Here is a 72,089-nt window from a genome sequence, read left to right on the forward strand (position 1 = left end):
CAAACATCTTTTATCTTAGAATATCTTTTATCCAGGCATTCTTTTCTGAGATATGTTTCTTCAGAATGCTCATCCTTATTTTTAAGAAAGGAGGGGGAAAGCATTAGGCTTTAGGGCCAAAAATGATTTTATTTTCTTATAAAATAATAAAGTTAAGAGACCTATTTAAAATGGCTCACATTACTCTGTGGTTGTTTCTGTAAATTTTCCAAAGTGGTGGATAATCTTAATGCATCTACTCTAACTAGAGTGTCTGGCAGATGCTTTTATGTTGCTCTTGCTCCTGTGAGGTTACTGGGCTTTCAGGTTCCTATTCAGATTCTATGGAGAATTAGAAAAAATGTTACATATATTGTTTCAGGCTGTACTCACAATGTGCAACACAGAACATCACTTACAATTTAAAGGTCCATAAAACACAGAGCTTATTTAACTCTTTTGCTTCTACGGGTACTGTACTTGCAGCACTCTGTGATATTGGATTTTATGATTTTTAGACTAAAATATGACAAATCTCAGTGTATACTCTGAGATGCTATGGGTAAATGGTACGTGCTTTTTTAAGATCCTACCTAGACTTTTAATGCCGACATTTCCTTGGTATCTTGGTACCCGATTACAAAACCATATAAAATACTAAAAGTAAAACAAAACCCATTTAGAACACTATAAAAATTTTAAAACCCCTGTGCAGTGCAGCAAAATTAAAACCTGTACATTGGCAGAATAAGTATTAAAGACATTGCCAAGAGTACCAGAAAGTCAGACCAATTTTTGAACATGGACATCTTAATAGGACATCTAAATTACACATTTGGACACTTAAATTGACACTTAGGTGTGTAAATGCCCACTTATGCACTTAAGTGCCAATTTGAACATCCAAATAGGAGATTTAGACATCCCTTTAAAGCATCCATTGGTCCAATAGTGTTTTTATATATTAAAATAAATGTTTGTAATAGAGCAAGAGCAATGTGAGCCAAATATGCATTTTATACTGTACTGGGTAGCCAGAAGCAATTCTACTCCATTACATATTAGATATGATGAAACAAAAAGAACATTCAGATCACCAGGACACGTGCACACATTATCTTGTACAGTAGAGTGCGCATAAAATCTGTACCTTTTACAATAAGGCATTATGACAATAAGCTGCCGTAGCACATGTACATATTTTCTAAAAAGAAATAAGATGAAAGAGTGTTAGGAGTATACAAATAAACTCTCTACCTCAAAGTTTTTTTTTGTCTAATCCTCCTAGGATCTGAAGAAAGATCAATTAATATTGATAAATAAACCCACTGTTTAAGATGTTTCCCTAAGTAGCAATTGTTCAGTCTATTGGATATTAAGCATTACAGACCTACCAGATGCGCAGCCTCATTCAGTCAGAAATTCATGTCTTGAACAGGCTTTTCCATGCTTTCCCCTCTTGTAAAATGTAAACTATCATATAAAAAAGTAATCCTACACCCTTCCTTCAAAGAGCTGGTTGAACAATCTTCTTTTATGGTACTAGAAGACTTAACAAGCGTTCCGCCATGTACTTTAGCTAGACAGCATCACGGTCATATGATGCCTGTCCTCTCTGTCAGAGGCACTTTAGACATAAAAAGCACAACTAGGAATGGAAGAAAATCACTATCAATGCAAACCTCATCATGAATCCTTTTTGGGAAATTTAACAATATTCTGATTTTTTTGTGTGTATATGTCTTAATTTTCATGCACCTCTGCATCACCACATTTAGGCTTGGATGGGAAGTGAAAAATCACAAAATATTGAGATACAGACAAACATTGTAGTATTTTCTAGCACAGCCAAAGCCCAGGACTATTTGTAATCTCAAAGAATGCTTTTTCTTCTGAAATTTCCATTCTAGTCGCCAGTCTGTAAAAATTTAGGTGAAGTTTGGGATAAGCATCTGAGTTTCCGATTGCTAGAATATCTGAACTGCTCATCATTAAACTAGGTGTGCCTAACTCTGCGGCCATGAAAACCCCATAAAAGATGGCTCAACAATGCCTTTTATAGGGAATATACTTTGGAAATGCAAGACAAATTATATGTCACTCACTGGATTCTAGTCTCTTCCCCAAGGTTAGAACAAGTTCTAAACGCATGGTCAGGCCTGATAATGGCCTTTGATAAATTTAATATACAGAATAAAAGGGCAAGAAGAAGTATTCAAAGAGGCATCAACCCTAGCCCTAGTTAGGCAAGTGGGGATAGGACAATCTGGAACAAAATCTGGAAACAATTACAGAAAATTAAGGATAAATAACCCCTTTATTTCACTTTTTAAAGGTATTTTAAACAAGCTTAGGTCAGATATATACAAAGATGAAAGAAATTTAAACAAGGTTAACAAGGCTACAAATGATCATACAAGTATAATTTGACTTAGCTTTCTTGTGACTTAATACACTCTCTATCTGTAATTATTTTTTTAGATTATTCAGATTATAACTATGAACAAAATATAACAATTTCTTATTCTTCAGTATACACAGGTTACCCGAAAGTGTACTTCACAACTAATTCTAAGCAATATTTTTTCCTTTGGGGTTCTATCAAATGTGTTATATCAAGTTTGTGGTAACCTTTTTCTTGCTTATGGTACACCTAGTTTTAAATTATTTTTTTTAATTTTCAAGCTAAATTCAGCCCTGGTGTAATAGGTACAAATCCTTCAGTTTCTTTTGCCTATGCAAAGCCTGATAATTAGGTCCATTTTGTCCACTGCACAAAATTTTGAAGATGATAAACATTTATTTTGATCACTTAAGAAACTGTCATAACTCACAATTAGCAAGAGCTTACAATACTATTCAGTGATGAATAAGGTTTTTTTTTCCTTTAAATTCATTTGGGAAAAACTGAATTTACAAGTATCAGCTACTGCTGAAGAAATATGTTGTCATAAAAATAATTTTTTCACAGTTCAAGATTGTAAATTGTTGTTTAAGCATGCAAGTTTTAGGTACGACAAGTTATGTTTAGATGTCTTATATTTTATAGACTTAAAGGAGCATGCAGTTTATATAATTAAATATAAATGCATGACTTCAAGAAGACATTTAAGGAACTGCTACATAAATGTAGGAGTGACATCCTCGCACTAGAGAGGTGATTTTTTAAAAAATTAGATTAAAAAACAAGTTATTTCCCTCACTCATATTCTAATGTTTTATGCTCATTGAACAGTCTTTATGCAGCAATCTGCCAAACTTCCTGGACTTCACTTGTGTGTATTTCTTTAGCTTCTTCAACTTAGAGGTATCACTGCAATTTAAATAATGAATGCCTCTTACATTTTAAATCCAAGTGTTGACTTGCGGTGATATACATAGTTAACTCAAGATAAGGAGCTTGCTAAAGGTTGCCTATCCTGTTTAATTTTAGTAAACCAAAGTTACATACTTGAAGTAGATCTAGAAAGTATTGCAAAACTTAGTATAATCTAGCAAACTAACAATTTGCAGATGTCACAGCAAACCTCTCTTTGCCTGCTGGGGAGTTGATGTATGAGCTTGACTCTCTACAGCAAGATAACGCATCATTTCACCATTGGACAATAGAAAAGGCCAGTGTGATACCATGCTGAATGCTGCACATTGAACTGTAGACTAAAAGTCTACTGTTCCAGCCCTAGATTATGCTTTAAGCGAACAGCAAATAATGGATTTTGTTTAGAATTGTGGATTTCAAGAAACTTGAATTCAGGTCACTTGTACTTGTGGGCCATGATTTGACAGTCTCCTTTGGATAATTACAATACAATTCAGTTGATTCTCCCTGAGTCTGTTGGCACTTTTCTCCTGAAACAGTGGCAGTCTGCTCCCTATTTTGGGACTTCTGCAGATGGGCTGTTGTCTTGCAAGCCTGGCTGTGTGTAAAGTAAGGTATGGATTTGTACTTCATATTCTGGAAATGGATGTGGAGTGGAATATATTAAAATTAGGTTTTAAATTGTTTGAAAGTGTTCTAAAATGAAATTATGTCTTAGGCATTCTTCAATCCAGGTGTTTTTTGTCTTAGGAGTTTGAGATAGAAGGGTAATTTGTTCCCTAATATGTCTTTGTGTTTGCATTCCTCTCTGGAAAGTACATAAATTAAAAAAAAACAAACCCTTCTCTTTGTAAACAATGTTCCTTTGGAAAAAAGGACCATGGACCATGAGCACAGGTAGCTCACCCTCCAAATAACTGAAGCTGTCATATTGTTAGCAAATAACTTAACTTAATTCTACAAGAAATCTCATAGAATATTTTACTGCAATTTGAAAGAGAGAGAAACATCTTTCTGATATTTCTAGGCATCTTAGCAAAACTTGGCAAACATGAAGAAGTTTCAGTAACCTGTTTTCCTAACTTTTGTGGGGGGAGAAATACTTGATACTGAAGGAAAAGAAGAAAAAGCAAATATCCTTTCTTGTCTCAACATAGTCTGTTTGTAAAGAATGCTGCTAAAATTTTTCAAAGATGCTTGTGTATGGAACATTCCATCAGCAAGCAATCAACTGGTTCATGGTAGGTAAATTTCACTTTGCTTTTCAGCTTTCTTGTTCATTTTTTATTTCCTTTGGGCCAGGAAACTTATAGAGCATCAGGTTCCTCCTCATTTAGTGGCAGATTTTTTCCCCATAGTTTTAATTACTTGCTTCAGAAGGTGGTTGACAGCCTTGAATCAGCAACTAGGAGGTCTCTGTTTTTGGATCCAAAGCCCCAGGCTGAAAATCACTTTGGAATGTCTGTGTTCCTATTGGTTTGTGGTGGTCTTTAGCACTATAAGAAAAAAAATTAGTCTGATTGACAAGAATATATTTACTCCACGTTAAACATCTTCCAGATCTCTCCTTTTGGTGTTTGTTTCTACATTATTTTTATTATTATTAATTATTTTATTAATATTATGATTATTTATTTTATTGATTACTGTGCATTCAATAAACTGTCAGTACATTTTACTCCTTTAAACTGTTTTGGTGTTATTATTATAATTCCTTTAATGGAACCTATATTTTCTTTTGGTCTTCAACACAGTTTCTACTACTAACTTTGGCATTTCCTGACTTCTGAGTGCTTCACCTCAAAACCTCAATGTTATTTTAACAAAGTGCTTTGCATGGAATATACAATAGAAATCAATGTGCTGATGTGGGGATTGCTACTTTGAGGTCTTTCTAAGTGGAGGCTGAGGCTGTGGCAGATCTGTTCTTAGGCTCAAGGAACATTTTCATTAAGGACTGGTCTATGCTTAAAAGTTTTGTAGGCATCATTATGTCAGTTAGGAGTGTGATCTTGGCATATTTCATTTACGGAACTGGTATAAGCGATACTAGTATAGGAATTCTTTTGCCAGTATAAGCTGAGTCTCCGCTAGAAGAAGCTAAACCAGCAAACTCTTTTTAGAGTAGACAAGGTCTAAGAAACTCAACAAGATTGAGGTAGAATGAGGAAATTGTGCTCTGAATTATTTCAGAGCTACCGTGGGCTGCTGCATTGAGGCCTTAAAATATGGATAGAGCACGCACTACACAGTAGAAAGAGGGAATTCTAAATACTCTCCCTTTTTCTTCGTTTGGATGTTGTGGAAGATCTCTTTGTTGTGTGGCATTAACACACTATGCATTATAACTTGCATCTGGCTGAACATTGATGCTATATTCCCTGCTCAGTAGCACTTGCTGCCTTTTTTGTCTGATAATTTAGACCTTTTTTTCTTTCCCGTCCTTATAGGCAAAGGGGGAGAGAGAACTTGCCTCAGTGGAATTGAAACAACACTGCCTGTTTTGCTCACCTAAGCAAGAGAGAGAAGTACATGCTGAGTGAAAGTGCACAAAATCAGAAGTGGTAATTGGATACTTCTGCCTGATTGAAAGATCCCACGTAATGACCTATCATTCTGGATTAGAGGAGCCTTGGATACAAATTCAGTATTGCCCTGAAATATATTAAAACTTTCAGAAATGCTTAGCTGTTTCTCTTCCATTTTGGCCAAGATCCAGGGTGGTGTTAGTAGATACATTCTGTTATGGAAGACTGTGTACTGTCCTTGCCAGGAGGTGGAGTCAATTATCAGACAGATCCTATCAGTAATTATCTAGCTTTGATATTTCTAAGGAGTCAGTTACATTTGGAATGTAAGATTATTTCTATTTCTAACAACGTCAATTACATAATTGACTTACCTCGTGTTATCTTCCCACCACCCAAAACAGTTCATTGGACTGCAGAATGTCAAAGATCAAGTCAGAGTATATGGGGAGAAAGATATATGCACTCTCCATGTGCATACACAAGCCTAAATCAGGACTATATTTGCAGGCTGAAACATTCTGCTTTGCATGTTTTTTGTTTTACAGGACATTTTTTGGATCAATTACCAGCTCGAGAGACGTGCATATTTCATATGCCATGTTCTGCCGTATTACAGAAGTGCAGATATTGGACATACTGTACCAAATCAAAGAAATGAAGAAGCTTCTAGTACAAATGAAAGTTCATTGAGGTTGAAACACACTGACATAGAAAACCTCACCAATGGGTCACACAACTGAATATGCCACCATTGTGTAGCAAAGCATATCATTGTGCTATTAGATTACTGTCTGTCAGAGAATAGCCAGAGTATGAGAGTAAAAATGCGATTAATTAAACAGTCAATACCAACCTTGTTACGAATGTTTGTAATGTACAATATGACTGAGTATTTTAGAAGAAGTATTGCATTTCAAACCTAGATACTTATCAATACTGGGAGAAAGCACTCCAAGAAATTGGATGTCGTTTTTAGTGGATCACTTCAGTACTGATTCATCAAATGCTATCATATACATCTGACAGAACTCAAAACTGGCAAATGTTCTAATGGAACATAATAACAATGATGAGTAGTACACTTGTAGCACTTACTAAAAAGAATTTCTGGATTGACAAATTGGAATGGCAATATTGGCAGACTTAAAATGAAGCATTTGTACAGTATATACAATAATTAGAGCTGTGGAATAGATTCCAACATGAAATGCAGAGATGTTTCTTAACATCTTTCTGAAACCTGATGCTAAGATAGTGCCTAATTTTCATCTTGTCACTCACAAAACCTTTTGCATCTGTTCTTTCAATGTGTGAACAGTGACCTGGTAAAAGCTGCTCCTAAAGCTTGAGAACAGAGCATTAATTAATAAGGGGAAAGCTGGTTGACAGATAATTAAGAAAAGAGTGGGAGATTCCAGACAATACACTAGTATGACTATCCTTACATTTTTATTCTAAGGCAGATTACAGAAGGAAGAAAAAGCCATTTCATACTGAAGCAATTAGGTAAACTTGGTTGAGGTCAAAGGGAACACTGTATCTTTCATCCACTGTGGTGTGTCCCAGCCTTTTACTCTGTCACATTGGGTGGTCGTGCATAAGCTGTCGGAGCAGGAGTCGGGACTAGAGGTCGGAGCCCAGAGGCAAAACCTGAGTCAGATGTCAGAGTCAAAGTCAGAGGGCGGGAATCAGAGTTGAGGGTCAGAACTTGGTTACCTAGAATGAGACAAGGCAGGAGCAGGGCTGGAACAAGGCAAAAACAAGACTAGGAACATGCAGGCGCAGGAGGTATTGCAGCCACTGAACTGCTGCTGGACTTTAGAGCTGGTCTGCTGATTCTTCCAGCCAATCAGGGAGCCTGCTACAGGCCCACTGTGCTCTTTAAGTTGCCTGGAGACTGGCTCTGCTGCAAGCCCTGATTCCTGACACCCTCTCAATGAAGTGAGGGGTAGTCATCCCTGCTATTAAATTGGCCTTATATTCAACCAGATGTTGCTTCTGCCCCTTTAAAAGCATCCTGGCAAGGCAACTGTCAGGTAGGTGTATTTTTCCAAGGCCAGTCCTGTTTGCTTAGTGGAAGCAATGCAATACTGTTTTTAGGCCCTGATGCAGCAAGGTATTTAAGCCCATGCATAACTTTAAAACTCATGCGTAATTGAATCCTATTGGATTTAGGGCTTGTCTGCTGAGGAAACTTAATATAATTTTACCACTATAACTATACCCTTATAATTCCCCATGTGTACACTATTATTCCAGAATAAAAGTGTCTTTTTTTTTCAGTTTAGTTTATACCACTTCCAAAGTGACAGAAGCTAAACCAGAAAAGGGCAGATACATTCTGGAATAAGTGTGTCTATATGAGAAGTTACACAGGTATAACTATAAGTTGTATATTTATACAGATAGTTATGCTAGTAAATTTCCCCATGTAAACAAATCTTGAATCAGAAATAATGTAATTTCTGAAGCAGAATGTGCTATCTGAATCAGTGCTATAGCAAAGTCCCATTTCATCATCAGTATCTGTATAGATATTCGTGGGGTAGAAATCTACTAGAATCCTGAGTGACTGTGTCTTGAGACAGGCCTCACTGCAGTCTTTGGTGATATCATAGGCCTCATAATTTCTCCACATGAGCAACGTATTATTTCTGTTCTAAACATGACAGTCAGCCTTCTTTGGCCACAAATTTGTCTCGAACATGGCTTACAAATTTATTGGACAAGTAAATTAGTGACATTTCTTTGTAAACAACATAAGAAATTCCATCTGTGCTTTCAGGAGGCATCTCTCCACATTGATGCCTCATCCATGAAGTCTATGCTTTGAGTTTTGGATTTGCTGTTCCGCTGTCATAGTGATGAAGAATTGTCACTATTGTTTTAACAAGATACTTATATTGCACTGTGCTAGTCCATTGTCCTTTGCTAACTTGTGCTGATTAAAAAGATTTTCCTTGGATTTTTTTCCCACTGAAATCCTTTGCTATTTTTGCCTTCTCTTTTCTGTATTTTGCTACCACAATGGGACTACAATCCAGATGGGTAAGAAAATGTTTTTGCAGAGCTATATAATAGCCTATTTATTTACATTTTGGTAATGCCCATTTAGAGCAATCTCTTATTTGCTCTTTGTTTCATTTTAGAATGCTTCCAGTTTTTCCAACTGGATTATCTGAATTTTTTTAAAATGTTTTTCCCCAGTTGAAAGTAATCAAGTTAAGAGGAAAAATTGGCTACACACACACACAAATGAATTTATTACTTCAGGTTTGATTGACATGCAGGATCATATTAAGCAGTGATCATAGTAAGTGGAAGTTATTGTAGCTGAACAACCACGCACAAATCTTTGTAATGTGCAGCAGATAAATCCATGCATTTCACAAGAAATAAGAAAGTACTAACTTGTATGGCTGCTCTATTGTTGCCATGACACATCCTGCGAGAGTTATCAGAAATGTAATGAGCACTGTGGAATTATTAATATATCAGTAATATTTACTTGATGGTCCCATAGTACTTTAAACAAAGTTGAACGATTACACTTTCTGGTGGCCATCTCTGTACAGTAGATAATTTAGTGATATGAGAACCAGTGAGGAACAGCTTTAAAATTGTTGACATTTCCCTTGTAGATTACAAGTTTCAAAAAGGCAGGAGGCAAGGAATTGAACATGGTAATCAAAACACTCCAAATTAAAAACTCAATGACTGAATCTATTGGCACATGCCTGGAACTATGTGACACCAAAATTGCTGATAACCGTAGCTAACCTTAACACAATACATCATTCAGAGGAGTGCAAAGGAGAATAGAGGTGTTGTCCTACTGCATTCTTTGTAACAACAGAATTTTTGGTTTTGTGCTTTCATTTTTTCTTATTTTCTTTTGTCTTTTTGCTTTGGGGGGGATGGAGTGGCCTGCTGCAACCTTCACTGCCTCTACACTTAGCTGGTATTTGCCAGTTTCCTAGGTTTTCGTATGGGTTTGGTGTACTTCAGTGGATAGCTCCTGAGGGAGCTGCACCTGCTTGGGAATCCAAGGGAGAAACTGTGCTGCTGAAGCTATCCTGATTGCATCGACCCTCCTGAAGAGTGAGAGAGGCTGTGACATGCCACAGTAAATTCTCTGTCTAGAACATTTTGTTTCCATTTAAAAGTTACTAAAAGTAAGAACACCAAGAGCAACACTCAGTATTTAGAAGTGACAGCCTGTCAGCTGGAGAGAACATCTGTGAAAAGAGTGTGCCATCACTCACTCAATAGCTTCTCACGGACTTCTGGGAAATGGATACAGCCACGAGCTGCTTCAGGAGCAGCGTGTGCATACCTGCATTACACTAGCAGGCCTGGCAATTTTGCTCTATCTTCCTCTGAGACCCCTGTCCCTACCAGCATACCTCTCAATCTCAACTTCTTGGTTAAAGGTAGGAGCCATTGGATGTCTGACTGCATGTGTTGGTCTAGAGATGGACAGAAGATCAAGTACTATTGTATCATTGCATTGTCTTGTGAAGGTTGAGGTCGCAGAGGATAAGAAATCTGGGAATAATTTTAAGTTTGTCCTGGCAGTGGACAAGGTCTCCATCTGGAGGTCTGTACACCAGCAGAAGGCCTGGGTTCTTCTCAGCCTTTGCCTCATCTAAAGTTGTTTTTGACCTTCCACAGCAGCTCACACCTGTTGCTTCCCAGACTAGAATTCCATATATCTACCCTACCCAATTAATTAGGTTCCTGAGAATAATATCAGATACATTGAGTAGTGCATCCTCTAAATCCTAGCATGGGAGATGACTTCCTCCCTGGATGTCTGAGACAATCTACCAAGAACAAAAATCATAAAGGGTAATGTGCTCTCAAAATGAATACTCTGGCTGATGGTTTTTATGAAGCACAGCCAAGGATAGGAAATTTCCCCTTCTAGAAAGGAATATTTGGGGAAACACCCCTCATCAGGCTTATGGGAGACTCGGAGCCTCTGGCACAAATGATTGGACAGACTGTTCTACTGAAACTGCCCTTCTGCAATGACTGGCAAGGGAGAGAAGTTGGGACAGTTTCTATGTGCTAACAATTGGAGATTCTTATGTATATTCTAAAATAGCACATCCTCATCCTACCACCAATGTAGTCCTACTAGGGTAGGAGGGACTGGAACCACTACAGAGAGTTGCAGATTATGAACAGTGAGAAGGTTATCTGCAAGAGCACAGATCCCTCAAACAGATAAACAACTTTCTGCTGCAAAGTAGCAGAGCTGTGGAGTTTCCCACCCCATATTTTTATTTTCCACAATGGGTCTTTTCAGCCTGCTGCATTGCTTACAGACAGTACAGGGCCTCTCAAGTCTTACATGCCCGGAAAATATATACATTTTAATATTTGCAGTCTGTACTCTTCATACCATTGTTTAACCTTTTTTTCTGGGAACAGTGCTACATACTGTAATTGCCAGAAGAACATTAAACAATCTACTTGTTCGGCAGTATTAAAATATAGTAACTACTGAATATTTCATAGCAATGCTTTAGGTATAAATCTTTACCAGGAAACTCTGATAAATAATTGTGTAATGCAAAATGTAGGGAAAGGAAAAAAACCTGCTTTTTTCTGCTTGGGTACAGTATGAATTCATAGATTCTAAGGTCAGGAGGGACCATTGTGATCTTCTAGCCCAGAGGTAGGCAACCTATGGCACGCATGCCAAAGGCGGCATGCGAGCTGATTTTCACTGGCACTCACACTGCCCGGGTCCTGGCCACCAGACCACGGGGCTCTGCATTTTAATTTAATTTTAAATGAAGCTTCTTAAACATTTTTAAAACCTTATTTACTTTGCATACAACGATAGTTTAGTTATATATTATAGACTTATAGAAAGAGACATTCTAAAAATATGAAAATGTATTATTGGCACGCAAAACCTTAAATTAGAGTGAATAAATGAAGACTCGGTACACCACTTCTGAAAGGTTGCCAACCACTGACTAGCCTGACCTCCTGTATAACATAAACAATGGAACTTCCCCAAACAAATTTCCAGAGCATATTTTTTAGAAAAACATGTAGTCTTGATTTTAAAATTGTCTGTGACGGAGAATAAACCACCACCCTTGGTCATCCTGTATCATATTCTTCCTTCCATATGTTTTCTTTGTAACATAGAATTCTATAATTCAGGACTAATTAACTTCCAATGTCCCACATAAAGTTGATTTTTATAGCATATACACACAAATAAATATGAGGTAGGCTTTTTCTATGCAGTATACATGATGCTGTTTGCCAAAGCAGGTTACGTAGTGCACAAGAGGTACAGCCCTACCTAATATGCAGTCCTGTAGATTATGTAGAAAAGGCATGTTTCACAATTTCCCTAAAGCTTGAAAAATGAGCCAATTCCCACACTTTGGGTGTATTTTTTCCCACTGTTGGGAGAACATGATATTGCATCCCGTAGGCAAACTATTCCATGGGTTTTTATATATATCCAACTACAGCTTCTACATTTCTGATCACTTGGGTCACTGGAAATGTGCAGGAAGTTTTGCAGGCTTGAGATTTTTCACAGGCTCTACTGGTATATTTGGAAAATATAGTAAAAATGTGCAAGACATTTTTAAAGTAAATTTGCTCAAAAACAAAGTGTCTAGTAAACCAAGTATCCAAGTCTTAAAATTATTTTTTTAAAACCTTCCCCTTCCCTATCCCATCTCTTATTATATCCCAGAGTTTGAATTCCTCTCTTGAGATCTTTGTCATTCTAGACCATCTTGTCCCACTCTTCAGAGATCTTCTGAACCCCTATATCTTATTCTCTATCTCCCCCTTGACTTCTATAATGAAGTCCAAAAAGTTCCAAATGTCCGGCAGAATATTCAATTATTTGCTATTTTAGTACCTGGAACTTTATTCCTATGGAATGCCCTTTAAAATGAATCCAACCATGTTGATAAAGCTCATTAGTTGGATATTTCTGTTAAACTGATCAACTGTATCATTAACATCTAGAGCTAACAATGTTATGTCTCTCATTGTTCTTGTCTCTCAAAGCTGTTATTTTCAATCTGACTAACACATACAAAGAAGCAATATTGCATTGTTTTACATTTGGGAGGATATCTTGGTATCGGGAAAAACTAGAAATAACCTTTAAAAAAAGTCTGTTATTGAGAAAACATTGGAAATACCAACAATGTACAGCCAGATCCTAAATTTGTGCTAGAGTCCAGAAGTCCTGTACTGTGTATTTCCAGTTGCCCTACTGCTTACTAAATCTCCTGTCACCATAGCCACCCTTCCTGGCTGCTTCTCAAAATATCCTATGTACACACAGACAGGTGCTCTTTCTCTGTCTGGATTGGAATATATGCTCCTTTTAAAGGTTGCTCTGTTCTTTTTTTTTTTTTTTTTTTGTAATCTCTTTCTTTCATTACACTGGCCTCCTCAAATGGAGGATGAACACAGCTGGTTCTAAGACACACCTGCTATAAATACCAAAATACCTTGTCTAAAAAGCTCTATACCATTAAGCAGTTCAGCAATTCTGGCTTGAAAGGTATACTTCTAAGAACCATGAGTTACTTGCACATTATATATGTACCTGGTGCACATTTGATCATGTGTCAGGTAGTCATATTTTGCTCTATTTACAATAAACGGGTGCCAAGCCCTCCTGAAATCTGACTAAATTCCTGTTGACCTCCTTCCTATATCTCCCCTAACATGACCCTTGTTTTAATTATGCAGCTAGTTACATTTTCCCACACCTCTAATGGTGCATCCACCCTACGGGGGAAAAGAGGGGTTTTAGCATGTGTAACTGTGCCTGGTACTAATACATAGTAAAATTCTAAAGTGGGCAAATCAGTTGTAGTTTTAACACATTTTTACCACTTAAAATACTAGTGTTTACCTCAGTTGGCTAACACATGTTAAAACTACAACTGCCTCGTCCACACTAGGATGTTACCATGTGTTAGTTACCACGTGGTAAAAAAAAACACCCTTTTTTTCCTAATGAAGATAAGTGTTGTATTAAATTTTGCTTGTTGTTTCTACCGCTCACCTCTACCACTCACTCATGTACTATACTCATATTCTAATTCCTACCCAGGGTAAGCTATGTTTTAATACGGACTGTGTTCTTTCTCACTCTGTTGATAGCCTCTCAGCTTGTCATCTAATTATAAAATCATAGCCTCATCTATAATCCATTGTGAGATATTTTTATGGAGGATAGCATCATAACTTTGAAGGAGTCTTTGATGGCACCTTTGATTTTTTTTATCCACCCTTGGGGGTCCTTAAGGAAGGAGAAACCTTCTAGGGGTCTGGTTGTGCTCTTGGATAACTCTACATTTAGCTTGGCATGTGATGAAAGTCAATTTAATTTCTACTTCTTCAGGCATCCTAGCCTGCTGGCTAATCTGCTAATTGGGTTGGAGAAAGAGGCTGGGGGAAGGAAAGGGGAGAAGGGATGAGAGTGGGTGAAATAACACTTTTAGATTTTACAGTGGAAATTAGTAACAGGTCCATGGAGGAAAAGGGGGTCTTTCTCTGACCTCTGAAAGGCCAAGGATTGTTCAGACCTGTTTAATCAAATTAGAAATACTATCCTATCCCAATAACCTATAGCTTCGCTTCTCTTCTCTTCTCTACATTAAAGACAAGCTGACTTTCCTTTGAAATGTGTGTTCCTATGCTAGTAACTACCCAGTCACCGACATCAGTTTTCTAGCTCTTCCTATTTCTCTAGCACCCTGTTCTATTACAATGAAAATGCTACTGCACTTTTGAATAATGTATAAAGATGCATAAATTTTAATTAACTATAGTAAAGCAGAATCATGAGTAAACACAGCATGCAACCAAAGCCTATTCAATAGAAAGCACTAACATGTAGACATAATGTACAAGATGACATATAATAAATGTACCTACAGGTGAATTCAATAGGCATGATTAACACTACAATTGTACAAGAATAAGAAAAGTAAAGGGGAAGATATCAATCCAACTGTCAACTATTTACAGTACAATTCCAGAAAGTGTTTCCAGATAGAATGCGTCTCCATTAAGCCTTTTCCCATTTACTAATCAGTATAAACCAGTCAATAATTCATATCTGTTATAGAGTAGAACAAGGATAAGAGGGAATTCTAAGAATGTATCAGCCTTATCTCTTTATAAGTGACAATGAACTGGATTCAAATTAATGCCTCCAGTTTGGACAATTAACACACACAAGCATAGCTGCTAGGCTTGAGCAAAGAGCAGAAGACCTTTGGGGTGGAGGATGCTTATTTAGAAATAAGTTGTGCTAGGAGATACTGTGTATGCATCTTCAAAAGAACTTAAATTGAAAAATAGTACAGGAAAGACAGGAACTAAAATTATCTTAATAGGAGCGCTTGAATGGATTTTGGAAACGTATAACAGACATTTCATAGAGGACCATAATATCTTCCTCAGGAAGTACATGCGTACAAAATGTCTTTGTGGGACAAGTTACAGAGGACAGAAAAAATTGTATGAAACAAATAATGATATGGCTCTAGAGGAACAAGTATTGATCCAAGGCACCTGATAACAGAAGTTGGTGTAAGAAACTGCCCTGCCGAAGGGTCTGAGAAAAAGGGACAAATTGGAACAGAGAGGATGTATTCTTTTAGAAATGTAAGACTACAACCACCATGAATGTGTCCACCCTCATCGCCTTTGGGCTGTGTTTCACTTCTAGCCATGAGATCATTCCTTCATAGAATCATAGAATATCAGGGTTGGAAGGGACCTCAGGAGGTCATCTAGTCCAACCCCCTGCTCAAAGCATGTTTACTGCTTCATGTTTGTTAGGATATAGATATTCAGGCCTGTCTGTAAAGGCCTATACTTTAAGAATTTAGATGTATTCTTGTCACTTAGCTAGTTATAGAAGTATAAAAGAAAGAATTAAAATCACTGTCTGTCTGTGTAAGGGCCTTCTCGTACTGTGACAGTCTGAAGCTCTGTTCTTAGGCTAAGTAAGGCCTTTGGCTAAGCAGCAGAGGCAACCATAAGCTGAGAAGTGAACGGTCACATCTTCACATTCCAAACTAGTCACATGGAAATAAGGTGCTACTGAGCTGTTAGGAATACAATCCTGTCCTGATATTCCTATCGCCTCCAGAGAAAGGGAAGAGCCTAGAACATGTAAAAGGAAACTTAGTTTGATAGCATCCTGTCTGGCAAGAACTCACTTATCAATAGCTGGGTTGTGAAATCCTGGCTTCTGTATTGTTTTGTATGTTTATTTGCATGGTCTCTGTCTGGTTCTGTAATTGTTTCTGTCTGCTGTATAATTAATTTTCTTAGGTGTAAACCAATTAAGGTGGTGGAATATAATTGGTTAAATAACCATGTTACAGTATGTTAGGATTGGTTAGTTAAATTTCAGTAAAATGATTGGTTAAGGTATAGCTAAGCAGAACTCAAGTTTTACTATATAATCTGCAATCAATCAGGAAGTAAGGGGAGAATGGGAACAGGGAATGGGGGTGGGGAATTTGGAATCATGTTTTGCTAAGGGGGGAATGGGAACAGGGAATGGGAACAGGGATGGCTCTGTGGTGTAAGAGCTCAGAAGGGGGACACTGAGGAAGGAAACTGGAATCATGCTTGCTGGAAGTTCAACCCAATAAACATTGAATTGTTTGCGCCTTTGGACTTCAGGTATTGTTGCTCTCTGTTCATGCGAGAAGGACCAGGGAAATGAGAGGGTGAAGGAATAAGCCCCCTAACAATGTTTACTACTCAAGCCGCACAAGCACTAGAGTGCGGCATGTCCATGCACAGGCACACAATGGAATGGGGGAAAGGTTTCCTACCCATGCTGCCAGCTTTATCCATGTTTTGGGGCCAGAATCTGGCAAATAGTCTGTACTTTTATATCCCTCTGTTTGCTATCTTAGGATAAGAAGTGAGGTTCTTACCCACGAAAGCTTATGCTCCCAATACTTCTGTTAGTCTTAAAGGTGCCACAGGACCCTCTGTTGCTTTTTACAGATTCAGACTAACACGGCTACCTCTCTGATACTTGACACTATATAGTTCCTTATCTATATTCAAATGATTCAGAATATAACATTTACTACATTGCTTTTCAAAGAGCCTTCAATTCTGTCCCTAAAACATGATCCTCATGGAAGAAAAGTACTTATTCAACTTTTCATTGTTTAAAAATTGTGGTATATTTGAAGAGACTGGGGCAGCATTAGACACTGTCTAAATGGGCAGCTACCTAAAACACCTTTTAAAAAAGGCAGTGGAATATTACTGTGACTACTGTGATCACCCTACATGCTAATCCTGAGCGCTCATATTCAGCTGTGAAGTTTCAGACCTTGCTCTCCTCCTCCATCATCTGTCCGAAGAGGGGATCACGTTTTTGCTCAGGCATGTGTGGAAGGTTTTCTTTGGGATCCAGATGTTCATAACTAGTCCAAAAGATTCTAGCATATGTTTGAGAACTAAAGGTGCCCACAAGATCACTGACATAGATTGTGTCAAACCCAAGGTTATTATTTGTGGGAGAGGGACATGTGTGTTTGTGCCTCCTAATGTGAAACCTTTTTTTCTTAATGGAAATAGTATTAATTTAGGGAAACTAGGGCTAAAAATAAGGAAACATAATAAGCTGTATTAGCTTAAACAAACATTTTGGATAGAGCAACATTTATTCATTTTTGCATTGCACACATCATGAGCCTAATTCTCTTCTCACTTATATCAATGTAGCTCTATTGAATTCAGTGGAACTGTGCCCATTTATATGTGCTGAAGATCTGGCCCATTGAAGCTAAGAAGTTTGGTTTGTATCTTATAAGAACACAAATTCACATGTATTATTCTACCTATAAACTGCTGTTCTGTGTTAAAAACAAAACAAAACCCAAACCCAAAAAACATTGTTACTATACATGCATTTGAAATAATTGGCATAGAAGCCATTTTGTCTGTTCTGCAGACATGAAGGGCTACAATGTCTACATAAGACATTCAAAATAGGCAATGGGGAAAAAAACACTGGCATCATAGACACTAAAGATGTTAAAAAGAATGACAATAATATTGATTATTTTTCCTATTTTTCTTGGTCCAAATTCTTGAGATACTGGGTATCTTTACATCCAATTACTTCAATGGGAGATGCGGCTGCTCGTCTGGCAACTATTAATAGGAACTTAACTTAGGAAATGTATAAAAGGAAGATTGTTTTGGTTTACTTGACTGTATTATGTTCTCCCTAGTATTCACAACTTGAACATGAGAGTTGCAATGCAGTAATGGCTAGAGAGGTACATCAAAGCAAATTATAGGAGGTTTCATTCATTTCAGCACATAAGACTTCCTGCTTAATCCATTTTAAGCTTCAGTAAATAACTATTTCATTTATTACTATTTATAGTAGTAGTTGATAAAATGTTGAACACTTGGTTTACCTTGCATCGTTACTGTACTAGCTGACTCTCTACAGGTGCATGCATACATACAATGTATACATGGTGATATCCATATGAGAAATCAGAGCCAGATGATGCATTGCATTTATCACATACCTTTTGACCACCTCACCTGCAGCCTGCCCACTAAGCCATTTCCTGGCCTTATTCTCACATTCCAAATTCTTGAGTAGCTCCCAAGTGTGAATATTTAAACATTTTATATTAGCTTGCCTGAAAAATGTCTCCACTTCCTATTACACTGCACAATTGTCATGTATCGGAGAGGACAGGTACTACAGTTAGAACCATTATAATATTCAGTCTGGTTCCAGTGATAAGTTTAAGGTGTATTTTAGCTCATGACTAATTAAGGCTGGGATTTAGGAGAGCGAATTTCAAGAATGTGTTGATAATGTCTTGCTAGCCAAAGGAATCAAGCAAGGGGATTACAACTGTGGCTATGAGGCCCATCAGGCTGAGGACAAACATTACTGGCTGGTGACATTTCTCTTAATCTCTTTAAAATTCAGTCAGGTACACTGAATCCTCCTCTGCAAGGAAAGCTCTGCCCGCTTGAGAGTCTAAAACCACCCCTCTGAAAGGGATTCTTTGTGTCGGAAGCAATTGTGGAGTCCCCCCGCCCCTCAATTTATACAGAATCTAGTTTCTCGAAAAGGGAGCATATGCAAGTCAGATTGTTGGACAGACTTTCTTGTGATGAGACCTTTGAGCCTTGTCTAAACATCAGCAGCTATAGAATCTCTGCACACCTCATCTTTCAGACTTACAAATGTTTCCTGACACCTCAGAGAACCAGGACTATAATCTAGATCAAAAGATTTTTTTTTTATTGTTTGAAAGCCAGACTCTCATGTAAGTACTACAGCAATTTCAAAACTCTGGAATCCCTTGTTTATTTTTAATTGATTTTTTCAGATATGAAACAGCACCTTGTAAAATGTTATTTCTAGTCATCATCCGGTTCACAACATTCAGTCCCTTTTGTAAACATTCTCAAATAATCTTTCAAAACATGTCTGAGAATCTTTCATTTGGCATGACAAGCTCAGGATGGCCAGTTTACTCATTGATGTTTCTACCACACGTAATGTAAGATGTACTGTATCAAAGGAATGCTTTCAAAGACATTTTTGGTTGACTATCTTAGAACCAAAGTTCAGGGTGAAATTTTCAAAACTGCCCAGCACTGGCCTACCTCTGTTCTCACTGAGGTCAACAATCCCACCCCCAATCTAGGCATCAACGAAGTACTGTACTAGAACTATAAGAATTTGGGAATTGCCATGCCAAATCAGAATAGTATCCTGCAGTTATAGGATAAGATGCCCTAAGGACATTTTCATCCTGTCCCCCATCAGTTAGAGGTTGGCTTAGGCCCTCAGGTGTGAGGATTTTTATCTGTCCCAAAACTGTTGTTTTTAAAATGCTTACTATGATATGGATATTCTTGTTACTACTATAATTTACTTGAAGTGTTTTATATTAGATGTTCTCTTTTTACAGAATGTACCCTGTTTGCAGAGTTCTCATAATGTATTGCCTGATTATGCCACTGAGCAGCATACACAATTCCTATTGACTTCTATCAGACTTTCACACAGAGAACATGACAATATAATACAATACTTCTGAAGTACTTTCTATAACTATTCATGACTATGTCTACACTGGTGTTAAGATGTAAACTAAAGAATGGGAAAGTATTCCCAGTAATTCCTTATGTCAGATTGCTATGGAGACAAGAAGAACTCACAGCATCTGGCTCCACTTACCGAAAAGCAAGAAGGCAAAAGAGGTGCTAGTTAAGTCTGGTATATAAGCACCAGCTGATAAAGGCTATACAGAGTTCTGGGATGATAACTATGAGTAGTGAGACACTGACCCAAACCTATAGAAGGGGGAATCTCTAGATCTGGAAAATCTCCTGAAAGAGTATCATTGAAATTCAATTTCCTTCTAATCTCCTGAAAATGTCCGAGTAAATTCATAGTGGTGTAGTCCCTCCCCTGTAGATGCATGCTGAAAAGACCCAGGACTGTGCCCCAAAACAGGGCCTGTCACCCTTTCTGTTCTGAAAGATTATTGCCTTTAATCATTGCATCTGGATAATACATGCTGGTCCAGTGGACTAGCTTCTAGGCAATCCACTGGGCCAATGACTATATGTCCCTGTTCTGAGCAGAACCAGACTTCTGGGCTAAAAAGGATCCAAGGTGAACTCTTCAGCCTGGCAGGCTGAAATTCATAGTGGCAGAAATCAGGTTGGGTGGAAGCTACAATATCAGTCCCAAAGCAACATGAAGTGGGTGACACTACCAAAGCAGAGGTGCCTGAATTGTCACAGGGAGAAGACTTGTTTCCTTGAAGGATAAAAGATGTCACTTCAAGAAGGTAGCCTTGGAGAGGTATGGAGGCACTCGCATGCCCAAAAATAACAGGCAGAGAGGTGTCTGTGTAAATGAAGTTTTGCTGATCTAGTGAGAGGGCTAGAGCCCTGGACATATGAACTGAGACTGAGAAACCTAAATATTTTGCTCACCTGGGAGTTTTGAATCATGCGTAGGTTCATGATCTCTGAGGAGATGGAAATGGGATATTGCTGTGATCTGTTGAGGAAGTGAAGACATGTCAGGTACTGATGAAGTTTGCTGGGAGATCAAGATAGGGTCTGAATCACCCCAAATTATTACGCATTTACAGTAGCACTAAGAAATAATGCATGTTACCAGGATCTTGGTTGGTAAATTGGGGACCATGGAGAAGCAAAGTGGATACAAATATTGTTTTTAAATCCTCCACAGTGAAACAAGATACTGGTGGACCAGGCCCTTTTGAGGTTCACCAAGCAAAACAATGTCCCAGGAATATGGAGTAAACAGACATTGCAAGTGTCTCCCAATGGAAGTTTGTGTTTGCAAAGCCTCTTGTGAAGGATGTCTGGGTTCAGAATAGGGCAACAAATCCCAATATTCAGGCATGAAAGGGAGCATGGCTTTAAACAAAAAACAAAAACAAACAAACAAAAAAAACCCACCTGTGTCCCTTTTGGTAATGGGAAGAATAAATCTTTGGGTCAGAGGAGATCCTGCACTTTTCCATGGGCAAAGAGTGTTTTGGCAGAGACTGAAAAATGGGGTTTCCAAAGACAATTCCATATAACAGTCCTTGTGTGCCACCCTAGTTGTACAAATCCCAACAAGTTTCAGAATATGCACCGCCTTCACCATGGAACAGCCAGAGGCATTCTGCCGGTGAGGTTGGAAAAAGGTTTTTGATGCCTCCTGTCCCCAGAGTGGCTGCACCAAAAAGAAAAAGAAGCCAGCCAACCAGTGGAGAAAAAAATCCCACAATACAAAAATGGCTGAATCGCCCAGTGGCATGGTACCTCCTGGAAGTTGGCACCCAGGACACCCACCCTGCTCACCTGACCCTTGAACCAGCCTTGCCTTCTTCCCTCTTCTGTGTGAGAACAGAGTTGGGGATGGGATAGGGTTGGCCTGATCTCAGCAGGTAGCTTTTTTGGAAGGGTCAGAGGCTGGAAAAAGGAGGTCAGGTGAAAGAGTTTAATCTGTTCAGTCTATGCAATGCAAGATGCCCCTGCTAAGTGGTTCTGGAAACCTGACAAAGAATGAACTGTTTGGTTATGAAAGGAAGAGGAGGACAAGGAGGAACTAAAAATAAAGAATGTGCAAAACTCCTTCCTCTGGGAACTTAGTTTAAAGGAAGACTTTGGTGAAGGGTGATGAAGAAGAATTTCTTGTAAGGCTCACAATGTCTCTGTGACCTTTTCAAGATTCTTCTTCCACCCTCAAAAGACATTGGCTAATTGAGATTTTGTGCTTACCCTATTGTGTTTCAGCCTCTGAGCCAGATGTGTGTACTGTGAAATAGGATATAGAAACACCTGGAAATCTGGTAGCAAGCCTGCACCTTTCAGAAGAGGAAGAAGTAGAGGTACCTGAAGCACGGCAGAAGGTGATGGCCCCAGAGATAAACTCCAGGACAGATAGAGTGTGCTTCAGATGAGACAGGCTGGCCAGTGGCTTTTCCAAGGGTGGGATGAGATTGGAAGCTGAAAGCCTGGTGTAATAATTAGATAAGCTCCTATTACCTGAGGGAAAAAATCCCCATGGACAATAGAGGGAGTGAGACTGGCAAAGTTGAGAAATAGTTGGAGTTTGGTGTACTACCCCTTCCACCAGTGGGAAGTCAGGCCAAAGATTTGAAAGTTCCAAAGCCTCAGAGACAGAAGGAACATGGCCCACTAATGCAAGTTTCCAGTATGGAGCTGGAGGGGAAGCACTGAAAGATCTGCTCTTGTCACCTATAGAGACGGTTATGTGAGTGAGCCATCTAGCTAGCTGCTGAAGGAGGGTGGATTAAGTGGTGATGCGGGAAATCAATTCTAAGGCATAACAAGCAAAGCCACTTCTTGGACATAAAAGGGATGGATTCTAGCAGATGTAGCATCAGAGCATGTGATAAGAGACATGGAGAATTTTTAGCGGGTTCCCTGGCCCCCGTCTTTCTACTTTACCGGAATTTCTATTGTGGAAACGAAGCGGGGAGGCAGTGGATCTTTTTCTGCTGCCTTTTCTCTCCCTTCTCTCTTCATTCTGCATCTTTCCTGTTTTCATCAGGTCTTACACCTCCCCTTCTTTTAGCTCCTCCTTAGAACTGAAGGGAAGGGACAAAAAAAGATGAAACAAAGCAGGTGAGGGAGCAAGATATCTGCTCCATGAATCAGGATCAAGGTGCATGCATACATGTGTGCGCACATAAATGGGGGGAGAGGAAACTTATGTGGTTATATAATTGGCAGATATTTTGCTTCCAAGTAGGTTGAGCCATCACATTGCCTTAAAAAGGGTATTTTGGTAATATATTCCCCTTTACCTATGTACTACTGTTTAACTGTCTTTAAGTGTATAAAATGCTTGTTAAAGTGCCAGATTCTGGCTTCAGTTACCTCATGGTAACCCCAATTACATTAATGGATCAAATTCTATTTTGACACATCTCTGATATTCCACGGCCTTGAATTCTATATGTGTATAACCATAGGTAAAATTTAAAGTGTAAAGTGCATTCTGGAGAGTGCTTTGTGTGTGATATGATCTGTTTGATTTATGCCTATAACTCAGATTCCAAATTAAATAAGAATTGTGTCCCTTAGTTAAGTTAGTTAAGTCCATATTTGTCCTTGATTTGCTAAATGGACTATGTACTATCATTTAGTTTATCAAGTACAAAGTAAAAAAAGTAGGTCTCTCTATATCAGTTTATGGAGGTCAGTGCATATTATAATAAGTGCTGGGTAATGCTAATGTTCTATAATAATTATAGCAAAAAGGTTCCAGTAAAGAAGACCAAACTAGAGCTATGTTTTAAGGGAGTTTTTAAGTTGCCACTGGCAAAAACAAAACAAAACTGTTTTTGTAAAACAAAAATCAGTATTTTCATACAGCTCTAAATCAATCAAGCTTTCCAAACAAAGGAGTCAGTCAGGAAGTTGTCTTTCTTCCCTTATGTTAGTAAATTATTATTTTAGTTATGCTGCTTGTAATATGTACAACTATTCACTGCAAAAGCAAAATAAATAAATTGAAAAGGTATTACAGTTTGTCCCTACCCTTTATTGCCATTTTGTCTTCTATTAAAGCAAATCAGTGAGCAAGACTAAATGCCTACAAATTGAAATAATTAATTAACTTTAAAATGGAAGCTATAAAGCTTCTATTTAGTGATCTGCTATATCATTTTGAATGCCCATCTCCTGTGTCTGAATAACTGGAAAGACTGTGACAAAAGAGGCCCCCAAAATTTGTCAGTGCTAACTACTTCACTAAACTTAAAGCTTCCACCTCTGGTGATTAGTCAAATTTTGCTCTAAATGGGATTAATTCGGGTGTATCTGTGAAGAAGATTGTCAGGGTGCACGTCCCTCTTCTCATCTGTCCTCCGGTCTTTTTTTTTTCCTTGCTGAATTTAAAATGAAGCTTGAGCTATAATCTTGCATGGTAGATACTGGATCATTCCTTTGATAAACATCTAAAATGCTAATGAATGTGGGCTGCAGTTCTGAAACAGAAAAGCAAATGATTTGACAAGAAACTGGAGGGTAAAAAAAATTCTGACTTAAAAGAAGCTCTTTTTGTTCACATTCTGTATTGTTTCCCCAAGAAAAATTTTTTTGCTCTGCAGAAAAACAGAAAATTCTACTACATCAAAACGCGGGAGCATGAAAAACTGATGAGCTTTCAGATTGTCCTCTTTTGCATGCAAATCATATCAGAACTTCTCATTAGCATAAATGCATGAGCAACTCTAAATGCTTTTAATTTCCAATCTCAGCCAGCAGAGGAGTAATTTGTCACTGTCAGGGTGAAAATCTAAAAAGAAAAAAATAGAGAGAGAGAAGGACTCCGTGCTAAATTGGAATCATATAAATTTTTGATTTGCTAATTGACTGATGCTGCAGTTCAATCAACTGCCTTGAAGGTGTAAATAATTCAATGTACAGTCAGAAATAAAAGCATAATGTGCTTCTACTGAAGGCATATTAGCATTCAGTGCAGCAGGACACACCTGACCATGTCTTTTTCATAGATACCCCTTTAGTCAAATGATAACTATGCTGGCAAGTGCACTTACACTAATAAATGAAACAACCACTCAGCAAACTGTAGACTTTCAGATGAATATATTTTTGTGCTAGGGAAGAGATTTTAAAATATTTTACAGTAAATATTCCAGTAAGTCAGATCTAATTCTTTCAAGAATGGTGGCATACACTTATACTATACCAATGCAATTATAAGATACAGAAAGTGCACCAATAGAAATCTAACACTTCTGTTAACTTCTAATTATTCTGTTCCCTTCATCAACTGCTTTAAATGTCACATGCAAAGTGTATTTATTGCAAAAACACTACTTATTAGTGTGCATATGCTAAGGGTGTGTTGGAAACTGTGCAGTGTAAGGGATATATAGAATAGATATGCCTTGAATGATTAATAACTACTGAATCCTTCTGGCCCTTAAAAAAAAAATAGCTATCCACCTCTGTTATCCCAGAATAGGGTTCATGTATGAAGTAAAGACAATAAGAAAATGATTCACATCGTATGAGACACTTTGTCCAAGGAGCTACAGATCAGCAAGATCAAGAGTTCCTATCCCCGAGAATAGAAACTAAAATGTCTAAAGGGGAGTATTGTTAATTATCGAGGCAAGAATCTCAGTTTGCGTACGGATAAAACCTCTTTTTCCCTCCCAGCCTAGGTCTAATATCCACTAGATGTACTAGAGCGGTGCAGATGCACCGATGCAGCTGTGCCACTGTGTAGCATGTCTGGTGAAGACGCTCTGTGTTGACAGGTGAAAGCTCTCCAATCATCATAATAAAACCACCTCCAAGTGAGGTGGTAGCTATGTCGACAGGAGAAGCTCTCCTGCGGACATTGCACTGTTCACACCAGCACTTAGGTTAGTGTAACTTATGTTGCTCAGGGGTGGCTTATTCACATCTCTGAGCTACATAAATTATACTGACCTAAGTGGTAGTGTGTACAAGCCCTAAGCTACCAAGTAAAGGTGATACCCTGCTTTCTTATTGCACATTGTGAATGGATCAAAAGATGGGTGGGAAAGTTGCAAACTGAGCAAAATAGAAATGACTGGCTATAAGATGGAAGGTCAAACTGGGCAAACTACCTGTTACCCCAAGAAATGCAAGCCACATGTTTTCACCCCTAATTAGAAGCTACATGTTTGATTGCCTTATGAATCAGATCAACATCCTTCTCTATATGTGGAAAATGCCTCATGTTCTATTTTAAGTCCTAAATGTGAAATGCTTATGTGCAATCCAAGAATGTATGGAGCATGTCCTCCAAATTTAGAAGATGAAGAATTTTGTTGGTTTTCATTGTGAATTTGTCTGGCACCAGGAAGAAGGAATGTTAAAAGATACAAGACAGAGTGTAATTTTGGAATATTAAGAGAAATTGCTTAAAGAGTGTATGTGGGTGGGGTGGGGCCTGTGGGAATACAACTGACAGCAGGATTTGCTAATGAAATACAAACCTTGAAATGAATCAAACTTAAACATCCTCCGATAAGAAAAGGATTGAAGAAATTTGTTATACTTTATTGCCATCTACTGGGTAACAATGGAAATGGCAGAAAAACTAGGAGAGCTGAAATCCAAGCGCTCACTTGGCACTGGTCTAATGGAAATCAGAGGTGGCCCTCTTCATCAAATCCCTGAATTTAGGATATTTTAAAACAGAAATCACCATGTGCTCGTGAGAGTTGGCTGGGCCTAACAAGAAGCTGCAGGATCCTAAGTGTAACCGATGCCTGGAACAGCTGTGTAGAATGGACTTCCTGCCCCCATCCCAAGGCTAAGAGGATAAGAAGAAGTGATCAGATTTCATTTCAAAGATTGTATTTCCCCTTCTATTTTTTTTTTATATAAATAACTGTAGGTTATCGTGCTAAGTTTGCAATCTCTAGTGAGACCCAAGTAACCATGTTTCAGACTTAACTCCTTGGTAGGTCCAAGAAAATTGGCCTAAGAGAGATTGCTTTAAATATTCTAAACTTGTTCCATTTAGACTAATCCATTCAAACAGGAGTAACCACACTCTCTTAAAAAGTGCCTTAAAGACAAGTGCATCCTTGGAACTGTGAAATATGTTAGAAGCTGAAGAACTGATGATCATAAGTAAATATAATAAGAACCCCTGGTAATGTGCACTGTTCCTTGTTATAACTGCTAAGCCTCAACTCTAGTCTTGCTTGCCAGACTGTACTGGGTGTGTAGTACATGCCTAGAACATTGGTTGTGTCTACACCTGAGTGGTGAACTGGTCATTGTATATTAGTGTGGCTGCAGGTGAATTAATAAATTGTTGGTTGGTTAGGAATAAGCAAGAGTTCTAATTTGAGAAATACTGTTCAAGGTATGAGTTGATCTGAAAAGAACCCAGTATTAAAATCAGTAAATTAGCATTCCCTGGACTCAATAAACAGGGGTTATCCCATTGGAGTCTATTACATATTGGCTATAATTCATCCAATTGGCAAACCTAGTTTGTTTGTATTCAGCTTTAAAATCTAACTGGCACCTCAGTAAATTAATAAAAATTGACCCCTTTTCATGCTTATAGCAGGTACTTGCAATAGTTTATTTACAACATAAGAATGATATTTGGTTTGCTTTTTCTTCAGCATAAACAGAATATTTCAAAAAACTATCTTTTAAGTTACATATTTCCACCAAGCTATGTATTATCTTTTAAATCAATTAAGATTTACTATCCATCTTATGGTTGTATAATTTAACTATGGTACCAACAATCTAGCTGAATAATTAAAAAGGCTCTTGAATATGCTGAAACCCTCCCATGGAGCTTGTATGAGGAAGAGATGTGACTTACAATGCTCTTGATGCACAAAGTGAATTGTCAATATCCACCTGTCCATGTGACATGAAAATCAAATATGGATATAGGGACCCATAGAAAGACTAATCACTTTGGTTGGAATTTGTGGAAGGCATATTTCAATAAGTAAAATCTAAATAGTCATCATTGTACTATTTTTCTAGATTGATGGTGCAAAAGGTAATTGTCATATCAGCTACTTTTTATTTATTCCTTGCATTTATCCTTACTGCTCTACCTCTGTACTCTTCACATATCACCCAAAATGGAGATTAAAAAAAGAAAAGAAAAATATTTAAAAAAGTATTTGGTTAACCAAGTGTCCAGTCAGCTCTTGTTCCAGGCAGATATAAATTACTAGTAACAGGATTTGTGCTGATACACGAAATCCATATTTCTGATCATCAAGGGCCAGATCCTACTTATGTAAGATTCCCATTGACTTCAATGGGGGCTGAATATGAATAAAGTCTGTAGGATTAGACTCCATGGTTTTACACTTAAAGTGTGGTGCAGTGTCTGAACCTGCTTCCATTGAGATCAATGAGAATTTTTCCATTGACCTCCTGGGAGCAGGATCATGCCCTCTGCTTATTGTTAACTACATATTTTCTTTTAAAACAATATTACAATACAAAAGGAAATAGCCAAGGATATACGGGATGTGAGCTATCATGGGCTGAACACAGGTAATTTGTACTAAGTCATTCTTGAGAAAGACTCTTGACTGAGGCTCATAAAATATAATTATTCATCTGAGATTTTACTTCTTCGAAGTTATCATTTGTCTGAATTCTGACTCTTGGGTCCTGGCTTTCCAGTGCCAGATGGACTGGAACTCCCCAAACTCTTGAAGGTTTTCTGGAGTTTCCAAACTCTACTAGGTAATACAGAGACATGGATCTCACTCAGAGACAACCTGTCTCCTGCTGTGAGCTGAGACCCAAAGGTAAGAACCCATTCAATGAGGTATCTTTAGAGAAAAATATTTCTGAAAAGTATATTTTTAGGAGTGGATCTGCTTGTGCCAGAGTGGCAGGTGTTTTCCAAAAACCCTTGCTGGTGGGGACGGGGGGCGGGAGATGAATTCTGGACTCCCCTACAAGAGTAAGAGGAAAGATATGGAGGTACAATTATTATATTATATACAGTGCCTAGAACCCCCAATGTGCTATGCACTATTCATACACATAGTAAGAGATAATCCATTCCCCAAAGAGCTTACAATCCAAATATACAAAACAGAAGATGGGAGGAGAAACAGATACACAGATGTGAAGTGACTTGCTCAAGGTTACACAGCTGGTGAGTGGCAGAGGTGGAAACAGAGCCTAGTTTTCCTCAATCTCATGCCCATCCACTGTACCATGGAATTCATCCCTGACCTGTGACCCTTCCGTGCCATCTGCAATGGCACAAAGATGTCATAGTGCAGGCAAAAGCCCCTTCTGCAAAAGAGATCCGCTGCAGGAGCTGGCAGAGTTTGCTCAGCACCAACTCAGCCTTCTAACAAATACAGAAGGCTTTCAAAAAGTGAGCTGGGGGCAGGCCGAGAGTGTGTTGGGGATAGCAGTTGGAGTTGCCAGGGTGTTCTTACCTCCCAGTAATTTTCTGCTTCTTGAGGCCCACTGCAGAAAGAAAACTAGTTAAGGCTGCCCTCAGGCCTACCTGAACTTACACAAAGGGCAGAGCCATTTTCTTGCAGCCTGAGACTAGGGAAGACACAAGCTGCTTCCTTCTGCTAGCCACAGCACTGGTCCAGGGTTGAATCTTACCCCAGGTTGCCTCTTCGCCTTGCTTATGGAAAGTGTTTAGTTTAAATGGAAACACAAGTTTCCCAGACTTGCACTCTTTCTTTCTACAGTTTGTTCTCACTCTGGGAGAGAATAAGGAGGAATTTGTCTCTGACAGCCCCTTATTACAATACTGGTAACCCATCTCTGACAAGTTCACTATTCAGAAAAGATCAGCTACTTTGTGCTTTTAGTTAAGCAGCACTACTCACCATGAAGAGGAGAAAGGGATCTGAAAGGAGAAAAATAAGACCAACCATAGAATGAAACGGTGGATAAAAGTCTTAGGATTTCATTCAGACTGTGAACAAACAATTAAAACCTTGCTCTAAATGATACAAACACAGCCATTTCAGGCTTTTTTTAAATTTAAAACAGCCCTTTAAATGTGTGGTTTTTTTCTTTTTAATCCCTTGTTATTTAGCTGCCTCTAGTTCTCTTGTGACTTGTACATCATTCAGGCAACAACTGTGAGCTAATCATTTGGACACAGTGGAAGAAAGACTTGTTAAATGGGGGAAATGCAGTTTTGCTGTAACTAATTGTTGGTTAATTCTGTATTTTAGTAGTGTATACGGAACACAATATCTCAAACAAAGTTGTAAATGTTACTAGATTTTATCAAATATTTTACAATAGCTATAGAGAAAAATACTTCCAAAAAGCACACTCAAGAACAGATCTACTGCACCAAATGGCAGGTGTTTTCCTTGTGGGGAGGTGAATCTCTCATTAAGTTGGGGAGCTCTGAGTAAATGCCCCATCAATATATCTGGTTTTCTATTTTTTTTAAATGAAACTGAGAGGGAGAATAAGTAATAGCATCAAATTCTGCAACCAGTTCAATGCCAAAGTAAACAAATTTTGTGAACGGGATCTTCACAGGGTTGGAGGAAAGGACAATCTTCCCCTTCAACCATAAAGCACCAGCAGAGCTACTCTGTGGCTGTTTTTACAGCCTTATGGGTGCTGTAGCCCCCTATTAAGGACTTGTGGGTATTGGCAATAGCTGATAACACCCCATAGGCTCTGGCCATATCCATAGCATTCATCCAAGCCACAGCTCTGCAATGTATGGGTGGCTTTCTCATCCTGTTCCAGACTTAAAAGGTTCAGCCCTCCAGCTGGGCCCCAGATAGCCCTACAAGGGGTGGGCTATCAGCGAATAGAAGAGAGGGAAAGTAATACAAATGAATCATCCTAAAGTTGTATTAAGGGCTTCCTTCAGAGGGCATTCATCAAGCTGTGGCCCCAAACTGAGTTAATAGGAAATAGAGGGGAAATAGTTCCTTCACAAGGTGAGTCAGCATCAGGTCTGTCTGTCTGTCTGTCTGTCATCCATCAGGGGCTATCAGGCAGCAGTTATCCAAAGAGCGCCTGCCTTCAGCCAGCCCTCTCTTCTGGAACTGAAGTTCTACTCTACCCCCTAGTCTGCCATCAACTGAGCTGGATTTCTTCCTCTTAAGCACCTCTTTCCCTGACATCTCTCACAGTTATGAAGGGGCAATGATACCTGACCTTACATCAGTTCATTAACCCTATGTTGCCCTGTGTTGGGTTTGTATACCTCCTCACAGCACTCATTTGCTGCATTTCATCTTACCTTATGTTGTAAACTCTTGTTCTAGGGAAGATGTCTTTCTAAATGTTTGTACGGCATATAGCCCAATGGGGCTCTGATTCTGCTTGGCACCTTTGGATGCTATTATGATCTAAACATATAAAAAAAAAATTTTAAAACACCCTGATAGCTCCACTGACCATACTCTTGCTATCATCATGACTCCAATCCTGTCAGCACAGCAGCATGAAGAAAATTGCCTTGAAGCAATACTCAGTGATGTATGTGGTCTCTGTGCGGGTGCGAGATCTTGGCTTCCACTCTATGGCCTATTGTTACGATTTGGCTGCAAATAATGTATTATACTGTATCTAATTTATTTAATAATCTTAAATTATTATTTTCAGCTTGTCACAGTGTGTAATACTTTGTGATGCAAAAATCCAGTACACTACAGCCAATTAACTTCCCCGGAAGTGGCCAGTGCAAGGGTTAAGCAATATTTCATGTTTAAGGGTGAAGTGAAGAATTGCCTTCTGGAAAAGGTACGTAAAGTGTTACAGCAGGCTCAGATAATAAATGCTTGCTTTGCTTGCCGTTTACTCACAGCTCCCCAACTCAGTGTACCTGGAAATGCTAACATTAGTGGCATCAAAATAGGGCATGGAAAGGAGAACAGGTGTGTTTGGGAGGCAGTGGGTTTACCCCAGATTCTGTGCTGCCTTAGCAAAGGAATAACCTTTAATTAAATAAACATACTTCTGCTCTCAGGTAGAACCTTCTGGCTCACAGTAGTGCAGCTAATGGGTCTAGTAGTTCAGAATGTGGAATATAAATGAGACAGTACATAAACGAACTTAGTACTGCTCCCTACATATCCCCTCATTTCAAGCTACTTAATAGATTTTGTTGGGGGATGGGGCGCTTACTTGGATTATCTCTCTTTAACCAAGGAGTGCTGTAATACACATGCTTTCCCACATACAGGGAGCTCTCTTAGCCAGGTACTGACTTGTAAGCTGGCAGTGAATCCTAGATCTGGGGCTGATGATTGATGCAAAATGTTCCACATGAAGGAAGAATAAGCCTTTCTCTGGTTTACAAACCTGCCATAGGCTACTCGCACCTCTCCTATAGCCAAATAAACATCAGGTACTCCTGTGGGGACCAAGCATGCAGAATAAGGCCATGATTTACTATCGTGAACAGGGATATATTATTATGAGAAAGAAAATCCAACTGTTTCTTCAAAGGGAAAGATAGAGCCTGAAATGTGTTATACAATATTATCTCACAAATTTCTTTCTTATGATAAATCATCTCTTGTTTTAGATGATTCTTAGGGTTTTTTTCCATAGTAACATGGCTCACTCTTGCAGAAATAAATGCAAATTAACTTTTTTTTTATTAAAATTGGGGGCAGAAATAAAACATTATGCTGTTCTTGCAAACTAAAAAAAATCATTAGTGATTGCCAAAGGCAACAAAGTTGATCTCTTGGCACTATATTGTATATAATTACTCATTTTCTTTTAGATTTCTGTCCTAGGACTAGGACATAGATTTATGTCATAGGACACACAATATATCTGGCACTATGGTAACTCAGTAGGCTATCTCATTCTGACCACTCCTCATCAGACTTGTTTCAAATTAACTATATTTTCAATACTATAGTGGGAAGGAGAGAGAAAGCAAACACTTCCATTACTTACATTTGCAGAACTGCCAAGGATGCTATAAGCATACCTCGGGCAGATTTAATTGTAATATTAATTAACTGGTTCACTTACTCACTAATTAATCTGCTGCCCCCTCTTTTCACACTCTCTTCAGAAGCAGACACAGAATTTTTAGAAAAGTTGCTCTTGACAGTCACACTGAACTAAAAGTTTATAATAGTGTGTGTACAGAAAAAAAAAGAAAAAAAAAGGCACCAGGATCACAGTGGTAAGATTTAAGGTCATAGCTTATATCCATCTAAAAATTAAAAGAACCTTGTCTAGATAAGAAGCAGCTGTTAGTGGATTGGATAGCATGAGTACAAGATAACTAAAATAAAACATAGGAGATAGCCCTGCCTGGGAAAAAAAAAAAGACTAAAGACACAGGTGATGATAATATCCATGTGATAAGTAATAGAGCTTGTGTTCAATTGCAATTGTGTTTGTCATCCACATTTGACTGTGTCACATGCACTCTGCCCATTAACCCATCTCTTCCTTTGTCTAACATGCTGGACCTCTGAGTTACTTTACCCAAATGTTGTTTTTTTAAAAAATCAACCTGACACAAAAATGTTGTCTTCTTTCCCCTCAAGTATGGAATTTTCCTCTGCCCATCCCCTTATTTCTCAGCCTGCCAAAATTACACTGGCCTGAGCTCTAGGATAAGTAATTGGACTAGTCACTCATTCATTGTCTGATATTGTATCTCACAGTGATGCAGTGCTAAAAACAAGAGCTATATATCATCAGAAAGAGGAGAATCCCATCTTGCCAATGGGATACATAACATTGTTTCTAATTCTGGAAAGTCTCAAGATGCTGGACCTTAAAAATGTGACATTCTTATGTATGAAAAAGGTTATTTTTAGAGCAGTTTTCAATATATTGGTTACATATATTTTAATTATAAATTTTTTCTCTCCCTGTGAACACAATTGGCTCTTAATTAAGGCAACCATGATTGACAAGTACTGTAGAGGGATACAAAAATAGTTCTAATAAAATGTAAAGCACACTATAATCTTTGTCTATGGTACTTATTTTACCCGCATCACCATAGTGTCTTAACCCCTCACAGCCTAACAAATGTATCTTCAGAAATTGAATATCCCTGTGAAGTATGATCACCCCCATTTTACAGATGGGGACCTGAGGCACAGAGATACTAGGTGATTTTTCCAAAGTCACACAGGAAATCTATGGCACAGCAGGGAATTGAACATAGTCACTCAACTATCAGGCTAGTGACCTAACCACGGCACCATCCTTCCTCTCAGCAAATTTTATTTTTTTTCTGTAAAATACATAGCATGTACAGGAAAAATGATGGTGTGGTATAACAAATATTTATTGGTATTCTTTTGGGTGGGATAACCTCCATGGTTTGCTCATGGCATCAGCACATGAAAATAATGCAGTCATCTTAATGTTACATCTCTAAAATCTTTATATTTATTAGACAACATGATAATGTATTTTGTCCTAACTAGTATTACTTAGATAAGGAGACAAAATGAATCTATGCTAATAAGCACAGTTAAACTATTGCACATGGTTAGTTCACCGTTTTGGCTCAGATTTTGCTCTATAGATTCATTCAGGTTTATATTTCCTACAGGAACGATGTGATCATTGTTCATTCTTTAAGTGAATCATCAATCAGAGTGTGGTAAAGTTAAAGCACTTAGTACAATTTTTTTTTTGGAAGAAAATATTTCTGTAGAAAAATTGAATAAACATCATTTGTTTTAAGCTTACAAATGTTAACTTTATTAAACTCAAAATATTCAGCAATTCTATTCGTATTCTGTGGGCAATATATCAACTCTCATAAATAATCTATGCTTGTAACCAGTCCAAAAGACAAAATTGCAATCAGAATAGCACCAAAATGTGTGTATCCCAAAGACCCTAAAAATATTTTAAAGGTATATTTGTTCAGTAACAAAGGTGTATATGCAGCCTCTGTGACATGCATAATTAACTAGCCCTATGCACTTACTTAAAAATAAAACAAAAGACTTGGAGTACCTTTATATTGTGGTTGCATACTAAAGATCTGATCTTTTAAACACTTTTGCATATGAATAACTTCAGTCATGTGAATATTCCCCACTGTCTTCAGTGGGATTTATTCGTATAAGTAAAATTACTCCTAGGACTATCTTCAAGGTTGGGTCCTAAATGTGAAATAATATACAATAGAATAGTGCACTCTTTTTAAAAGACTTAATTAACTAAATGATGTGCCTGATCCTTCATTCCTTTTGCATTCAAATCTTCTATTGACGTTTTGGGTGAACAAAGAATGCAAGACTGTATCCCATGTTCTCTCATAATAATATACCAATAAAAGAAGAAAACAGCTATGAGTTCTGGAAAACTTGCAAATGGAAAGAACATAGCAGAAGCATTATAGCAGCAAAATTGCATAAAGCTAGTAATGTAATTTTTCCCCTTCAGTTTTCTGTTGCAACTTATACTTCTCTGGTTGGAGCCTTCTTGCTCTGGCCAAGTTGTACTTCCAGTGCTCTTATCTTTCATCTTCTATTTCAAAAGATAGACTGTGAGCATTTAATATTCACAATCTATCTTTTTAATACATAATGGAGGTTTAAAATATCCCAGTTACCAAAGAAGTGCACCAGTGTCCATTTTAAGGTAACAAAACTTCTTTTGACCTGGCACATCTGAAATGGCAGTTGAAATTTTATTTAAAATTAAATTCAGATACATCAAATATACCTGACTGCCCTCAAACTATACATTACTTACCTGGCCAATTTCTTGGCCAGAATTTCTTCATCAAGGAAGAAGCAAGAGGAAATTTCTATTTTATCTGTAGCTACATTACAAGGTGATCTGCATCAAGAAATGGAAATCTCTAGAGATAAATTTTCTGGTTTTCTTCTATTCAATTTCTGCCACTTGATTCCTGAAGTCTTTTCATCAAGTAAAACTTTCACTGACTTCCAAGGGAAATTTGTCTGAGCAAAGACTGCAGGATCAATTTTTCATGTGTGCAAGAGGTTTCTTCCATCATTTGCTGTTGGACAAGGGGGTCAGCTGCCCCTCTGTGATTCTCTCCACAGCCTCCCTCCACTTTTCGTATGTCTATATGCTCCATGATGTCTTCCCCTTTTTGTTTCCCATCCCCTCCCAGTCTTTGGAGGATATAATAGAATCACATACTCAAAGAGGTAGAGCTAGACTTTCTTCTGAGTCTGCAGCACTTCCCTTTCCTAGGGTCCATTAACCTGCTTCTTAACATTCTGACAGAGAACTGTCATCCATGTGAGAAAGGAAGCCCTTTGAGAACTGGCGTAAGACTCATATTTTGAAGGCTACACATTTGTGCTGCACTCTGGACAAGAGGTAGAAAACAGTCTTGTGATTCAGTCAGGGCATTTATGCCAATTTTTAATCAGTTTTTCAGGAAAAAAAACATTTTTGCCAGCTGAAAAATCCATCTTGAGGTATTCTTGCCACCAGCTGGTGGCAAAAATTATTAAGGATCTACTGGTATGTCTGTCTACTACTCAAATGGAAACCCAGGTGTCTGTGCTGGTGTCCCAATTAGAAAGAAACATGTTATTTAATTAGAAAAACAGGTTCACACATTTTCAGATCTCTAGGCAGACCCAGATGAGACAGAAAAAGCTGGTTATGTTAAAACTGGAATTTTCTCAAACTGGCACAGAGCAACAAAATTGTGAGCTATCCTGGATGGGGGGGGGGAATAAAATGTTTTGTTACTTTTATGTTGCCAAAAAATAATTTTTGGACTCCAAAATGGCACCTTTCCAGGAACCTGATGAAAAATCTGCTGTCTTCTGAGGAGGAAATTAAGTTTTCTGGATTTCTAAAATGCACAATGAAAGGTTTATTTTGTCCCAGTGATATTAACATAGTTCCTTCTCCAAGTTACAGGAACTTTTGATGGCCTGGTTTAAATGGACCTAAATCTGTCCTTAGTATAACCTGTAACTGCCTTTGATCAAAGTTAGAGACCATTGACTGATTTGTTCCATTTGTATTACATGTAACTAGCTTTCTTCAAAGTAACTGATGCATAGCTACTTCATGGCCACATCACTGCCACTAATGTGTAGCCAGTTACATTACAAATTAACTTTTAATAACTTTATTTTTAGCCAGTTACCCCCAAAACTAAGCACTAGAGCAGTTATCTTGGAGGATAAGTTGCATGGATGTTTGAACTCTGCAGACTTGCCAAGAATGTCAAACTTGTTTTACAACAATCAGAAATACTATTTTTTCTTAATCTTATTTAAAGCAAATTGGACAGACTTTTTTATTAAACTTTTAAAAAGTTTTCCTGATTCAGGTTGCAGTAATATACTAAGATGTGGCCGAGGGATTAAATTTAATTTAATCAAAACTCCATCTCTAATTTTATTTATCTGATGCAAGTCCTTTCAACTGTAAGAAAATGCATGAAATTTCAGTTAATTGTCCAATGTGAATAGCTATTTCCCTTTTTTGCATTATTTCTCTGGAGATATTTATATGAAGTTACCACATCCTTCTTAACTGTACATTTTAGATTTAACACTGTCTCTGGTGTACATGAGGAAACTTAATGTAAAATATTCATATTCTTAGAGAGAGAGAGATGAAAATATTTTTTTAACATAAAGGTGTGGATAATTGTCACAGCTTTAGGACACCAAGAACTCAGATTTCAATAAGATGTATATGTTGTCTTATCTATGTATTCAGTTTGTCAGTAAGCATATGAAATACTCTCTGGATCAGACCATTGGTCTATTTAGTCTGGTATCCTTCTGGCCTATAATGCTGATTACAGTCCTACATCCTTCACAGGCAAGCACAAACAAACAAACCACAAATCCCACCTTAATAATGGATAATTAGGCAATAACATATCAACAGGAAAACTTTCTAACTCCAAGCAGTCAGTGATTGGCTTATGTCCTGAAGTATATGGGCTAATATCTTTATAACTTTTCATCCCAGCTAGTGTGATTACAATTGATATTTTTATTATTTTTGTATATATTTCTAAAAAAAAGTGTACTGCAGCGTGCTGAATTTGATACTAAATGGTCCAGGCCTATGAGAAGCTAAGCATCTTTCTAGAGATGTAGTGTTCCAAACTCCCATGAGCGTCACAAGTTGAAGGGGCCCAGCATCTTGATGCATCTGACTCTCAAGGAAGTGTCCCTATTTAGGAAAGAAATCAATGAGATTTAAGTATATGAATGTGACTGTTTTCTTGTATAGGATGGAATTAAGCATGTGCTTAAGTGATTTCCTAAACTGTGACCTTAGTGATTCAACTATTTGCTAAAAGAAATGTGTTGAATCCTATATATTTCTTTGCTTTTAAAATGTTTGCTCAGTCAACTCAAACTAAGCTGCTTAGATTTTATACTATCTCTCTCCTATACAATGTCAGTGTTTGTAACAGAGGTGACTGAAGGTCCAGATCCATGGAGAGACCTAGATACTGCAATGCTCAGTGCTTTGGTGCCTAACCTTTAGGCACCTAGCCACCCAGTGGAATCAACAAACCTGGAGTTAGACACCTAAGCTCCCTATACAATGTATGGGAAGAGATAGGCACCAAAAAAGGGGATCCATAAAAGCCAACCCGCTAGGCAGGAAGCTGCCTAAAATAGCCAATAGCAGATGCCGAGGAGAGGAAGTATGTCCTAAACTCAGCCTCTCTCAGGGAGGTAGGCATCTAAATCTGGGCTATCTCCATTTGTGATCCACAGTCATGGAACCCTTCCTGGAGTCAGGTTTAAACAGTTCTTGAAATCTGGTTCAAATATTAGTTTTTTCTTTACTCGGTGATCCACTCATTCATTATGGACTTCAAGATACAGGAAAAATAATCTCAAACTTGAACTTAGAAATTTCTATCAGAGGTCATCAGTCTTTCTTAACAGATTTAAAGTGTTCATGTGCTGTTTAATACTACAATCTTGAAATTTGCTATGCTCATTTGTTATGGCCTACTAAATATAGGGAGAAATGAAATTAGACTGTCATAGGTTGCCAAAAGTTCTTCAGTTCAATAATTTACAAAACTTTTTTCTAAGACAATCACATTCAGTATTAGGCCTCCAAAAAATCTCATGTGTAAAACATATAAGAAATGTTGTTCTGGCTCAGACCAATGGTCCATTTAATCTTGTATTCTGCTGCCTGTTACAGAGGTCAGAGTACCAGATTCTTCATGGGTAGATATAAAATACAAAAAACCCCACCACCAACAAACAAACAAACAAACAAACAAAAAACAAACAAAAAAACCCACCCCAAACCAAAATCCAAATTGCTACATACAGATAGAGATAGTTTGTGTCTCTGTCTGTAACAATATTAAATATATACTTTTATTCAAAGCAGGCCTATTTTTTTTAAAGGGGCCCAATTTTTTCACACTGAAGTCAATGGCAAAACTTGCATTGGCTGAAATGGTAGCAGGATGGGCTCAAACTATATTTATTTTATGTATAATTCTTCTTTCGATTTGTGTAAAGTTATTTGGATGTTTTATTCTGTCAGGAGTTGTTGTTATGACAATGTAGCAAAATATGTCTACTACTATTTCATTCAATAAGAACCTGTGCACATTCATTTCTAATGACTGGCCATGTGATCAGTCCTTCTAGACTAATAGGATTGTTTCTCCATTTCTATAATTGAATCTGATATGTAAGTCTGGACATTGTTTCTTTGTTGTGCCACTTTGATTCTCCTATTTAATTGAAAATGTGTTATGTTTACAGAACATCAGAGGAAGCAGCATATGATCTTCTAGTATGAATCTGTTAAAGCATCTTTAAGCCACAAGATGGCAATGGTGTTTACTTTTTATTATTGTTAGAGCTTAGATTATTTTCTAACTTTGACTAAAGTTTCTTTTAGAAAGAGTAAGGATTTCACCCCTAAGAGCATCTTTTAAGTTAATTACGTACTTTTAGAAATACTGTCACTAATCTTGACTCCAGCAGGGAACAGGGTGAGTCTAGACTTGCTAATCCTATCCTCTGACTGATGTCCTCTCTCAAACCAAAGGCGAGCTAACCAGGGTGCCAAGCTAAGTATCAGTGGCTGGAGCTTTGAGATGTCTTATAAAAATCTTCAACGCCCTCCGAGCTGCTTACTTATCACCAGCACGCGATTGTTTTCTTAGGAGTTTATCAAGGTCTTACTTTACACTGAGATCTGTATTTCAACATATTGTTTCCTTCTAGAATATTTTAATTTAAAACCCCCCAGAAAAAAGTGGGTTTTTGTTTTGTAACAGTAATAGTTTTGTGGGGTTTGTGCAACATAGGGGTTTCTCATATAATATTTTATGTTTTTAGGTCACAAGACAAAATATTTGTGTACAATCTGCTTTGGTAATATACATCACCAACAATATTCAGATGTGGTTTTACAAAGTGATCATTATAACTAAATAACATATATTTACAGATAAGCATAAGGACAATATCCATACCCTGTCAGGGAAATAATATAAGTTTTCAAAAATCTATGCAATTTACAGGGAACAAGAGTACTTGTGGCACCTTAGAGACGGATACAGACTAACATGGCTGCTACTCTGAAACCTGTCAGAATACAGGGAAATATTCAGTTGTGCAGTTTTTTAATGCAGTGAGCTAATAAAATACCTAATGCTACTCCCAGTGAATTCAATGGCAAACTTATCAAACTCAAAAATATGAATATTTTGATAACTACATTTATTTTCATTTTTGAGCAAAATTATAGTTTTTCATTTATAAGGTATTTTTTGTCATTCTTGAAAGAGCTACGTAAGTTTGTATTCAACAACTTGCCAAAATTAGCCAACGTCAATAATCAAACATTTACCACATACATGTAATGTCTTCTATGAAAAAAAGTTAATTTTGATTTTTTTCATAAGTTTCAATATTTATTATCTTGAGTACTGTCAGTATGTTTAGTGTTATACAAAGATAAGTCAAGGTCTCTGACTTAAGTTGCTTATAATTTATGTAAGAAATTACAATACAATGTGATTATCAGAGAGGCTCACAATTCTGCAACATACGAGGGCAGAAAGTGATGAACTAGCCCTGAAATGCTTATTTATGGAAACTTAAAGTCAATGGGCATTTTGCCAAAATATGAACTGCAGAATCCAGCCCAAATGAGAGAGGAGTTTGGGTCTTCATGATCCCAGCACAGGAATAGGAATTAAGAGCTGAGTTCTAATCCTGACTATCTGACACTGATTCCCATTGTGGCCTATAGCAAGTCACTTACGTCAATATTTTGAAAGTAACTACAAATTTTGAGTCCCTTAGCTTTTGGATGCCTGCCTTGTGCCTGATTTCTCTGAATTGCTCAGCACCCAAAATTCTAATTTAAGCCAATGGGTAGCTGCAAATGCTCAGTATCTTTGAAAATATGGCCCAAGGTGTCTCAAATTAGACAATATAAATGAGTCACCAAAAATTAGAGACCATGCTTGAAAATTTGCCTGCATGACTCTCTGTCTCAGTATTCCCATCTGTAAAATGGGGTTAATATACTTCCCAGGAATGTTGAGAATTTATTTACATGATGTTTATTAAGCAGCATGAAGATCACTACATAAGTGTTAAGCTTTATAATTGCATTAAATGGGTATGTCTAATATTACAGACAAGGGATGTGGTTATCTAACAAGTAATGGACTCTCATCATCACTAGCAATAAATAACTTTGTGAAGACCACAATGCTGTGCTGGAATAAACTGAATTAGATATCTAGAATACTGAACAGTATTTTCTAAATTATGTTAATCACATGGGTAAAAGAACTTCTGTTTAAAATGTTTTTTGTCCAGTCTAAATGGTTTTATAAATACGGGCACGGGTCTTAACTGGAAGAACCAATCTGAGGCTATCTACTGTCACTACTGTAGCTTTCGATGAATGAATTTTAATCTGACCCTCAGGAGTCAGTCTAGCTGAATAAAAACAATGAAAAATGCATGAGAACAGCAATTTCAACATGGCTATTTCACAGACAAGCTTATTTTATGCATCAATAGCAAATAAATCAAGAAATTGGATGGACTTTCTGAATGTCTTTCACTATTCTAAGTAAATCCATCTAGCTAGAGTAACCAGCAATTCTGAAGATTGGAGTGTAAGCAGAGAAGGAATATTGATCAATTGCTTTATTTAGGATGGAATTCTTAATACCAGCTTTGCAAGGAATTTAGCACATAGAGGTGGGCAATACTGTCTTGTTGCTATAAACTTAACTGAAAGATGCTTTAATCTCCAGTGTTTTGAGTCTACTGATTGTGTAAACAGAAACTGCAACTAATCGGAAAACAATATCCTATGTAAAGTGCTTAAGATCACATAAATATGGTGGTCCAAGAAATAACAAATAATAATTAGCAACAAGTTAGTGTCCTCTAACAGTATACCGTTGTACAGCTTTGTTAGAGGAGGCTGCAAAAATGCATCAAAATGGGAACATACAACATATATTATAATAAAAGTGGCCTGATTTGAAGCAATGGGAGTTGTGGGTGCTCTTAAGCTCAGAAAATCAGGCCATTTTTATTTAGATATCCAACTGTAGGCAGCCAAAATTTATATTTTTGGCTATACATTTTTGTATGAGTAATAAGAGAACTGTTTTCCCTTTAAATACATATAGTATGTCATGAGTAGAAAACAACCTATGTATGTCACTTTAGTATGTTACGCCAGAATGCACTGACACCTTAGGAGCACAGGAAATTTGAAATGAATGTCTATGGAGCAAGTTCTCAAGCTATTCCTTAGCTCCCCTGCCTGTGGAGTGGGTCCTGATGAGTGGGTCCCCCAAGTGGTAGGCCATCATATGAAGCTGACAGAGATTAAAGGATCTGATTCTCCACTATCTTGTACCTTGTGTAGTCATTTAAACCTGTGGAAAATGCAACCAAATCAGAATTCTCCACTTATTTGCACTTAGTGTTGTTCAGATGTAAATGGCTACACGATGTGAAACAGTAGAGAATTAGGCATTAATAGTTTGTCTACCACTTGTTTGTAAAGAAACGTACTAGTTGAAGTCCTTGATTGGTGGCCATGATATAGCAGCACCAAATACTAATATCAAATCCTCTTATATCCAGGGACACCATCTTCCTTTCTTACCCCAAATATAGAAGTACACTGTTTATAACTTCTGCTACCCCCCAAAAACCCTCCCATCTGTCCATGATTTTTGGTTTCATGTGGGTAATGTATTTAAGCTTCCAGTCTGATTGAATCGTGACACTGGATTTATGGTTTATTACAACAGTCTGTAACCCACTATGTTCTATGACTGCAGAGGTGTTAACAGGCCACACTATCTTAAATGGTCCCTTTAAAATATGTGCAAACTATTTAAGCTAAGCAATCTGTTCCACCTGGCATTTTGCTGTGACACTGGGAGTTCTTTTCCCAGACCTGAAGATGAGCTCTGTGTAGCTCTCTGTTGTCTCTCTCACCAACAAAAATAGGTCCAAAAAAAGATATTACCTCACGCACCTTGTCTCTCACATTTACATACAGCATGTACCAAAGATCACCTCTCAATGTTTTGGGCTGATCTACCAGAAAAGATAAAAAAGGAAAAAGATTTCCTGAGAGAAGGAAAAAGCTCCCTCATTATCAGACTGTTACTGCAGCCATTACTGAGGGATTTTATTGTGTTTTTATATTTGAATAAAGACTCTCTGTGGTCTAAGAAACCAAGACCCGATTAGCAAACTTCATGAAGACATTCACAGTTTCTAGTACAAGTGACACTTGTTTGCCTACGGCCATTTTTCTAGTAAGTGAAATAACTTAATGAATAATTGAAAGATTGATATTTGATATCTACTCAATTATTCAAGAGTAAAAGAGAGAGTATAATTTTTTTAGATAAAGTAAACATTACTATCCTGAATTTGTTTAGCTGTGGTACTAAGATCAGTGGCAGCTTTACCACCAGTGACAGGGAAGAAATCAAGACTATCTTCACATGGTTATCCCATGTTTTGACAGACTACAGGCTTGATTTTCAGAGGTGCTAAACTCCTGCAGCTCTCACTGATTTCAGTGGGAGCTGTGAGTGCTCAGAAAATGAGCTGTAGGTCTTTAGATTACCATTCATATCTTGCAGCAAAATATTTTTTGCTCCAGGCTTCACTTAAATTATGAAAAGCCCTTTTTGATTCCTTCTTTGGATGTATGGAGCCAAATATTTCTCTGATAAAGAGAACTCTTTGTCATGCCTAAAACACCGGGGCTGGACATTCTATTTAGGCTTTTGTGAAATTGAGATAATAACGGATTACACTGGTCTACAATTTTTGAAAAGTCGTCTGCTTCAGAGATAAAATGTGCTATTTATTATGTATTTTGATGTGCTGAATTCAAGTATGACAATTAAAACAACTGATTGACTACTGTTTCTAAGATATTTAAGTTTTTACATTTTATGTCTATGTATATTGTGTAGATAGTAGAGTTTTAATCATAAATTATAAACCTAGGTCTTTTCATGTGTTTATGGTTGCTTTACATGATAATATTTCACCTGTCCTGTTTATGGAACACTTTAAAAATCAGCAAAAGGGTTATATAAATCAAATTTATTATGAAACAAAAGGCAAAAAACTATTATGTACATAGTTTAGTCCTATTCAGTGTCTACTCGGTGCTTCTTGGCTTGTCTCTTGTATTCATTAAATGGAGCATCTCTTGTTACTGTCCAGCAATAGTCTGCAAGCATTGATGGGCTCCATTTGCCCTGATAGCGTTTCTCCATTGTTGCAATGTCCTGGTGAAATCGCTTGTTCGGTGGAAAAAAATCTAGATGAGAGTGCAAAAAATTTATCTTTAGTGACAAGTTGCAACCAAGGCTTTTGTATGCCTTGAGGAGGTTTTTCACCAACAACCTGTAGTTGTCTGCCTTGTTGTTTCCGAGAAAATTTATTGCCACTAACTGGAAGGCTTTCCATGCCGTCTTTTCCTTGCCACGCAGTGCATGGTCAAATGCATCATCTCGAAGAAGTTCACGAATCTGAGGACCAACAAAGACCTTCCTTTATCTTAGCTTCACTTAACCTTGGAAATTTTCCACGGAGGTACTTGAAAGCTGCTTGTGTTTTGTCAATGGCCTTGACAAACTTCTTCATCAGACCCAGCTTGATGTGTAAGGGTGGTAACAAAATCTTCCTTGATTCAACAAGTGGTGGATGCTGAACACTTTTCCTCCCAGGCTCCAATGACTGTCGCAGTGGTCAATCTTTCTTGATGTAGTGGGAATCTCTTGCACGACTATCCCATTCGCAGAGAAAACAGCAGTACTTTGTGTATCCAGTCTGCAGACCAAGCAAGAGAGCAACAACCTTCAAATCGCCACAAAGCTGCCACTGATGTTGGTCATAGTTTATGCACCTCAAAAGTTGTTTCATGTTGTCATAGGTTTCCTTCATATGGACTGCATGACCAACTGGAATTGATGACAAAACATTGCCATTATGCAGTAAAACAGCTTTAAGACTCGTCTTCGATGAATCAATGAACAGTCTCCACTCATCTGGATCGTGAACGATGTTGAGGGCTGCCATCACGCCATCGATGTTGTTGCAGGTACAAGATCACCTTCCATGAAGAAGAATGGGACAAGATCCTTTTGACGGTCACGGAACATGGAAACCCTAACATCACCTGCCAGGAGATTCCACTGCTGTAGTCTGGAGCCCAACAGCTCTGCCTTACTCTTGGGTAGTTCCAAATCCCTGACAAGGTCATTCAGTTCACCTTGTGTTATGAGGTGTGGTTCAGAGGAGGAGGATGGGAGAAAATGTGGGTCCTGTGACATTGATGGTTCAGGACCAGAAGTTTCATCCTCGTCTGACTCAAGTGAGAATGATTCTGGTGCATCAGGAACAGGCAGTCCTTCTCCGTAGGGTACTGGGTGTATAGCTGATGGAATGTTTGGATAATGCACAGTCCACTTTTTCTTCTTTGACACACCTTTCCCAACTGGAGGCACCATGCAGAAGTAACAATTGCTGGTATGATCTGTTGGCTCTCTCCAAATCATTGGCACTGCAAAAGGCATAGATTTCCTTTTCCTGTTCAACCACTGGCGAAGATTTGTTGCACAAGTGTTGCAGCATATGTGTGGGGCCCATCTCTTGTCCTGATCTCCAATTTTGCAGCCAAAATAAAGGTGATAGGCTTTCTTAACCATAGTGGTTATACTGCGCTTTTGTGATGCAAAAATCACTTCACCACAAACATAGCAGAAGTTATCTGCACTGTGCACACAAGTACGAGGCATCTCTGCTCACTTTGGCTAAACAGAAATGTGTCCCTTTGCAAAATCAAACATTGACAAATAAGAGAGCATGACACTGTATGATTTCTAGAGCTGATATAGGGCAATTTGTTCAGCAGAGTGATGTAAGCTTCGTTATGATTGCATCATCCATGACTTCTAGGAATAACATGATGCAATTCATATCATGTATGACGCAATACCAGCTTCAGATTGCATCATTCATTGTTTTGCCTAAAAAGCAAATACTGTCCAAACCCAGTCATAGATTTATTCATAGATCCAGTCAAAGATTTATTTTAGTCATTTCTGGTTTAAATTGAGATCCCTTCCCTTTATAACTCACTTATCCTCTGCCATTCCCAAGTCAAAGGTCGTATATACTGACCCAATAGCATATCTTGAAAACTAAAGCCAATCAACAATTTTAAGCATCATTTTCATTCTCAGTGACCCAGAATTAGTAAAGTTTGACTACATTTATTTCAGAAGCATTTTGGCTGTAGAGCAGTGTTATCTAATTACCAGAGGAATGAGATTTCTAGTCAAAGCATGGGAATGGCAAGATAGGAATTTCAGACTGAAGGCTGGACTCAATGTGTAATATGTGATTTGGAAAATAACATCTACAGTGCATGTTTGTTGGCACTAGGTGACACATGTTAAGCTGATGACCTGCAAAGGTAGATGCTCTCCATGTGTATTAACTAAGGATCTGTTTCTCTGATTCCAAGTTAACACATCTTCAAGAAAATTCTTTTTGTAAAATGTATATTATTAGAAAGCAAAAACTAATGTAATTGGGAGTTAACTGTTAAGCGGCATGTCTGGGGGTCTGACCCGGAGCGGCTGTTTGCCTCTTTGGTTTTTTGTTAGGCTTGCCTGAGCTCCTTTAGTTTCAAGCGGCACTGCTGGGGGTCCCTGTTATAGCCTCTGTCCTTCATGCCCTTGGAGATTTTTTCAGATATTTTGGCATTTCATCTTTTGGAACGGAGTTCTGATAGCACAGATTTGTCTTCCCATACAGTGATCAGATCCAGTACTTCCTGTTCGGTCCATGCTGGAGCTCTTTTGCGATTCTGGAACTCCATGGTCACCTCTGCTGAAGAGATCTGCACGGTCACCTGTGCTGATCAGCTCGCCACGCTGTCCAAACAGGAAATGAAATTCAAAAGTTCACAGGGCTTTTCCTGTCTACCTGGCCAGTGCATCTGAGTTGAGAGCGCTGTCCAGAGCGGTCACAATGGAGCACTCTGGGATAGCTCCCGGAGGCCAATACCATTGAATTGCGTTCACACTACTGCAAATTCGACCCAGCGATGTCAATGTCAGCGCTAATCCCCTCGTTGGGGAGGAGTACAGGAATCGATTTTAAGAGCCCTTTAAGTCGACAAAAATGGCTTCGTCATGTGGACGGGTGCAGGGTTAAATCGATCTAATGCTGCTAAATTTTACCTAAACTCGTAGTGTAGACCAGGGCTAAGGATGTGACTCTATCTCACAATCCTCAATATGGCTATTTATGACTGATATGATAGCCATCTATATTGATTGTAGATCCCGTGCTAGGAAACAGAAAGCAAAGAACAGGATTAGTCTATTTGCATTATCAAAAGAGGTTAACAGTAGAGTGCCTCAAGGTTCTGCACTAGGTCCCAGGTTGTTTGATGTATTTATTCGTGATTTGGAAATGGGTGTGAATAGTGAGGTAGTAAAATTTGCAGATGACAGAGTTACGTACATTAGTCAGGACCAGAGAAAACTGTCAGGAATTTCAGAAAGACCTAACAAGCTAGGTGAATGGGCAACACCATGGCAAATGAAATTCAGTGCTGGCAAATACAAAGTAATATACATTGGAGGGGAAAATTTAACGTACTTAAACCTTATAGGTTTTAAACTAACTGTATCAACTTCAAAAAGGGACCTGGTGTCATTGTACGCAGCTCAGTGAAAACCTTTGCTCAGTGCACCACTGCAATCAAAAAAGCTAAAGCGATGTTAGGATGCATAAGGAATGGAAAGGAGAATAATACAGAAAATATCATAATGCCTTTTTATAAATCAATGGTGTAGCCTCAAAAACAGGATGGTCAGAGAAGAATCATCAACTGCCTAGGAAAATTCTCATATAAAGAGAGATTGACAAGGCTGGGATAGTTTACTTTAGAAAGAAGACAAATAAGACAGAACAGAATAAAAGTAAGTAAAATAATGAATAGTATAGAGAAGACAGATTGGGAACTTCTGTTCTCTCAATCTCACAACGCAAGAACAAGGGGACGTGAATGAAATTAAAAGGTAGGAAATTAAAAACTGATAAAAATAAATGCTTTTTTACACTGAATGTGACTGAACTGTTGAACTCATTGCTGCAGAAATGTGTTGAGGCCAAGAAACTTAACAAGATTTAAAAACAAGGGACTGGACATTATTATGGATATCATGACTATCCGGACATATAATTAATTACAACAAGAATTTTGGAAAGTATATTAAACTTTGTGCTTTAGGGCTTAAACTAATCTCTTACTATTGGAGACCAGGATAATACCTAATATGGTGGGAAGATTATCCCATTTCCACCTAGTATGAGATACTTGTACCTTCCTTTGAAGCATCTGGCACTGGCCAGAATCAGAGAGAGGATACCACACTATATAGACCGTGTGTCTGATCCAGGATGATAATCTCTATGTGATCCCCAGAGACAAGATGGATCTATATTTCCCTTGAAGGATCCAGCCTGGGATATCAGTTGATGACCTCTGGGAGGTCTGGTTATAGAGGTGGCAGTAAGGAGAGGGAGCTGGGCAGGAATCTTCATTCTCTGGCATTGGTAGTGTCCACATTGTGTCCAGTGCCTTCCATTCATGGTCTGGGAGGAGTCCACAGTCAAAATCTGTTGAGTTCCGCAGTCAAGAGCATGGGTGCAGGTTCAGGCTGTAGGGACTAGGCACTATCTTCCATCTGTCATCTCTCTTGGAGCCACTTTTTCAGATCCTGCCTGGCCCCTTTCCTGCCCAGGATGGGTGGGTGAGGCAACCCTGCCCTATCTGCACAGAATGGGGAAGTGTACTCTGCCCACAGAGCTGGCCAAACTTCTCAATGAGGCATTCAATGAGGGGGTGAAGTGGGAGACACAGACCCTTCCTTTTGCCTCTGGCTTTTCTTGGCCTAGCACACTTCTTGAAGCCTGCAGTGGCACATTCACTGCAAACACCTGAGAGAGGGAAGCAAAGCTGAAGAGGCAATATCCTCAAAAAGCAAGTCCGGCTCTGTGATGCGGCTGGGAATTAGACAGACTCACGCTATTGAGCCAAAACATTAGTAGAAACTTGAAATAAAGTTTGGAATTTTCCTCATAAAAACTCTCTGCAGCAGGGAGGTCTGGTTGGCTGCTAGATAGATAATACTGGGGAGAATTTCATGGGGTGGACATTCCCCTGATGCCAGTGAATGAAAGGTCTGGTTCTTTTTGAACCAGGCTGAAAGCAGCAAGCTGAAGTATCCAGTGTAATGGTTATGGGACCTTAGCTCAATGAAGAATATGCCAGAGTTTTTTCAGAACACGTTTTTTATATGGGCAAAAAGATGGAAGAATGAACTCCTGTGATCTGTGGAACATAGAGATGTTTTAGTGATAAATGCTGTGTTAGCTCTTAGCAGAACTATGCCCTCGTTAGAGTTGCAATACTGCTATTCTACTGATAAGAAAATCTTCTTGCCAAAGTGATTGCAACCAGGAAGGCAATCTTTAAAGAGAGAGACTATAAGAGCACTTCTGATAAGTGATCAAAGAAATGCTTAGTCGGGGTGTTTAATACAAGATTTCAGTCCCTGGGGAAGTTCTCTGTGCTAGTGTAGGGTTGACATGTGAAGCAGCTCTGTGAAATCTTCTGATGTCCAGATGAGATGAAATCTTGCGCTACAGTGCTGTCTCTAAGTATGCTGGAAAAGTATGCCACTTGGAATTTTCAAATTTGGGGGGGTTAGGTGCATAATTGGACTTTGGTGTAAGAGCTCCAAAATATGTTTCACCTTAGCTTTGACTAGACCAGTGGTTTCCAAACTTTAACAACCTGTGAACCCCTTTCACTAAAATGTCAAGTCTCGTGAACGCCCCCCTAAAAATGAATATTTCCAGGGATTTTCTCCTTTACCCGAGTATAAATTATAAAAGCAGTGATCTAGGAAATATAAAATTTGTTTTATGACAATCTTATTACACACTATTTATTATTAATCATTATTTATCATTACAGTATTTTTATTACATTATGAAAACGGCAACACTCTTCCAAGATCTCACTTTCGTAGCTTGTATCACTTTGAATAAGCCTGTTATAAGACAAGTCTCCTATGTTTCATCAAGGAGTATCAGATGTGAAACAGCATGAAGGTATTTTAGAAGCCAACTCAAAGAGTTCCTCCTACACAAGCATTCAGGTCTTGAGCAGTCCAGGCAAACAACGCATGTTACAACAAAGCTTAAACTTGTTCTTCATAATAATTTTAAAAAACAATACTAGCTGCCTATTTAATTTTAAAAACAGCAAAAAAATATCCACCTCCCTTTCCATTTCTTATAAGGAGTCTTGAAGTTTAAATCTCCTCAGTGTGATAGACATGGTTGCTTTGGTCTGCTTAGTTCTCAGAAGTCCAGGGGCTCCGTGCTGCTGGCCCCATGCTGCCCAGGGTCCCTAGGGACAGTTCTGTCCACCATTAGGGAATTTTTTCCTGAGAACCCCCTGTAACATTTTGCGAACCCCCGGGGGTGCACGAACCCCAGTTTGGGAACCACTGGACTAGACCCATGTTGCTAATTCAATTTCTCTGGGCTGGATAGCAGAGCAGCTCCTTTCAGACTGGTGGTTACCATCTGAATTGGATCTGAGAACTATGTACAATTTCTGCTTTTGGCAATGGATGAAACTGCGGAACTATGGCTACTGACTGTTGATCTTTTATTGTGGAATAAAATTTTGGTAACTCTGTTTTATCCTGGACACAAATAGGCCCATTGATGGCTATTCTAGAGACCTGACTCTCTATTCAAAGACTTTGGAATGCAGCTTCCACTTTCCTGGATCTATACTTTGTCAGTCTCCTTTGATATTTAGTTTCCCTTTTGTGTGTAGGAATTGAAAGGAAAGCAGTACCTTTTCTATTCAGGAACAAAGAAGATTGCCTAATCTGTAGCAGAGCTGAGGACCTGGTATTTCTTTTCTTTTTAAGGTAAACTACTGCTGAGCCATTGTCTGACATTGCCAATTCATTTTGGTTTATTGGGATTGGAGTTTGGACAATGAACGCATATCTGATTGCTCTGACCGTGAGCCAATTGATACTGTGTTGGAGTTCTGTCAGTTATCCTGGGAGGAGATTCATAGATTCCAAGGCCAGAATGGGCCACTGTGATCATCCAATCTGACCTTTGGTGTAACACAGGCCATAGAACTTTCCCAAAATAATTCCTAGAGCATATTCTTTAGAAAAACACCCAATCTTGATTGAAAAGTTGTCAGTGATGGAGAATACGCCATGACCCTGGGTAAACTGTTTCAATGGTTAACTTCCCTCACCATTAAATGTATGCCTTATTTCCAGTCTGAATTTGTCTAACTTCAACTTCCAGCCATTAGATTGTGTTATACCTGTCTCTGCTAGATTGAAGAGGCCATTATTAAATATTTGTTCCCCATGTAGGTATTTCTAGACCGTAATCAAGTCAGCCCTTAACCTTCTCTTTGTTAGACACAAATAGCTCAATGTATTTAGCTTATCACCTAATGCATGTTTTCTATTCCTTTACTTATTCTCATGGTTCTTCTCTGACTCCTCTCCAATTTATCAACATCCTTCTTGAATTGTGGGCACCAGCAGTGGACACAGTATTCCAAAGGTGCCAAGTAAAGAGGTATAATAACCTCTCTACTCCTACTCAAGATTACCCTGTTTATGCATCCCATGATCGTATCAGCATTTTTGGCCAAAGCATCACTTTGGCAGCTCATGTTCAGTTGATTATCTACTACAGCCCCCAGTTCTTTCCCCCAGAATCACTGCTTTCCAGGATAGAGTCCCTCATCCCGTAAGTATGGCCTACATTCTTTGTTCCTAGATCTATACTGTGATAGCATATACCCCTATGTTCACCCCTTTTACAAAACTACGATAAATTTTGTACAAAGTATGCCTTGTGAGGTATCATTTGAAAATGCATAATTTACTGAAACAGCTGTGGGTCTCCATGCACACAGACTTTGTCTCCTGACCCTCAGCTGGAGATAATTCTCAAAGAAGAGAAAGGACTATAAAAGGAGAGAGGAGATGCCCCAAAATATTCCTCCTTTTTTTTCTACTCATGGTATCCACAACACATGAAGAACAAAGGAAACAGCTTTGCACTGAGGGAGGGATCCTGACTGAAAGATTCAGCCAGAAAGGCTACTAAAATATATGGGGTTAGGACCTTTGCTTTGAATTTACTCTAGCTTGTTAAGTGAGGCATTAGTTGCAATTTACTTTTATTTTTTTTTAATCAATTCTGACTTTTATGGTTCATTACTTGTAACCACTTAAAATCTATCTTTCTGTAATTAATAAAGTTGTTTTATTGTTTTATCTGTACCAGTGTGTTTGGACTGAAGTGTTTGGGATGCTCCATTTGTGATAACAAGTTTTGTGCATATCATTTTCTATTAATGAAATGTCAGACTTTATATGAGCTTGTATTGTCCAGGAGCGTGCTGGGCAGTAAAAGACGCACATTTCTGGGGGAAGTCTGGGGCTGGGAATTTGCTGGTGTTGCCCTGCAGTATAATTCAAGCATGGCTGGCTCTAGCACTCTTGCACTATAACTGGGAGTAGTTTACATGCTGGAGGCTGTGTGAGAGCAGCCCAGGAGTGGTTGCTGTGAAAAGCAAAGCAGTTTAAAAGGCATCCTAGATTGGAGAACTGAGGGGACACAGCTGTTCATCAGTCCAGATTGTATCCTGGGTAATGTCACATATACATTTACATTTAGCCATATTAAAACGCATAATGTTTGTTTGTGTCCAGTTTATCAAGCCATCCAGATTGCTCTGAATCAGTGACCTGTCCTCTTCATTATTTACCAGTCCCCCAATTTTTGTGTCATTTGCAAACATTATCAGTGATGATTTTGTGTTTTCTTACAGTGCTCATTGATAAAAATATTAAATAGCTTAGGCCCAAGAACCAATCCCTGTGAGACCCACTGGAAACACACCTGCTCAATGAGGATTGCCCATTTACAATTACATTTTGAGACCTATCTGTTAGCCAATTTTTAATCCACTGAATATGTTAATTTTATATTCCAGTTTTTTATTAATGTTATTCAAAACATCATACATTCCAAAGAGCCTTACAGAAGTCTATTATGTCAACACTATTAACTTTATAAACCAAATTTGTAATCCCATCAAAAAAATATCTCAGGTTAGTTTGGCAGCATCTATTTTCCATAAACCCATGTAGATTTGCATTAGTTACACTACCCTCCTTTAATTCTTTATTAATTGAGTCCCATACCAGCCACTCTATTGTCTTGCCTGGGATCGATGTCAGGCTAACAGGCCTATGATTACCCAGGTAATCTCATTTACCCTTTTTAAAAATTGTCTCACAATATTAGCATTCTTCCAGTATTCTGGAACTTCCCCAGTGCTCCAAGACTTCTTATTAAAAATCAACATTATTGTTCCAGGAAGACCCTCAGCCAGCTTTTTTAAAACTCTTGGATGCACGTTATTTGGACCCGCTGATTTAAAAATATCTAACTTTACTAGCTTCTGTTTAACATCCTCCAGAGATACTAGTGGAATGAAAAAAGTGTTATCATCACATGATGAGGCTATATTATTTGTTTTTTTTTCCCAAATACAGAACAGAAATATTTACTGAACACTTCTGTCTTTTCTGTATCATTATTGATAATTCTATGCTTTCCATTTAGTAATGGAAATTGTTCCCTGAATGAGCTCCTGAAGCTGGCATGAATTATCACCACCAATCCACTCCAGTTCTGACATTCTGTGGTCTCAGAATACCTACTTTTTTCTAGCTACCAAAACACTGGAACTAGGAAGCACAGAGATACTCAGTTCAGAGGCTGAAATGAAAAATCTGGGGGGGAAATGGGTTAAATTTGAATGAAAACAGAAAGGTTTCCATTTTTCTTACTGAAATGAAAAACAAAACAAAACAATTTAGTCAATATTTCATTTGACCAAAATGATTTTGTTTTTTCATTTTGTTTTGTTGCTTTGTTTGTTTGTTGTTTGTTTGTTTTTGAACAAATATAGCTAAATTTCAAAACAAAACATTGATTTTTTTGAAAAGTCAAAACATTTAGTTTCCAAGTGATCACAATGAACTGTTTTGACATTTTTCTTTCTTTTTTTTTTTCAAGCTAAACTGTTTGCGGAAGTTAACCTGCATTTTGCAAATATTTTCGGTGCCCTGAAAAATGTGTTTTTCAGTGAATTTACTATCTCTAAAAATAAAAAAATGCACCCAGCTCTACTCTAGACATGCCAGCCTGACTCTAAAACAAGATGAGGTGGCAACAGGTGCATGAAAGACTGCTGAGGTGGCTTTAAAAATTGCCATGTCATTAACCAAAATCAGAGTGTTGCATCCGATTTTGAGAGTATAACCAGGTCAGACTTAATTGTGAGTGGTCTCACTGCCCTTCCTTACCGCATCCTCTGGTTTACCTCTTTCAGGGGCTTATTTAAAGGAAAGAGTTTATCACCATTCTTCAGAATGGTTTCAAAATACTCCTACTCAAAAAGCTTAACCTGAGGTTCCTCCTTCAAGTCCAAAATCTCTCTCTTCTCCAAGGAAGAGGATCTGAGGAAGCCTCTCTGTGTTTCTTGGGCCTTTTACTGTCCCTTTTCATGTCCTTATGCTTGGAAATTTTGTGTTCCGAACAACTAGAGAAGAACTAAAAGAGGCTGGGAAAAGGAAAAGGGTCTTCACACTTCTTATTCTTTAGTTTTCTTGAAACCAGAACTTTAGCAATTTCCTCCATGAAAGAGTAACTTCTGTGGTCAGAACCTATAGTACAGCTGAACAAAATGTGTAATTTCCTGCGGGAAATCCAACATGTCAACCTTGGTTTTGTCCCAAATTGGGATGAAAAGTTGAAATTTCAATATTTTTCACCGAACAGAAATTCTACAAAAAATAGATTTCAATCTGAAGATTTCAACATTCCTTAAACTGACTGGAAATAAGTAACAGTGAAAGTAATTAATCATTGGAACAGCTTATCAAGGTTGTGGTAGATTCTCCATCACTTTTCAATCAAGATTGGATGTTTTTTACTAAAAGATATGCTTTAGGAATTATTTTGGGGAAGTTCTATGGCCTATGAAACAAGAGGTTAGACTGGATGATCACAATGGTCCCTTCTGGCCTTGGAATCTATGAATCTATTAAATATTTTGGTTTTTTTAAATGACAAAAAATGCCTCATTTTGAGTCATTTGAACATAATACTGTATTTTCCCATTAGAACATTGTAGTTTGGGAGCCTGATGCCCCCCATTCTCCTTCGTAATCTTCCGGGGAACCTGGATCATATCTCCCAAGATGCACAGAGCTCGATTGGAGAGAAATCTGCAAAATAACTAGACTGTCCAACCTTTTCAGTGATGCAGGCAGCATGCATAGTTGTGCAGCACCTCTGTAGGCCACATACAGAAACAAATGGTGTTCTCCATGTGGCATGACTTTTCATGCTCAGAGTGTGCAAGGTCATGCTTTGTAGAGGCATGGCATCCACTGTGCAGCATGACTTCATACATACGGGTTGTGTGAGGTCATGCTGCACAGAGACCACCATTTTGTAGAGCAGGTCTACTGTAGGGCAGACATCTTCAGGGGCCTGAAGAAATTTTCCTATAGGCTGTATTGGCCCATGGGCCACCTGTTGGACCAGCTGCTGGAGAGAATGAGTGCCTGAACTACAACTTCTATACAGTTATGCGCTGATAGGGAAATAATAATGAATGTTTCATTGAACTGATTTGAAATTAGATGTTTTGGGTCAGGTCAACAAAACAAAATATTCTGATTTCGACCAAACCAACCTAAAACAAAATATTTCATGTTGATTTTCTTTATGGAAAGTGGAAAACTTTCAGCAAAACTGAGATTTTCTTGCTGAAAAATTTGATTGCCGAAACTGCATTTTCTGTGATGAAAGTTGTTCAGATGGAAAATACTTGATCAGTTCTAGTCTGCAGGGTCCTTCATTAATTTGGGATAGAGGGACAGTGGTCTCCATTTTGTGATATAATGAAATATTTCTTATGAGGGAATATTAAGGGAGAAACCACCATTGCTGTGCCATAGAAATAAAGTGGAATACTTGGAAGAGTTTGCTTCTCGGAGTTGGTGAGTTGATTCCTAAGTGGGTTCCTGAACTTTATAGATGGCCCCTAACCTATAATAGAGGGAAGGGCAGGAGAAGCATTCTTCGGAGGAGCCAGTTTGTCTTACTGAATCCCATAGAGAAAGAGGCAAAGTTACATAATCAGCAACACCGACAGCCATTTTGTCTTTCTAGGAGCAATGACTATTTACATAGGGGCTGATCCACACTTTTATTAAGGGTGCAAGGAAATTGAAGTAAATGATTGTCAAGTGGCTCCATGTCTGGACTGCTCTCCCACTCATTCCTCCATGGCCAGCTGCTTATGGGAGTGTGGGAAAACCGTGGGGTATGGCGGCTCCCAAGTGAAGTGGGGATGGGGTAGCCCAGATGGCAGTCATTGGGCATGGTGGCTTGAAGAGCAATCAGGGCTGAGTAGTCTGGATGTTTTTGTGCATTTTCCTGATATCCTGTCTATTCCTCTAGTTGCTTGCACATGGTGCACTGGAAGCTGTTGTAGCCAGCTATCTCAGAATCGGAGGGGGCATTTCCAACAAGCTTGCTGCAGAGCCCCAGTTTCCCAAAAGGAATTTTGGAGAATGTCTGGAGGAAGTGGGATACCCTGGAAACCAAGCCAGAGGACTGACATTCCAAGGTGATCCCTTATGCTGCACACTCCACAGCTGAGATGTAGGCAGTTAAAAGATTGGATATAGGTGGAAGATGCATGCTGGTCTGCAGCAGAACTACAGCACCTCCTCCCTTCAAAGGACCTGCCTGCTGGGATCCAGAGCAAGGGTCCATAAATGAAGTGAGCTGGATAGGATCACACTGTCCACTGTGGCAGATCCATAGTCTGGACAATTAGTTTAGTCAGGAGGACTTTCTTTCCATCATCTCTTTTTTATGATCTTGTGTTTCTTCACCTTGGATTGGGAATTGGAAGGAAAGGAATGGGAAACAAAGGCAAAGACTTGGAGCACAAATTAAAAAAAAAAACCTGAGAAAGTGAGTTGCGTGGAACAATTTTTCCAGTTGAATGAAAGTCTCCTTTGCACCTTCTCTCCTTGGTATTTATACATAATGGATTGGTCATAATGTTTTCCTCTGTAGAATGGGCAAAATAGAGATTTAGGACAATATTTTCTCCAATTTCTATCCAATTTGCTAATATCTTTCTGCTAGAAGATGTCCTGTCTCATTACCTACTCTATACAGAAGTTTGGCAGAATTCAATTTTTATATATATATATATATATATAAAAAAAAATTGTATGTTTTTAAGCACTTTTTAGTTTTATCTAAAACTAAATTTTCACAGTTGTGCAAAATTATTTGTTTTAAGTAGGTTTTTTTAGGGTTTTTTTCACTGCATTTTCACAGTTGACGGAAATTGTGTGTATGGGAGGGGGTCAGATCATAGTTATTTAATGAAAGTAAATATCAATATTTTTATAACCATTAAAACTCAAATCATCAACATCACAGTAAATATCCTTAAATCAAACTGTATGTTATCAAGCAGCATTTTTCTTAATTTGCATATGTGTAAATTTCAATTATCAATGGGATATTTTTGTTGGTTTGTGTGTGTAGCGTGAAACCTACGTTCATCTACACTTACTGATGAAAATCTATTCCTTACAATCTTATCTATGTGGCTATCATGACTATCATAAACCAGAATATAACTAATGACCAGTTTGAGATGGGAGAAATCCTCTACGCTGTTTCTTTTGGGAGAAAACACAACCATTTGTGGAATGATGGAAATAAGTTTCACTCTGCTGGTTTTGCTTTCCCTTCTTACTATAGGAAGTTCATTGCAAATACTCAACCCTCTAAATGCTTTGTTCTTCTAAGCTGATAAGTATTTTCAAGATGAAGAAACTTATAGCTGTACTTAACAATGATTCATTTTCACTTCTAGAAATATGTAACTCATTTTTACAATTTTTACACAGACACACTAGGGAAACATTATACAAAGGTCTCGTGGTTTTATGATACCGTATTTCTCTAAGATGCTGTTTTACTGGAATTTTTTCTTTTCTTGGTATTCATATATAGTATACTGATGTTAATCTGTTTTTCATTTGTTATGGTGTTTAGGTTTCTTTTAAATCTGTACAAAATCTGATTGACCAAGCAGATGGGGTTGAATTTTACAGGAAGGTATATCACATCTTTTTATGTGTAGTAAATTTAATACATAGTTCATTCAAATGAAAATATAAACACTGAATTTATCATAATGATATTACCTTGAAACCACTGTTTGCCAGAAGGGATAGCTTAATGAACTATATTTTATGTTTGAAATACTGTGCCTAGAGTTCATGGAACAACTGGTTCAAATTCTAATAAGAACAGCTCAGACCTTCTGGCTTCTGAGAACATAAATGAAGCACAATGCAGTTTACTCTGTGTACAGTATTTGGAAAGATCCTTAAAAACAGATACCTTGATTGATCTGTGCAGACTTTAGAGGTCTCATAACACTTTACAGGTGGTTTGCATTGGTGACTTGACCAAAATTTCCCTGATGCGCAATGATTGGCTTCCACTATGTGCCCTGGAGTAGCTGTGTTTTAGTGGTGCTCTATCTGTGTTTATAAAGTGATTTGGGATCTTTCAGCATGAAAAGTATTATAGAAATGTAACATATTAAAACTTTCATTTAATTACATTACCTTATAAAAGTGTAACATTTGGATTAATTCTAAATACTCAGAGCTCTAGCAAAATGTAATTATTCATAGTACCCATCATTATCATGAATAGTAAGACCAGGTAGACTTCTTGTAAATATAATTCTAGGCATTCCTTTTTTGCCAATTCTAGGAGGGGCAGAATAGTACATAGAAAAAAATCAGTATACAATTTCCTAAAATAATTTCATTGTCCCTGATGCTTTCCCAAGTATGACAGCAGTACCAGAAGAAACAAGGTACTGTTTCCACCAGTTAATGATAATGCCTTCATCCAGCATAGCAATAATTGAGTTTTAATGTCCTGTGCTGTTACTTGTCATAAATCCTCTATACATGAAACTCCAACCTCTGCTAGGCAAGATTAATGGTTAGCAGTGTATATTATATTTATTAAACCTCTTTTTATGTTGCTTGGCAATCTGTGCTGCCATCAAACAAGTTGAAATAATTGACATTTAGCACATCAACCTTCTTTTGACTAAGAAACATGACATTCATGTAGATAGTAAACATTTGGCAATTGCTGTAAATGTCTCCAAATTTAACACCATGACCTTTTCTCAGGTAAATGTTTTGGGATAAAAAGTAAATATTAAAAATACCGCTGTATGTCAAATACTATGCAATGTCAAGTTTACTGTCTTGTTAACTTTGAGAGGTTTGCAGGTTAGATTTGACATGTTGCCTCTTTTTAGCTTCTCCTACTAAAATTCATTTTAATTTATTTACTATAATCCTTATACAATGTTAGTTTTCCTCACTATATTTTTGATTAGTTGAAGAGAGTGCAGAGTTCATGAGATTGTTTATAAAACAATTTTACAGTTACATAGACAAAACAAATCAAAACACTAAAAGTAAATTACAACTAAAATGAATTAAACATTTTCTATCTTTTAACTGAGTGATTTTAATAATAACTGAGTATTAAAAGGTGTTTTAACAAGGAATTAAAGATTTGTTCCCTGTTTGGCCAGCCATGTAGTCTAGAAACACTGCTCCAAAAAGCTGCAAGAAACCAGCTTCAGGGGAAACAGCAACAAAGGGCCAAATCCTGGTCCCATTTAAGTCAAAAGTTATTTTGCCATTGGCTTTAATGTGATCTGGATTTGGTTCAAAGTGAAAACAAAAGAATGTGATATGAGTTAGAGTGGAGCTGGTGAGAAATGGTTTTCCCATTCCACATCATGGCAAACCCAAGAAAAAAATCAGTGTAAAACCAGAGACACCCCATCTTAGGATAGCCATAGCTCAGTATTCAGGGCACTCAGGTAGAGCAGTTGAATCTGGGTCTCCTACGTCCCAAATGAGTGCCCTAACCACCATGCTATAGAGCAGTGGTGGGCAACCTGCGGCCCGTGGGCTGCACATGGCCTGTCAAGGTAATCTGCTGGCGGGCTGCCAGACAGTTTGTTTACATTTGCACGGCTCTCATGGGAGCTGCGGGAAGCAGTGCAGGCCGCAGGGACATGCTGGCCACCGCTTCCCACAGCTCCCATTGGCTACTGGGAGCTGTGGGCAGCGTGCAAATGTAAACAAACTGTCTCATGGCCCGCCAGCGGATTACCCTGACGGGCCACGTGCGGCCCACGGGCTGCAGGTTGCCTACCACTGCTATAGAGTCAGTCTCACTCTGCCCACCTCTCCCCCATGTAGGAGCTGTTCCACTTTGTATGAATATTTGCTGGGCCAGAGAGACTGACTCGATTGCCCAGTGATTAGGGCACTCAGTGCGATGTAGAAGACGAGGGTCAGGTCTCTGTTGCAAGATATAGATAATTAGTTATACAAAATGGAACAGCTCCAATAGGAAAGATTGAGAGGCTTACTGGAAAATAGCCAGTAAACTGGTGGTAAAGCAGCTCAACTTGTTTGACTCAGGCAAAGCCAGGACTCGAATCTGGGTCTCCCATATCTGCAGCAAGTGGCCTAACCAGCAGGCTATTGGCTTTTCTGGAAAGGATGGGGGTCAGTCTCTCTCACACCCAAAATTCCATCCTGGGCCTGAGAACCCTTTTCTCATAAAATTTAATCAAAAGTGATATGTTTCTGTGAAAAGTTCCTATTTCAGCAATTGCATTTTGTAGCCAAAAAAAAAAAAAAAGGTTTGTTGAAAAATGCCTAACCAGCTCTAAGTTGGAGGTCAGTGGTTAAATATTTCTATTTAACAATATGTACAGAATGATGAGTTTTGAAGAGAAACTGAGAACATTACTCTGTAATTGTTTTTGAGCTCAAAGATAGCAATTACTGACATTCTTAGGTAACAGTTCACATTTAGCCACTAACAGTTTCCTATAAGTGAAAAGACATCCCTAAAATGAGAAGCAACAAATGGAACATAGATAGCTACTAAAAGATCTGAACTAGTCCATGTGGAATGTGTACAATTTTCCTGTTTATAAATGAAGAGAGGGATAAAATATATGGGGCCGTATTCTCAGCTTTCTATCTCCCCCACAATGATGGGGATTGCCAAGTGCTGCACAGGATCCCTGGAGTGCACTGCATGCTGGCTCCACAGTCAACATACTTCTTCTGGGATCACCCTTTATGTTTATAGGAGAGGGATCTGGGATTCCCATATGACAAGAGAATCCTGGGGTACTACTTTAAGGCAGATTTAAATTCTTTTTGTGCTGCTGTTGAAGTTCTAGGCTATGAAGTACAAATTGCTTTCCATTATGGAGAAGATGGTGAAAGAACTACAAAAACAGTTGAAATAAATGCCTGAGTGAAATTAGGGAAGCCATCTTAGAGCATAGAAGATCAGGAAGTAGCATCAGGACATACACACACAATATTTATGTTCTTAAATATGGATATATTTGGGAGATGAAAGACTACACTATGAAGAAAGACTGGAACTAATAAAAAGAACAAAATGTAATTAAATAAGATACTGCTGTGATTTTCAACATTTGACAAGATGGGGGATCTGACTGGACAGTCTAGGATGTCGTTAAGATGATCAGTCATGACAGGGCTAGCTGAGAAATACAACCCAAAAGAAAGAGGCAAGTAATGCTGATTGTTAACTCCAGAGACAAGGCTCTGGCCTGAGACATCTGTGACTTCAAAAAAACACCATGTCAAGATGGTGTGCTATCTCCAGGGTGACAAGTCTTGTGATGTTACAGAAGAGCTAAGCATATTCGACAGAATTCCCACTAGTTGTAATCCATATAGCAACACATAACAAAAATGAAATGACAATTCAGAACAATCAATAAAAAACAGAACAAAAAGACAACTTGCATTTCATTCACAGTATGATTATCTGTGGCTGAATAAATAAACTGAAACCACAGTTATTGTAACAATCTTGGGGTTCATCAAATAACAAACCAGTGAATGGGAAAGGAATGAAACTTTAATAAAACAAATTAGAGAGCATCCCTGATGAACTGTTGACACAGCCATGCAGTGTTCCCAATTCCTGCCTCCAGTGCACATTTCCAAATTCCTATGCTCATAATACTGTCCCTTATGAGGGAACATCTCTAAATTATAATCTTTTACAAACATCTCTACATCTTCCCTCTTACAGAAAAAAAATAACTCATTATCTATATCTATATACAGCTAACAACTATCTAATAACACATGCATTAAATTCTCAACCCATGTAGTACATTTCCATAAACCCACTGTGTCAACTACCTACAGAGGAGAGGTTACTGGCACATCACTTGCAAGTGAGTCTTTTCCACTCACTTTCCTCAAATACCCCTTCTCCAGGCAGGATAGTAAGTCTCGATGAGTCTTTAAGGGTGTTTAATCTCCCAATCTGATCTTCTCAGTATCATCCTTTCATTAGAGCCACGGTAGTTCTCTTGCTCCTTGACAGTTTCTCCTTTGTGATGATAAAGGATCAGTCAGATGGGAAATGCTAGAGTCCACATCTACTGTGAATGTGTTGGAACTTTCTGGGATTACTCAAATCCCTTCGATTATGTCAAAATGTGTCCTCCTGGTCTGTCTCAACTACATAAAACCTTGGATACAGCTGTTTTTTAATGATACCCCTTTGGCCCCAAATATCAGAGGTGTGATTCCTCAGGCGCATTCTATCCCCTGGATTAAGAGATGGGTGATCACAGGCCATTTTGTCAAAATAATATTTCTGCTTCCATTTCTGATTTTCTTTCATCTTCTGTATGGTTTCATTGTTATGAGATTTCAGCAAGTTATCAGTGATTGGTAAATTACATCTGATCCTTCTTCCCATTAACAGTTGAGCTGAAGAAAAGTCATTCTCCAGGAGTGTACTTCAGTAAACCAGCAAATCTTCATACAAATCACACACACGCATACCCCCCTGTCAAAAGTCTTTTTCATAAGGTTCTTCACTCTCTGAATAGACCTTTCCACAAATCCATCTGATTGGGGGTAATTTGGACTTGATGTTTTGTTATGAAAATCCCAATCTCTGGCAAATTGCCTAAAATCTGCAAAAGAAAATTGAGGCCCATTATTGCTAAAGGCTTCATCTGGAATTCCATGTCTGAAGAAGATTCTCTTCAAGCCAGCTATCACTGACTTATTATTAGTACTGTGCAGTGTGCAAATTTCTGGATACAGAGAATAATAATCTATGACTATTAAATAATCCTTTGATTGCCAGGAAAATAAGTCAGTGCCTACCTTCTCATAAGGCCTTTGCAGAACTGGATGAGGTGTCAGAGGCTCTGCCTGTTGACACGGCTTGTATTTCAAGCAGGAAAAGCCGTTTCCTACCACATTAGTGATGTCGTGATTGATCTGTATCTCTTGTGGTCATTGTTTGCTCTTCTCAATTCCTAAATGATCCTCATGGATCTTTTGTAGCATTTCTTTTTGGAAGCTTATTGGAATTACAACTTTACTGCCCAGAAAATCACCCCATCTATCACAATAAGTTCATGTCTGTAGTCCCAATAGTCTCTTATACTTGGACAGCAACTGCTTATTTCTTCAGGCTGCCCTTTAATTATCACTTCTTTAAGGATTTCCAATGATTCATCTTTCTCCGTTTCCTCTCTTATTAGTTGTAGTTTCCTGTTAGCTATGGGAATTGGCTTTAGAATCAGATCTATATAGGCTTGCATCTGTCTCTAAAGTCTTCTCTGGTTTTGTGGGAGCCACTGCTCTGGAAAGTGCATCTGCAGTGAACATGAATTTACCGGGCATGCAGGTCACAACCAAGTCATACTTTTCCAGGTTTCTGGAAATTCATCATTCTTTGAATCCTTCAGGTACAGTCATTTAGCGGTTTGCTAAATAATGCTATCAGGGACTTGTGGTCCATTCCAACTGCCACTGTCTGTCCATAAATATACTAATTAAAACTTTCACAGGCAAACAATATTTCTAAAAGCTCCTTTTCGATCTGTAGATATCTGGTTTATGCCTGAGTCAGTCATTTGAATGCATATGCCACTGGTTGCCAGCAATCCTCATGCTTCTGAAAATCAGTGAAGCCAACTCAGACTGTGAAGCATCTGCTCAGATTTTAATAGGCCTTCCTGGTGCATAGAACTTCAACACTGGTTCTTGTATCAGTTGTTTTAAACCATCCCATGATTCCTCCTGTTCTGCACCCCAATACCATACATTTTTATTCTCTAGGAGCTTTTTCAAAGCTACTGCTTTGGTAGATAGATTATGTATGGATTTTCCAAGATAATTAACCATTCCCAGGAACTGTTGGACATCTTTCTTTGACTAGAGATGTGGCATCATTTCAATAGCTGAAATCTTCCTCTTATCAGGGTTTACACTTTCGTTGGAAATAATGTTCCCAACAAAAGTCAGTCCTATAACCCCTAAAATACATTTCTCCCTATTTAGTTTGAGGTTTGCAGCTCTAGTTATATCCAGGACTTCCCGAAGTCCATGATTATGCTCCACTTTCCTTGAGCCCCAGATAATGATGTCATCCATTGAGGTGTCAACACCATGAATATGATCATAGATCATATGTATAGTTTTGTGGTACTCTTCTGGTGCTGAACTATGCTGAAGGGTAAGCGTAAGAATCTGTATCTTCCAAATGGGATATTCAATGTGCATAGCTTTGAGATTTTTTCAGTTAATTTTAGCTGCCAAAAACCCGAGGAAGCATCTAATTGACTGAAATATTGAGCATTTGCAAATTGAGCCATAATCTCTTCTGTGGTTGATAGTTTGAAATGTTCTCTTTTTATAGCCTTGTTGAGATCTCTGGGATCTAAGCATATGCATAGCTTGCCGTTATTTTTCTCCACAATGACTAGGGAGTTCACCCGTTCTGCTCGGCCTTGAGTTTATCATGGAGTGCAAATAGCACCTTTCTACATGGATGGATAACTGCTCCTTTATCTGAGTTCCTGTGTCTAATTTCAGTGGAATAATTGTTCCGTTCACTGTCATATGCAGTATCCAGTCCCTCTCATCAGGCTTGGTAGATCCTAGTACATCTATGAAAAGCTCCTCAACCAGATTGTCTTTAATTGAATGCATTTGACTTTTCTGCATTTGGGATCTGCAGCATTTTGCAAAATGATTATTTTCCCCACATTTATGACAGAGTTTCTCAAAGGCAACACACTGTTTGGGACCATGCTGTGATCCACACCTTCCACATGACCGTCTGTGCCCAGTCTTCCCCCTTGCAGTGTTTTTCATAGCGAGTGGTTCCAATCTTTGATTTAACCTATTGAGGCTATATTCTTTTTTACCCTGTATATGGATAACCCCTTCTGGTGAATTCAGCTCTTTGGCTTGTGCTTTTACAGTTTCCGCTGCCCTGCATATTTGGAGAGCTTTTTCTAAAGTTAAGTTTCCTTCACAAAGCAGACTCTCTCTTAACACATTGTCTTTAATGATACAAATGATTCTATCTCTGACCAGAGACTCTGTCAGCTCACCAAAGTCACAGGTTTTACTGAGTTTCCTTAATTCTGTGACATTTTGCTCTATGTTGTCATCAGCATGTAAAATTTTTGTGTCTCAATCCTTTTTGGCATGCAATGTTCCTCAAATCTATTCAATATTTTACTTAACTTCATGCTTTCACCTTCTTCAAACTTAAAGTTGTTATAAATATCCAATGCTTCCTCCCCAACAACATGCAAAAAGATTGATGATTTCACTTTATCATTTTTCTCCTCTGCCCTGATGGCTGCTAAACACAATTCAAATCTCTGTCTTAATTTTTCCAGTTCTCTGCAACATTGCCTGACAATTGCAGACTGGATGGAAGTTGAAACACATTCATTTTTGGCTTCCCCCCCCCTTCTTAAGCTAGTCAAGCTACTGTTGTGCTTACCAAATACATGCAAAACCCTCTTTTCCAAGTGCTCCACATGCTTCTCAGGTGTCTCCCTTTGTCTCCGCTTTCAGTTGCAAACACAGGAGTTAACTTCAAAATGGCTTCAGTTTCCTTCTCATTCAGCACTTCTGACACCATGTAACTATCTTGGTGTTCATAAAATAACAAGCAGGTGAATGAGAAAGGAATTAAACTTAAATAAAACAAACTAGAGCACATCTCTAGTGAACTGTTGCACGCAGCCATGCAGTGTTCTCAACCCCTGCCATCAGGGCACATCTCCAAATTCTTATGTTCATAATACTGTCCCTTATGAGGGAGCATCTCTAAATTATAATCTTCTACAAATATATCTCTACAGTTATCAGCTAACTACATATATGCAACACAGGCTTTTAACTCAAAAACATACAGACCACCACCTAGTGACTGACCTAAAGGTCCAGTTCCATTAAATCACTGCTAGACATAATCAATAAATACTGCAGCAGGTTTGACCATACAACCAATAAATAGCAATAGAACACAAAAGCACCAGACAGTTTATTACAGTGTTAATGACCATATAGTCAATAACAATGTCTAAAACATTACAATTTTAGTCAGTTTTTAATGTCCTGCATCTTTTTGTATCATATTTTGAAATGTTGACCTGGCCTATTGATTAAATGGCAATTTCATATGGCCAGTGATTTAATTATCTAATGACACCTGCCATAAGTGATCAACAGTATATGAAATAAAGGACAGAAGTTGTGTAATTTACAATACAAATGAGCTGATTCCAGTGGTTTTGATTAAATAAAACAAAAATTAAATTAACCAGTGATTAAATTACAGGGATGGCACTATTACAATTTTAATTTTCTGTGATTCATTTGATTTACAATAGCATTGAACTAAAAACAGAAAACGTTATGATATTTTTTCTGCTTTAAGTTAGGTGGCCTTGTTTAAAACTCCACAAAAATATTTGAGAACTACTGTCCTAGATCACTCAACATAACTCATGACCCTGAACCATTCTATCTTGTCTATATACTGTACAAAGGCATTAAAGGTACTGGTACAGACAAATTTAATATGAAAATTGTGCATCCACTGATATTTTAATGGCCTTCCCATGGCTTTTTCAAACTGCTTACGACCACTAAAGGGAGGCTGTACCAGGTGGGATGTTGAAATATTTGTCTCAGAAGCTTGTAAGCATAAGCTAAATCTTATTATGTCACAAATGTTATTGAACAGAGAAATTTTAAAACCCTTCAACAGGTTTTGTGCATATTTTATGTGGAATCTTTGCATTTAGATCTAATCGCTTGCACTTGGAATTTTATTCAGGAATGAGACACTAGATCAGTTGTGCATAAAGTCTGGCTACATTTCGCTGGCGCTCCACATTTGATGACCCCACTCAAGGGGCAGCTAGTTGCTCATTACTGCTCTTGTTGGGAGGGGTAAAGAGACAGACTCACTGAAGCAACCTGGTGAAAACCTGTGCCGGGCAAAAATTGCTGTAAAGGCTGCATATGCAGGTGGTGTTTGGCATGTCATGAAGCAGGAAGGCCATCATTATACTGGCAGTGGTATCTGGTACTACTAGAATTCTATTAGAATTCTTTGAGGGTATCAACAAACGTGGACAAGTGTGATACAGTCGATATAGTGTACTTGGACTTTCAAAAAGCCTTTGACAAGGTTCCTCACCAAGACGCTTATGCAAATTAAGCAGTCCTGGGATAAGAGGGAAGGTCCTCTCATGGATCAGTAACTGTTTAAAAGGTAGGAAACAAAGTGTAGGAATAAATGGCCAATTTTCACAGCAGAAAGAGTTCAAGAGAGGGGTCCTCGAATGATCTGTACTGGGACTAGTTCTGTTCAACATATTCATAAATGACCTGGAAAAAAGGGTAAACAGTGAGATTGCAAAATTTGTAGATGATACAAAATTACTTCAAATAGTTAAGTTCAAATCTGACCGCGAAGAGTTATAAAAAGATTTCATAAAACTGGGTGACTGGGAAAGAAAATGGCAGATGAAATTCAGTGTTGATAAATGCAAAGTAATGCACAATAGAGAACTTAGTGTAAAAAAAGGGAACGCCCAGCAGAATTATCACTGCATTTGATGGCTGGTATTTGCCCAAAAGCACCTCCAAGCAAATAGATGGAGCTGTATATGAGTATATGCAAATTGTCAGCATCTAATATTAAGTGTTTTTATGTCTATGGCATGCATATATTATTTATATAGCACCAAATACATTTTACAGACAAATACAGAGGCAAAGTCCCTCCCCAAATAACTTAACAATCTAAATAAGCAATATAGATGAAGGATGGGATGCAACAAAAAACAAGCGATTCACTTGTATTTAGCACTTCTTGTATATTTTATGTGTTAGATTTTTTTTCTTCTATATTTCTTAGAAGTGAAATGTCTAGTTTATAAACCTCACAGACAAAGTATGTTTTAAAGGAAATAAATTAAATGGAAATGAAAGCATGATAGCCTGGTTGAGTAAGTGGTCTCCATCCATAAGTGGCAGCATAGATATATAACAAATGCAAACACACACCACATACATACTTTTTATATACACAAAAAACTATGTTAAAAGGACATTAGCTCTTGAGTGCTTGACTTTGTAGCCTTATTATTCTTTTAACATAGTTTTTGTGTGTATCTATATATACATTACTACATTTGATTCTTTTATTGTTGAATAATTTATTTTAATTATTCTGTTTACCTTCTGCAGTATTCTACCTTCTGCCTACATCCTTGGGCCCCCTAATATGATTATATACCACCTTGTGATAAGTATCAACATTGTCCTCTGAATGTTCCAGTCACTTTCTCCTTGGCAGCGTTAGGTGAAGGAGCTCTCTGCAGAAAACTGCACTTCTACTATTGCTAAGATTCTTTTCAGGAATCCAGCAAGGCTTGCTGAGTAGCCTTTACCATCTCTTACTCCACCTATCTGCCAGGTCTGGTATGGCTGGGCTAAATATTTGAGGCAATTGACTTGAGCACTTTGGGCCTATCCATGATTCTTTCGTGCCCTTTTTGGTGCTTGGTGCTCTTTTTTGCTTCATCGTTAGTGTTCTGGCACTTTATTAGAAGCATCTTGGTGCTTCCTAGGGATTTTTAGTTGGAGTTTAAGTGTTCCAGCACCAGCATTGTTTTTGTCTGATTGGCGCCTGAGTAAAGGCTTGTCTAACCTTGTTTTTTACTATATTGGTATAGACACCTCTATACTGATATATCGACATCCACACTTGGTGGTTGTATCACTTTAACTATCTCACTTTGAAAACTGATATAGTCAGAGTGGTACAAAAACTGGGTGTAGACCAGCCCTCAGGGTGCTAAAAAGCTGAGACCTAGGAGTGAGAATCCTTCCAAATATCTTCAGAGAAGCAGAATTACAATGTAATTTTCTGTTACAGCACAGTTGAAAGGATGGTCTAATATATGCTACCAGAATTCCATCTGTATAATGAAATACCTTTAAAAGGAAAGAAAAAGATATTTACCTCCAAAATAGCCACTATCAACTAACTTCTCTCGTATATGACCTGTGTAGATGATCTCTGTGCCTTTTTCAAGGATGGACATCTTATTTCCAAAAGATCCTTCCCTGTAGATAACGTCTTTACTTTGGAAAAATTCAAATTCCAGTTCACTGATCACTCTGTTCAAAATCACATGTCCTGTATCTTTAAACCATGGCATATTTTTGTCCATTACATGGTGGCAGTTGTGGATCGTCACTTCCTAGTTAAAAAAAAAAATCTGTATGAAGTTATTAAATAAGGCATGTTTTCATAATTAACATTGTTTCTTTATATTTTGGCTTATTGATTAGACAGGTAAGATTGTCTAACAAGTTATATCATAAGTCTCTGCTTTCAATTGCTTCCAACTGTTTGGGCTGAAATTCTTCATGCTTGTTCTGTGCCTGAGGATGACTTTTTTGGTGGGGATGGAGGGGTATGGATAGAGATTCCAGCAAGGTAGCTCTGCTTCATTTTTATTTTATTTTTTTTAGGGTTTTTTACTCTCATTTATTTGAAGAATTGTAGCACCTCCATGCTTTGGAACATGTTCCCTGGGGGGGTTAGTCCTTGGATCAGAGAGGTGCCTTTTGCTCACCCCAGGAAAATCTATGCAGATTTGGCTAAGACATAAGGCTCTGAAAATCACCATTTGGACATGCTCAGTAACCCTTTATAGAGCCTTGCTGCTAAAATCTCTGAATGTTCCAACTGCACTGAGCATATTCCCTGGCTCCATATTAAAGGTTCCAGGTGCAAATATGGCTGATGACACATACAGGTTGTCAATATATTTTCACATAATAGAATTTCTGTTTTTTTAGTTTTTGTTTTTTAAAACTTAGTAAATAACATTCTAAAACTGTTAAAAGAATGTTACCATTGCAAATTCAAGTAATCAAAAGTTATGAAATGTCAGCATTAAGATTGCTTATTCAACCTTAACTTGGCCCTCTTATTTGTATGCACTATGATACAGTCTCTAACTATATGATCATATACTATTTGTATGACAGGACCCCCTACTTCATTAAGTGCACAGGACAGACAGTGAATGAGACAGAAGATTGTAAGAAAGAAAGAATGCTCTCTTGTGGTGAATTAACTTATTTAGAACCCAAGACAGCTGGAGTCTATTCATGGCTCTGCCACAGACCTTCTGTGTCAGTGTTAGGCCAGCGTATCAGAGTCCAGACACACCAGGGGACTGAATTAAGGTAGTGTAAAGCCACGTTTGGCCCCCCTCCCAATTCTATACTGAATGCAGGTAGGCCAAACCAACAAATCTGAACCTATATTGGACCCTTATGAATACTGGATATGAGTGAATAGTTAAACTATAAAACAAGGTGTAAAAACTTGAAGAGAATATTGCAACTATGGCCGTGGCTACACTCGAAACTTCAAAGCTCCTGTGGCAGTGCTTTGAAGTGCGAGTGTGGTCACGCGCCAGCGCTGGGAGAGAGCTCTCCCAGCGCTGCAGGTACTCCACCTCCAGGAGGGGATTAGTTTACAGCGCAGGGAGCTGTGTTGGGGCACTGTTTACACTGGTGCTTTACAGGCTGTAACTTGCTGTACTCAGAGGGCTGTTTTTTCACACCCCTGAGCGAGAAAGTTGCAGCACTGTAAAGCGCCAGTGTAGCCATAGCCTATGAGTGTATAAAATGACACTTTGAGAACTCAAATAGAATTTAAAAATCTCTTTGCTTTAATGTGATTACTACTATTAATTGTGTGTATTACAGCAGTGCCTACGGACCCCAAACTGATATGGGCATGTTGTGATAGGTACTGTATAGATTCCCAGTAAGAGACAGTCTGTGTCCCAAAGAGCTTACAATCTAAATAGGCAAGAAAAGCAGGAAATATTAAGTAGTTATGAGGGTTGCA

Source organism: Malaclemys terrapin, chromosome 3 (assembly GCF_027887155.1).
Source record: "Malaclemys terrapin pileata isolate rMalTer1 chromosome 3, rMalTer1.hap1, whole genome shotgun sequence".
Lineage (NCBI taxonomy): Eukaryota > Metazoa > Chordata > Testudines > Emydidae > Malaclemys > Malaclemys terrapin.